Source organism: Neolamprologus brichardi, chromosome 6 (assembly GCF_056152115.1).
Source record: "Neolamprologus brichardi isolate AB-2024 chromosome 6, ASM5615211v1, whole genome shotgun sequence".
Classification (NCBI taxonomy): domain Eukaryota; kingdom Metazoa; phylum Chordata; class Actinopteri; order Cichliformes; family Cichlidae; genus Neolamprologus; species Neolamprologus brichardi.
Genome location: NC_142109.1, coordinates 25,853,693 through 25,925,781, shown reverse-complemented (window position 1 = coordinate 25,925,781; position 72,089 = coordinate 25,853,693). Strand labels below are relative to the sequence as shown.

Sequence of the window (72,089 nt, the reverse complement as noted above, 5' to 3'; positions counted from 1 at the left end):
AACAAAGCAGAGTACTTCATAATGCACTGTATATGAAAGATGGACTTAGCTACTGGCATGTCACTTGTAGGCTTGTGAACACCTTTAGCCTTATGGCCTTCACCATTTTTTTTACTGGAGCCTGATGTGGCCACATTTGAATGAGAGCCCAGGATGCTAAGTTATAAGTTAACACTAGCAAGCTTGGTTAGCAATGTGTATCAATAGATGGTGGTATCACACACACATACACACACATACTATGTTCATATGTTAATTGGCGTCAGCAAATAAGTGTGGAATTAATTCATTAATTAAAAACCTGGAGCACAGTTATGGTTTTATTTGCTTTGGAAAGCCTCGATATCACAAACATGGTCAAGAGATCCAGGTAAGCAGTCATCACTCACCTGTAAATAAAAGCAGGCAAACCCTTAGTAATGACTTATTTATACGCTACTACATTTTTAAACAAGGAAATTTTTATATTGATGGTATTGTTTTATTTTGTATTATTTTATTTGATCAGTTTTCTGCTGTTTGTCTGCGTCTGGAGCCCAGACTTCCCTCTCCCCAGCCACCTCCTCCACCTCCATGGGGACACCATGGTGTTGCCAAACAAGAGATATCATCACCGGGGATCCTTCCCAGTAGGACATCCCTAGAACACATCATCTCTGAGTATATGTATTTATATATTTATTGTTTTATTTTATTTTATTTTGTTGCTACTGGGATGTAAATGTGTTTTTTTTTTCCGCTATGGAATTGGGGATGTTTACATGAGCAACCTTGAGTGGACATTCGAAGATCTGCAGTTTCTGGCACTTTCAAACTGACTGTTTTTCAGCCCCTTGAGATTTCTGCTTAATGAAGACTAAAAACAGAAGTGAAAGAAAAGTGCATAAAAATAAATTCATGTGAATGCTAAAGTCACTCCCTGTTTCGGTGTAAATGCACAGTATGGACAAAAGTACTGGGACACCTACCTACCTGCTCGGCACTTGCCATGAAGCTTCCAATGCACAGTTTTTGTGCTGATCTTAATGCCAGAAGAGGTTTATAGCTCTGCAGTTACTCAGTCAGCAGAGCATTGGTGACTTTTATGGACTCAGCACTCGGCTAACCAGCTCTGTAACTTCATATGGTCTGCCACTTCCTGGCTAAACACTTCCACTTTGCAAAACTGTGACAGCTGATCGCTGAGAATCTAGGAGGGATAACATTTCACGAACTTGACGTGTGAATTGAATCCATTCTTTCACAAATATTTGCAACTTTTTTTTTTAATTTAACACGAGAAACAAAATATAAAAAGGTACAGCCAGTCTCCTGGTCTGTGTGCTTTCATCTTCTTTTTGTGCGACTGATGACGAACGGATTAAAACAATCAGTGTGTGTGTGGTGTGTCTGAGTGTGTGGTGGTTTCACTGTGTAGGAGTGGGATAGCTCAAATGGACAAAAGTCTTATAGTCTTAAAGGGCAAGGCAGGCAGAGAGGACCGAGCCAGTTGGAGCAGCTGCCCTGGAGATGTCTCAGATGATAATCATCCACTCTAGTGTTGTTGACTCAGACTTTTAGGGCTTGGCAGGGAAATTGTGCAACCACAAGCCAGTTTGGAGAACTAACAGTGCATCATATCACTCAATTTCTACTTTCTGCTGAAAGAGCTGAGATTATACACATGCTATGTGTTTTGTTTCATTTTGCTAAAGTCGCATTTGTAAAATTGCAAGCGAACAACCTCACAAAAATTTTCTGTTAATAACAATATAACAAACTTCAGATTATGCATGGGATTGAAATCCCTGAAATCCCCCACAGAAGTTGATTTCTACTAAAACCATAAAAAAGCTTAAACTTACTTAAAAATACAAAAAAAACGTCCACAGCGGTGATCACTCTGCTGCTGCCTCACACCTGGTTCTGCTGAGGTTGATTCACTGGTAGTGCACCTGGTTTGATTTTAATGAAATCATTTCTATGAATGCAGCTCTGTTTGCGGTGCAGTGAGTGAGTGCGGGGAGGTCTGATTACACCAGCAAATATGTCAGCACTGAGACAGGAACACATCATGGAAAGCGTCAGAAACACATCATCCGAAGGCTTCTGGATTTGTGTGTGTGTGTGTGTGTGTGTGTGTGTGTGTGTGTGTGTGTGTGTGTGTGTGTGTGTGTGTGTGTGTGTGTGTGATTACTCATAGGATGCGGACATGAATCTGTAGACACAGTCACAATGTGGGAACTCTTTTCACAATAGAAAATAAATAAATAAGTGATGACATTTCAACATAAAGACTCTGGTTTAAGGTCTGGACAATGTTAGGTTTAGGTTAAGGTGAAGGTAAAGGTTAAGTAAGTATTGTAAATGTTTCTGTTTGTGTATCTGAAAGATATCCAGGGGCAACAAAACGCATGTGACAATGTCTGACGACAGGACGTGGAGCGAGGATGCTGATGAGTCACCAATATTGTTGGTATGTATGACAAAACACACCAGGCACCCAGTCATGTCTCCATCTGCCTATCTCCCTTTCTCTTTGTATATCTCTAGCTCTCTTGCAGCTGGCTCCCAGAACCACTACACTCCAGGCTGATTCAATGCAAGAGTAGTGCTATACAAGTATAAAACAGGCATTTTCAGAGTGGTGAGCTGTTGTCACCAAAGTACTGATGTGGCTTGCTATCAAATATAACCTCTGAGATTTTTATTATAAGTCTGTAAGTATTGTGGCAAAATCTATGATGGCTACAAAGCATGTTTTGGTGGGACTAAATAATTTCACACTATTAAGCATTAATAAGGTATTAGTAAGTAGTTAATTCATCATTTATATAGCACTATTCCTCCTTAGTATGCCATTTATAAATGTAGATATGTTTATCCATCTGTTACTGTTACACTATGTATCTATCACTACATCACTGTAATAATTATAATCATAATATAATCATAGTCATAATAATATATCTCTTGTTATACTAAGGAGGTATATTGTTGTATAAGTGATAAATTAAGCACTTGCTGATACCTTACTAATAATGCTTAATAGTGTGACATTATTATGCGGCCCATGTTTCTACTATCAAATGCAGCCCAAACTAGATTTGGTAGCGCTAATGATCTGGTTGTATTTCAGTGTGGTCCAACTTTACTTTAATATTGCGTAATGATAAAAAGTTGAATTCAGCTGACTAACTGGCCCTTACCAAACTAATTTACCACATAGGACATCACAAAAAGGCAGCATGAGTGACTGATAACCTTAAAAAATGTCACAAAAAATAAAACAACAGCCTGATGCTACTGTAACTTTAAGAGTGCAATGTTCAAGGCACTTATACAGTCGCTTAATGTTAACAGCACAAGTATACTGGTAGAAATGAAAAGCTGCATAAATGGGTAATGATCTCAATGCAATGAATGAATGCAGTGAGGGTACAAACAAAGCAGAAGTGGATTCAGAGTATTGTTCAGTTCAGCGACATATTAAAAAGGTCATGTAACATGAGAGCGCGATTTTCCCCGAATAACAAGTCTGGGTAAAATAAAGTGCACTGTGTTTTACATCAGCTTTTCTGTATTAAGTATCCTTTGAATATTCATTTAATTTGGATTAATTGTTTGCGAGTTACAAAACTTCTGGTGATGTAGTCCAAGAAGGTGAAAAATTCTAGTGAGCAGGTTTTTATGATGGAAGATTCATGAGCAGTGTTTGTTTTCATCATGTTGTGCATTAGGTCCTTACATACACTCACTGGACACTACACTAGATACGCCTGTTCAGCTGCTCATTAATTCAAATATCTAACTGGTCAGTCACATGCCAGCAGCTCAGTGGCATGCAGGCCTGGACAGGAGGGCCTGCTGAAGTTAAAATCAAGTGTCAGAATAGGAGGAAAGGTGATTTAAATCAGCGATAAATTAGATTAAAATGAGTCGTTTGGTACCGGGCTGTGAGAGTTGAGGCTCGGGTGTGAAATTCATGGTTTTCAGGGTTTTTAGCATTTTTTAGCATTTTTTTTAATCGTTTTTATCATTAACTTGGTTTCCCTGGGTTTTTTCCCGTGTGTTATGAATAAATCTTCTTTTTTCTTGGTACTGGTACTGGTTTTATTTTGTTGTATTTATCCGCAACACCTTAAAGGCCGGTCCGTGAAAATATTGACGGACATAAACCAGTCCACTGATTTAAATGACTTTGAAAGTGGTGCGGTTGTTGGTGCTGGACCGGCTAGCCTGCGTATGTAGAAACAAAATTGTCTGTAGGGTTTACAGCTCTCTAAGTGAAATGCCTTGTTGATGCCAGGGGTCGGGGCAAAATGGACAGTCTGCTTTGAGCTGAAGCTGTTCGTAGCGGTCAACCAAAAACTACAAGCTGAGACTACGATTTGTATGGGCTTCCCAAAATTCTGTTACCTGTCTAATGGATATCTGAGATATCTTGCCCTGTGACAGATTTTTGTCCAAGGAGTTTGGAAAGAAAAGCATGTGGACTTCACTAAGTTTCTTGAAGACGTCTTACCTCTCTAATCCAAGAAGCTTCTTCAGTTCTAAGAGCAACTGGTGTGCAGAGTCCCAGATCCCAGGGTTTAAAATCTGGGACTCCACCAATTGCTCTTAGAACTGAAGAAGCTTCTCGGATTAGAGGTGTAACGTCTTCAAGAAACTTCCAGATGCTTTTCTTTCCGAGCTCCTTAGATTACAATGACCTGTATGACTGAAAACCTTCGCAGACAGAATGGAGCCTTGAAGCCATTCTCCCTTATATGAGAGGCTCAGGTTCCTGATGGTGGTGTATTGGTGTGGGGGTCATTTTCTTGACACACTTTGAGCTTCTTAGTACCAACTGAGCATCATTTAAACACCATAGTCACCATAGACAGTATTAATGTTGATCATGTCAATCCTTTCACGGCCACTGCCTACCCCATGTTACCACAGTTTACCCTTTCAGCAGCATAAGGTGCCATATCACAAAGTTAAAATCATCTCAAACATGGCAGCAAGTTCAGTGTACTAAAATGTTCTCAATAGCCACCAGCTGTCAGTTCAACAGAGCACCTTTGAGATTTAGTACAACAGCAGATTTTTTTTTTATTCATGGGTGTGGAGCTGACAAATTATAAACTGCCAGTGTCAACATGTTAATAGTGACCAAACACTCTGAGGAATGTTTCCAGCAACTTGTTCAATTTATGGCAAGAATTGGGAAATAAAGGTGTCCAAAACAAGATCAGGGATAAATAAATGATTGGAAAATAAAGAGAAAGTTGTAAGTTTTAAATGTTAATTTATGGCTGTGCTTCCATTAACTTCCATTAACTTAACAAAGAGACAACCTATTTATTTCTTACTCTTCTTATATTTATTGTTGTTTTTTGCACTGAATGGAACTGGAGCCTTGTCGTCTCGTCTCTCTATATACTGTACTGTATATACCAGAGATGACAATAAAGTTTACTTTGACTTGAATTCCAAAAGATAGGCCTAACTCTTAATTGTTGTAAATGTAAATTTTTGTCCATGACAATTACCCAAGAACAGCTCAAAAACAAAAAGTAAAAAGAAACAGAAAATACCCCCAAAATATATAAAAAATATTTAAAGAAAAACTAAATCAAAATGAGCAAAACAAGAACTGGAAACTAAAAAACACAACAAAACATAACAAAAAAATATGAAAACTGTATTTGGCATCACTACAAAACACTGAAGGTAACTTAATGAGACTAAAAAAGAACAATTATAAAATAATAATAATAATAATAATAATAATAATAATAATAAAAACACCATAGTGCTAAAACATGTACTGGAATAATCTTTAATTTTTTCCCAGTGGATTTCTTAAGTGAGCTGATGCTGGCAGTGTTTTGCTTCACACAGAGGAAGGAGGAAACTGCAGGAATTCACCTGCTGTGGAGCCACTTTCAAATGTTTCATCTTTTGTCATCTCCCACAGTCCCTGTAAGTGAAGGTGTCTGCCTTTATCGGCTGTATCGCAGCTCGAACCCCTCTATTAACATATCTTCACAGCAGATGACTGCTATGATGATAGAGATGACGCTCATGTGAGGATAATGACTAACTCTTCCTCTTCTGTGCACTTAATCCTCGTGGATTGGCTGTAATTCTGGAGCACGAGAACGATAATTGCTACGTCAACGCCACTAGCAGCAGCACCCCCGCGCCACCACCGCTTACTGTAGAGGAGGGAAACTGTGAGCGCAATACAAATTCAGTGAGGCGTCTCTATTCACTACAGAGCTGCGAGTTTGTGGGTGTGTGTTGTGTTTGCACTTTGTACTGTATCTGTGTGTGAGTGTAGATACTGTACAACAGCTACTGTGTAGGTGTTTTACAAAGCGTGTGTGCATTACAGAACAATTGCATACAAACGATCCTTTGTTTGTCTGCGTTTGTGCGAAAGAGCATCACAGACATCCCTTTGTTGTTTCGTCTTTCTTCATCTCCAGGCTTCTCGGAGTGACCGTGGTTCCCTCAACAACAACATAAACAAAAACAACAACAACATCCTGTCGCTAGTCCAATTAGATGTGAGACTGTGACAGTGTAAGATTTGGCATGCATGGCACTTGGCATCATTCACACTTTATTATATCACACACTGCAACTAATGAGAGCACCTCGAGGGATGGGGGGCTGCATTCGTAACTGTGAAGGAGTCACGTTTTCATTTCCTTCGTCTGCCTCTGATCTGCAGCGGTCTGCTCTCTCTCTGCCTCGATGCATGTGGCGCTCTGTGCCTCCCTGACTCTGGTCAACAGGAAATGAGGAGGGGTGAATCACACTGGGTGTACTGCAGTCTCATCACCACACGTCTTACTGAAGGCTTTGTGACAAGACTTGATCTGGTTTCTAAGAAGTCGCCACCGCTTCATATTGGATAAACAAGAGGAGGAGTGACTTCTAATCGCTTCTCTTTTTCTTAGGTCTTTTTACATTACTTTGCCAGCTAACTGCTGCACTAAGTAAGATCTGAATAAGAGTAAATTGACGTATATTGTGTCCAACAGAGCACCTGTTATCACAGTTATTACAGTAATGCTTTCCATATTCTTGTAATAGTTACTGGTCAAAGTACATTCAAACCCTCATATTTGGTCCTGAGTTGTGGTTGGTGATATATATTACTCCCCAACACTGCCCATTAGTGATGAAATTTAATGGAAAACACAGCACATCACCTAAGCTAATAATGAACAGATGTTTCCTCCATGCCTCTCCTTTTTTTTTTCCAATTGCGGTGTGAATGTAAAGCAGGCCCATAAAGCTGCACATGCACGAATGTTTCACACTGCTCTCACACTTTCAACTTATGCAGATGCCTTCCTGCGTCATCGCTGTGCTTCTACTCCCATTTGTTTTCTGTGTCTGTATGCAAATGTGCAGCATTAAAAATGTTTCTGACTCTATACACATAAGTACGCAGGTCTTAAGTAGCGAATACATACTGTGTGCACAAAATGTTGTATAGTCTCCAAGTGCAACAAAGCAAACAAGTAAGCTCACACTGCACTGCACAGTTTTTTGCATGGAAACAATTTTTTAACAGAAATGAAAACAATTCTGTATTTGCATTTAAATCTTTCAATATTTCAGTGATAACCTTTCCTGTGAATATCTGAAGAGTTGAACTGTTCACGTGCATTCTTCCTGTTGTGTCTGATTACACAAACCAATATTATATCATTGATGATGTCACTGACATGATGATATTAGCAACACGAGGCAAGCACGCTCAGTATATTAACATGTTTAACATTTGTGCAATGAACTGTTTCTAAATGAGTTTTTGTTCAATTCACGATGGATCTTGAATAAAACCTGAACTCTACATCACTCCTGTCAGATATTTTGATGGTCAATAGATGCTTTTCACTTTGTTAACAAGAAAAATGGCTACACTGACACTGAGATGACCCTGATATCCAACTGAGCGCAAAAAGTAGGATCAAAGCTGTTTTTAGGGGAACATTTTTGTAAACAGGAAAGGGGGAAGATGAAACAAGATGGTATGCTGAGAGAGGTAGAAGTACAAAGCTGAAGTAGGGCTTTTAGTCCAGTGGGTGCACGCTCAGAGCCAGGTAGTGATTTTGGATGATCAGCTGAGTGGGTCACATCCTGTTGCATCAAGTCAATATGGGGTTGGTCGGCCAATCTGCCATCTCAGTCCCCAACAGCCTGCCTCCTTCATCTGGTGTGACATCTGGAAGTGGAGTGACATACAAATGTAGCCTGTGTGTGAGTGCGTGGACATGCATGTGAGTGTTTTGACAAAAGAGTATGAGTCATAGCTTAATTATATACTAAAGCTTCTTCTTTGTGTATGCTGCGTCTCCCCTTTATTCTATTTCTTTCACTGTTTCTCTCTGTCTCTCATTCTGCTTTTTATCTATCTAATTGGCTTAGTGTCTTTTTGTCTGTCTGAATGTGTGTCAGTGCCTACAGGCTTGTCACATTCACCGCTTTTCTTTTTTCTTCCTCCATCTGTCTCTCGCTCTTCCCTTTTCCGTTGTATTTGTGTGTGTGTTTATGCCTGCAGGCTTCTGTCTCTTCCTCAGTGTGTGTGTGTGTGTGTGTGTGTGCCCCTGCAGGACCAAATATGTTTCAGTGTGTCATGATGTGTGAATTAAATACAAGATGGGGCAATAAGTATATTCCATGGAAATGGCTGTCTGTTTTGATATATTTGGAAAAGTAAACAGTCTTGTTTGGAGCAGTAGCCAAAGATAAAAGTGGTATTGAGAAGCCAGCGTGGGCTCTTTCTTCTTTAGGCATAATTGTCCACCATTGTCAATTTTTAGCTTTGATTCTATTCAGAAACAGAAACAGTTTTGAAATATAAGCTGTTTAGTGTGTGTGTGTGTGTGCTGTGTGTGATGGAAAGTCAATATCTCATTAAAATTGATTTCTCAAATGACGTCACGATTCAGCTGTGACTTGATTTGAGGCGATCAGTCGCAAACAAAAGGCCTCTAGAATTAAAATAAGAGGCCGGGCTTTGATGCCTTCCTGGACTTGTCATTATACTTGCTAGTATACACTAAACGCCTGTGGGCAGGTGCACTACAATGCTGTCATTGATGACTTTGCATCAGGCAAAGTAAAGCAGACAAAGGCAGCGGTGCGGCTGTCTGACGCTGGCTGGTGTTGAACGGCTGCAGGGATGCAGCTGCTGGTGGTTTTGAATATTCCTCATGTGGCAGTCTCCAAAGAAAATGTATTCTTACTGTCGAGAAAATATGTATTTGCATTACCAATAAAATATGAGAATAAATGACACATTCATAGTATTTTCAAATTGATTTGGTGGTTGTAAATCTTTGAAATACTTCTGATTTACGCTGTTTCCAGATCCCTACATTGTCATGTAACTGTTGTTTCTGATGATTATTCATCAGGAGGAAAAAACAACCAATCAGGTCTTTTTAGGAGCAAAAATGGGGATTCTGTATGCTGGATGGAGCATGAGAGACAATAAAGGGCCCAATTTTGTACCAGACCCTTTTATGCATTTTATACCCCTTCTCTATCTCCACACCTTAGCTATCAAGCAGCTGGGGTGACGAAATCGTAGATATATGTGGGGTAAAGAGTATGTCTGTGTGGGGTATGCTATTAACAAACCCAGTATCACGGCAAAGTGTGTAATAGACACGCTGGTCCGCTGCGTCAAAGTCACGCTTTTCCTCTCCTAAGTGTGAAATGGACACACATGCAGAAGTTGCAGCACCAGCGGGGAGAGATAACTTATTTAAAGCCACCAAGTCACAAGTGACCAAAGAAGGTACGAAGTACATTTCAGGCTCCTTCTACGTCAGGTAAAATTAAGCTAGGTGGCTGAGATGTATTTACAGGTAAATGTGTTAGTAACGTCTCTTTAAACGTTTGTTTCCTTGTTGGTTTGGAATAAAATATTGCCCGCTGGTGGTATTAAAACTCACTGCAACTTACCGCAACCTACTACAGCTTCTCCATTTCACGCTAAACAGATATAAACAGTTTATAAATAAACCAGCGTGTTTATTACACACTTTGCCATGACATCAAGTTGTATTAACACAAAGAAACAAAGAATAAATCCAATCTAAGTAGAAAACATGAAAAACTATGTAGTTTTTCATAAACACTGTTCTTACGTTGAATTCAGTTTTCAGTTCAGTTCTATAAGCGTAACAGCTGTGGTCTGCTCAATATTGGCTGTGGTTCTGTGTAATAATTAATTTCTGTGTTTCAGTTTAGTTCAGTTCAATTCAATTTAATTTCAGCTATGTCACTTTTTGAGGTGTATTTTATGGGACATGTTTCCTTTTAAAACACAGAGCCAATCAAAATGTGGCACAATAGAGGAAAGGTGAATGGGGGTTCCGAATGCTGCGCAGTCCCAAGTAAAGTAGAATACCAGGTCACCCTGCAAGTCGTGGGCACAAAAAAAGCTATACAATGCTATCTATAAGCCGCCTTACACAAAACCTATATGCATCAAGTAATCTTGTATTCACATCCTGGTGTGGTCCCATTTCCTGATTTTGTCGAGAGTTTAAGTCATAATATGGAGAAAATGTGGAAGTTACACATATATTGCTGCTTTGTATAAAAATGACATGTAAAGAAGAATTTTCTAACTAATGTCAGTCAGTCGTGATATGCAGCATGTTTAACTGGCTCCAGTAATCAAAAGTTTTTGGAAATCAGCCAGAGTTTCACTTTCATCCATCATGTTGTTGTTCTGACTCGAGGGGGCGTTCGTATAAATTTTCCCAGTGGGGAACTAATTATTTTGAATTAATCAGACACCACATTGTTGCACTATTATTTTTTAATCAAAAAGAGGTGAAGTGCAAATGCTTGAGCTGACTGACAATAACAAAAGTGGGTCTGTCACTCAATCGCTTTTTAGAAGAAAAAAAAGAAAGAACTAATGTTACAAACTGCATTTGTACTCCTCTTATGACCTTAAACATATCGCTAGCTCAGAGGTATCTGAGGTATGTTTTCAACCTTCCACGTCTTTGTTTACAACAAATTCTGGTGACGTTACTATGAGCTATTTACTGTGGTATGTAGTCAAGCAGCCATTATGTCATTGTTATTGTTTGTGTTTTGAAAGAAACATTTATCATGCAACTTACGTAATGAGCCACACAAGGCATCTACTTAACTGGTTCTTTCCAATGCCGAGGCGTACTGGCTCCACCCTGAGCCTCTTCTGAACCTCAAAGCTTCTCACTCTTGATTATTCTTTCCACCTGTGCAAGTCTGCAAGGGTTTACTTAGGTCTGAGGCAGCATGAGGGTGCTTGTCACTTTTTGTTTAACCATGCAGACTCATCCAGTGAGAATATAGATTACCAACTACGCATTTGGTTTCCTGGTATCACCAGCTGTCTGTGTTTGTGTCCTCAACAGATTATTACCGAGGCTTAAGAGCGAGCCTATACTCTTTTCAGGAAGCTCATTTCCGCCACATATATGTTATCTAATCTTATTTTTGTAGCTACCCATAGCTCTTGGCCACAGGTGAAGTAAAGAACAAAGTTGGAGCAGTGCTCAGCTAGCTCTTCTCCACTACAGACCAGACTCAGATATGTCTGCAGATGCTATACCACTCTCTGTCTTTCAGTGTCCCACTCCATGCTCCCCTAATCATGAACAAAATCTCGAGATGCTCTAAGTCCCCCACTCAAAGAAGCAACTTATCCCCAAACTGGAGTAGGCTCTTCCCTTTTCAGGCTGGCAAACGTGGCTAATTCACATTCCAGCCACTTCGCATTCTGCTGCAAAAAAAACCCCGGTGCACGCTGGCAGTCATGACTCAATGAAACAAACAGAACCAAATCATCAAAAGCAAAGACAACATCCAAAGACCACAAACCCAGAAACCATATGATAATATAACACTAATAATATAATTAAGATGATAATATGTGAATATATTCCAGTGCTAACTGTGCTAACTAGCTTTCTGATCACAGCAAAGTATGTTTTGAAACTTTTGTGCTCGTGTATTTTCAAACAGGGCTTTCCCTTTTCATCACTAAAAGTATATTTAAGTATATTTTAAATGATCATACTTTTAAAAGGCACAGAGGATCCTTTTAAACCCAGCAGCGCCTGTGTCTGATGTGTGTCGCTCACTTCATATACCAGCAGCGAGGCAGGGATCACACCCACGTGTTTGAACGCACAGTTTCTCCCCTTTGCCACTCTCGCGCTCTATATTACACATACAGTGGGGCAAAAAAGTATTTAGTCAGCCACCGATTGTGCAAGTTCCCCCACTTAAAATGATGACAGAGGTCAGTAATTTGCACCAGAGGTACACTTCAACTGTGAGAGACAGAATGTGAAAAAAAAATCCATGAATTCACATGGTAGGATTTGTAAAGAATTTATTCGTAAATCAGGGTGGAAAATAAGTATTTGGTCACCTCAAACAAGGAAAATCCCTGGCTCTCACAGACCTGTAACGTCTTCTGTAAGAAGCTTTTCTGTCCCCCACTCGTTACCTGTATGAATGGCACCTGTTTGACCTCATCATCTGTATAAAAGACACCTGTCCACAGCCTCAACCAGTCAGACTCCAAACTCCGCCATGGCCAAGACCAAAGAGCTTTCGAAGGACACCAGGAAAAGAATTGTAGACCTGCACCAGACTGGGAAGAGTGAATCTACAATAGGCAAGCAGCTTGGTGTGAAAAAATCAACTGTGGGAGCAATCATCAGAAAATGGAAGACATACAAGACCACTGATAATCTCCCTCGATCTGGGGCTCCACGCAAGATCTCATCCCGTGGGGTCAAAATGATCATGAGAACGGTGAGCAAAGATCCCAGAACCACACGGGGGGACCTGGTGAATGACCTGCAGAGAGCTGGGACCAAAGTAACAAAGGTCACCATCAGTAACACACTACAACGGCAGGGAATCAAATCCCGCAGTGCCAGACGTGTTCCGCTGCTGAAGCCAGTGCATGTCCAGGCTCGTCTGAAGTTTGCCAGAGAGCACATGGATGATACAGCAGAGGATTGGGAGAATGTCATGTGGTCAGATGAAACCAAAGTAGAACTTTTTGGTATAAACTCAACTCGTCGTGTTTGGAGGAAGAAGAATACTGAGTTGCATCCCAAGAACACCATACCTACTGTGAAGCATGGGGGTGGAAACATCATGCTATGGGGCTGTTTTTCTGCCAAGGGGACAGGACGACTGATCCGTGTTAAGGACAGAATGAATGGGGCCAAGTATCGTGAGATTTTGAGCCAAAACCTCCTTCCATCAGTGAGAACTTTGAAGATGAAACGAGGCTGGGTCTTCCAACATGACAATGATCCAAAACACACCGCCCGGGCAACAAAGGAGTGGCTACGTAAGAAGCATTTGAAAGTCCTGGAGTGGCCTAGCCAGTCTCCAGACCTCAACCCCATAGAAAATCTGTGGCGGGAGTTGAAAGTCCGTGTTGCTCGGCGACAGCCCCAAAACATCACTGCTCTTGAGAAGATCTGCATGGAGGAATGGGCCAAAATACCAGCTACTGTGTGTGCAAACCTGGTAAAGACCTATAGTAAACGTTTGACCTCTGTTATTGCCAACAAAGGTTATGTTACAAAGTATTGAGTTGTATTTTTGTTATTGACCAAATACTTATTTTCCACCCTGATTTACGAATAAATTCTTTACAAATCCTACCATGTGAATTCATGGATTTTTTTTTTCACATTCTGTCTCTCACAGTTGAAGTGTACCTCTGGTGCAAATTACTGACCTCTGTCATCATTTTAAGTGGGGGAACTTGCACAATCGGTGGCTGACTAAATACTTTTTTGCCCCACTGTACTCATATACGTGACTGCAGAGTGGTTTGAACCACAGGTAAAGCAGAGAATATGTTTAGTGGTATGTGATTCACCCTTCAATGAAAAGGAGAATGCGTATGTGTCTCTGATTAAAGCCTCTCCTCCTTCTCTTTGTCCAACTCAACTTAACGCTGCTTTTACACCTCTATACGCAAGAAGGAGCTCAAAATAACACCCCACCCTTTAACTTCCACTCCTTAAAGGCCGCCCAACGCCTCGTGGGAGGTTGCAAAGCAGTGGTGGTGACGACTGTGACCTTAAGTGAGCTTCTCCAAGGAGAGGCTGAGATAACAAAATCATCTACCCAGCTGGAGGCAACTACATCTAGGTTTGAGTCATCAAAAGTTGCCGAGGGAGCGGGCTGGTCCCTTGGGGTGGCAGGCCAGATAGTCAGTGTTGCCAAAGACAGCACTGAATAGCAATGGCATCAGAATCTGAGGGCGTGCGATATACACACAGTGACTATACATACAGTCATGGTTATGATGTTCATAGATCTCACAACATCTGTGGTGTTGTTTTGAATCTCACCCAGCTTTGGTCATCCAGAACTGGAAACACAAAGCGGTTTCTCTGAAACGTTTATCTGCCATCCTACGTCCCTTCATTCAAGTTTGTCCCTGTATGCTTCTCCCAGACACATTAAATCTCTATGAATGTATGATGAAAATGAAATCGGTAGCCACTCACCGAGGAAGTAAGAAGATCTAATAAATAAAGATCTAAATTCAATTTAAACTCTGTGGTATAATGTAAAAGTTTTGACACATACGAAAAAAGCCTTCACACTTTTTTAAAGAATGTTTTCCATCTATACAAAAGCAAAAGAACACAAAAACATACAAAACATGGCGCACAAAGTATTTAAAAGGGTCTCGGAATCTTAATGTGACACAAATCAAGGTTAGCAAAAAAACGCAAACACAGGTGACTCACAGAGAAGCCATGTGTATACACAACCAACATGAACAGGTATTTGATGGACACTCCTCTATCTTTGCTTCCGAATGCTGACAAACTGGATTCAGTACAAGTGGCACGCCATTCCTGTCTTTTCCACTCTACTTGTATTAATGGTGTTTACTCACACCAGTCTGGAAAACAACATCATGACATCAGAGACAAAATATTCAGGTGTGAATATTTTCTATTAATCTACACCTGACATTACATAAAAAAAAAATAACAGTCTTTGGAATGTTTTTATTGCATTAGAGTGTATAATGTAACAAACTTAAACGTAAATTGATGACCTACTCATTCTAGTAGGTCATTGGTGGACTCAGGGGAAAGTAAGGTATTTTCTAGAATCACTGTTAATGGCACAAGGCTGTCACGTTGAGTCATGGATCTCAGCCTCGCCTCTACGCAGCACTCCCATAGCTTGTTATTGAAAGTGTCATCGTTTCTGCCTGCTGGGCATGAAAATAAATACCTCGTGTGAAACTGAATTACTTCAGTGTTTATTTAACAGGAGATGTTGGCAGAGTATCTGTCCTCTTTCCAGATAACGGTCTCACGAAGTTTGGAGAGATGAAAAATATGGAATTAAATTTGGGGAAATGCATATTTGCTTTTGTGCCAGCTGAATGATGATATTTTTTACCTTGTGGACCTTTGCATGCTAAATGTAAAGCTGGAGCCCAGTGTCATTTAGAGTAGCACAAAGATTTTGTGTAAAAAGGTCGCTTTAATCTTTGTAAAGGTATCAAAAGCTCACCTAACAACAAAGAAAAATTTACCTGTGATAAAAGAGGCCACTGTTGAAGTGCCTTAAACATGAATTGTTTCTAACGCTCTGCAGGGGATATACCATTAGAAGGAAAGAGAGGTCAGATTGTATTGAAATCTGTGAGAAAACAACCCTTGGCTCCCTTAATCTATGACCTCTGTAAACACCTTCCTGCCCTTTACTGCTCTTTATCTCCAGTTTCAAATATTACTGGACATAATATAATGTTATTTTTTTTTAAATACTGCTAATAAAATAAAAAATAAAACTATTTAGTTCTGGGTGTCTTTTGTTACATTATCTGTCAAGATAATCCCATACTGCTTCAATAACGTTAATTTCCAGGCTCTGAGGAGGCCAATCCATGACTGATAGTTTTCCATTGTGTGTTTTTCTGTCCAGGTATGGTATCTGCAATCATTGTCATACTGAATGCGAAGCCTCTGTCAATCAGTGATATTGCATCAAAATCTGTCTGTGCTTTTCTGTATTCATAATTAGCCCCAGAGTCTAAATGAACTACTTCTAGTCCAGGAAGAAGTGAGAGCAACACTAAACAAAACAAGAACAAGCAGGATGTCATGCATGAAGGAGCAGGGGGGCTTGGCTGAGGTGAGGAGGTTTGAATGAATGCAGGCTCACCTGTACTGACATTTGGTGAGTAAAGCCTCAAAGAATTACATTCCTCATCCAGCCTGTGCATGACATGTTACCTAGCCCATCACCAACACCTTCCTGCCCTCTTTGCTCTTGGAAGGGCATGCTCAAGCACATCTCAAGCAGGTGCCTGAAGGCCTTAGGGGATGGTCACTACTGGGTGGTGTCATGACTAGGTCCTGAAGGCATTGGCTGGGATCACTGGCTATTTAATAACAGCAGACGGGTGTCATTGCACTCCCAGGAAGCATTTTTATTAATACAGGAGAGTTGGCAAAAACCACAAAATAGAGCACATGCAGGCCTAATCTATACATCATAGACTGGCAGCTAATGGTCGATCTGGGATCACTGGAAACAGACTTGGAGAGTACAATAATATTCGGTTGAGGTAGGCATCAGAGGTTATACTGTTGGCTCAACAGAGTCCTCACCTATAAAACCTGCTGCCACTGATTTCCAGTCATATTCTTGTGTAATTTGGCATATCTCAGCCAAATTTATGCTGAAATAATAGTAGGTCTGTTTTAAGTGGCATAAAAAACAAAAAAAACTTTGTCTGAAAATGGTTAGGTATAAGAATTTGAGTGAAAATGAGTGAAAAGCCAAATTTTGTGAAAAGTCTGGCTCTCAAGTAAAATATAAGGAAATGAGGGATTGCTTAAGACTTTTGCACAGTAGTACTATTACCTACGCTAAGCTAACTGAACTGTTAAATGTTGACAAATTAAGATGCTACCATTTTCAGGCGTTTGGCTGAGTTGTATCAGAAGTGGTTTTCCTTGCTTTCTGTTGCCACTGACGAGCTCCCCAAAGAGAATTTCCCTTGGCAGGCAGGATGTCGAGAGACGTGACCTAACCAGCACAATCTGCTCTTCCATCAATCTCTTGGCATGAAGGTAACAAAGCTATTTCCCAAAAAGCAGAACCATTGTTTTAAGGCCATGGTTATGGCAAAGTAAGAAAAATAGAGCTCACAGAAACCTCAATGACAAATGTTCATTTCATGATTTCAACCTGCCAGACTTGAAACTGGAAACTTGCTACATCACACCAAACCCAGAGCACTGTGATTATAATTGGAAGGATGACATTTTCCAGGTGCTTTCCAGTGACTCCTTCACTTTCATGCTGCTATTTCCTTTAGCTTAACCTCTGTATATAGTTCTCCCACTTCCCAGAGAGAGCACGTTTTATATTTTAAGATATCAGACTTGAAAGAAAATTACTTTCTTAATCGCACCTGTTAGCTGCTGCAGCATAACCACATCCTGTGTTATTCTCGGCCAGTATTGTTGTTGGGTACATATTCATTATCCCACTGCAATCACAAACCCAGCATAAACAGTTCAATTGTCAGGATAAATTACATAAAAAGCTTTTTCCTGTAAAGCTAAAGCCTCACTGGAACACCAGCCAGCACTTCTCCACAGAAGGTAATACATTTGCTGCTGTATACCAGCTTTGTCACCATCATCCTCACTGACACTAGTCCCTGTTAACATCATCCTCGCAGATCGCACTTAGTTAAACAGCCAGGTGGGCTGCATGCGCACACGCCACACCACCCTCCCGCCCGGCAGCTCTGCATGACGCGAGTTGAGCTCTTGGCGCTGGGTTGCGGCCTGTTGGGAGGAAGCAAAAGCCAGAGGAATGGAGGAACAGATTGGGCCAGATTACTCACTGTTGTCTGACTCTGAGGCAGGCCTGTTTGCGCAGGATGTTGGTGGGTAAACAGGGAGATTCAAGGGCTGCGAGTGTTAGGGCAAGATACCCCACACCATGTCTGCTTCCTTCCCACCAGGATCCAGACAATACGACAGGGAGCGTTCACTATGCGATATGTGAATCGAGTCAGCTGCAGAAAGAAATACACAGGAGCAAGGCTAACACCAAAAAACAGTAATACATTTTATGTCACGTCTAAAGAAGCTCCCCTCCAAATGGTAATCGTATTCGTGGCATATCAGGTCAACATTAATTCCCTCACATCCATTTAGGATAACAAACTAAAAACATAATATTTCATACCATAAGCCGCATAGGTCAAAATTAAAAATGTAAAGAATATTTTCATGCATCAGAAATGTTTTTTACACTATGAAAAGTCAAAAACCTGTGAATTTTCACACTATGTAACTTTCCATAATGTGTTGAACCTGTTAGCAAAATGTTCACAGACTTCTTACCCAACATTCCTATGAAAGGTTTGGCTCTTGATCTTCCTGCTAATTGCAGTGACTCGGTTCAATCCACGCTTCCAATGAAACAGCTGCTTCAAATATAATTGTGCAATTAAGCAGTGGCATTATGGCAAATAAATAAATAAATAAATAATGATGATAAAGTAAGTTTCCCTAAAAGTCTAGTTTGACTGACAGAGTTTGACTGTTTTCAGTGAAACAGTCTGTTTGTTTTACAGATGGAAAACTATCCTGACTGATCCTTACACAAACAAAGACGTGTTTGTCTGTCACTATTTAATACCTACTAATTCTAAAGAAACTCAACGACACAAACATTAGGAGCATAAGGCTACAAGCCGACATACTTCTGACTAGTTTACTAATCACCCTGGTTTTTTCTACACCCACGGAAACCTCATGCACACTCGTGTGAGCTCTAATAGACGTTTTGTTGTAACAGTCACCACAGCTTTAGTCACGTTATAAATGGGGCATTCCTATTTAACAACACCTTTTTATGCTGGGAGGCCTTGAGCTTTACATGATTACATAAATATACCCAGCAACCTCCAACAACCTCGTGAAAAAGAGTTTGGTGCTAGATTAGCCAGATTGTGACTCTTATGACTGATATTTAGATTTGTTTCTGTATCTTGTCAACTGTGTGGCATTGGAGGTGGGATGCGAAGGACCAGGAGCAAAATAGAAGCGTATAAATGGCCTACAAACAGACTTGCTTTTATTTAACTAAAACTCTTATTTATTTTTATTGCATTTTTATGCATTTTTTCAGCTTATGAAACTCTGCATTCACCCAACTATCACATGAAGATCTCAAAAACAAAAGAAAAATCATTAAGTGCTTAGTGTGTCTCTCAGTTTTTAATAACACAATGATTGATAACATTGTATTAATAAGTCTCTTCAATGTGCATGTTGAAATTCATTGTTTATGTGTATGAATGTGTAACTTTTTAATATCAAATGTAACAAATTATTGCATCTCAGAATATAAATTCATATACATTTAAATAAACTTAGATGGAAACAGACTGGGGATCAATTAAATTAAAATACTTTTTAAATGTGGTGATATTATTCATCTAATGTATTTATACTGCTTTTAATTTGGATCAAAGTGAGTCATATCCTGCTACAAACTGCAGTCATTTAGAGTCAGTAGTTTCTCTTTTCTTTCTCCCCACACACAGGTGCGCAGCTGACAGGAGACAGCTGAAGTGAACATAACAGGTAATCCTGTTGACAACGAAACCTCTTATTACCACAGAACAATAAAAGAGTTTACTAAGTAAAGTAACCAAGTATTACATGGTTTTTCTAGCTTCTCAGATAAGATCTCAGACCAAACACAATTAGAGCTGAAGTAAGCTAGCAAGAAAGAGAGACAAAGCAATGTCCTCAGATCCTTTCAGTACTGTCAGCTCAATTTGAGACACAGTTTGTAATTAAGTTGGGTTTTTTTAATGGAAACATAAGCTATTGGTGTAGTGTCATAAAACATGCTGACATTTTGCTCTTAGCTTCCTCCGTGTTATGCTAGCTCTGCAGCAATTGCTGCAGTTCTCCTCTCTTCCAAATAATGGATCAGTGCATTCTCAATGCTTTACTACACTTCTTTTACATTTTGGAGGTAAAAATAATGCTTTTTAATTTACTACATTTACGTGAGCGCTTCAAATACTGATTACTTTCAACAGGGTGACCAGATACCAACAAACTAGCTGTGGGTAAACTGTGTTTGTGGGACACATCCATAGTGATGAAAGGTAATCTAAATGGTTTTTCTTTCACTATTTTACTTGAAAATATAACAACCTTTGTATGTTACTGGTCATTTAGCATGCACGGCCTAAATATATTTCCAACTGGCATGCTACATAAAGACAATAAGCTTAATACTGTTCTTATGGTCTCATGGTGCAGTCATCTTCATATACTTCTACATTCTTTTTTATTTGACTGCTCAGAATATACTAGCACTTCATTTTGTTTAAGGTATTTTCCCTCAAGCAGATTCTGCAAAACCTTGGTGACTTATAAGTTTCCCTGATGAATAGACAGGCTAATCTCATACTGATGATAATAAAAATCTTTCCTTAAACCGTGCCACACAGAACCAGTCAAAATGTGTGGTATTGTCTTAAAATCTGGGACAGGGGGACAAGGAATAAAAAGGTTAAAAATGCTGTGCACTCCCACACAGCAGTGGTTAACATGTAAGCCTTACATATAAAAGATGCCTGGTTGATATCTGGCAGGAGACACAAACTCAGCCTTAGAAAGGGTATCTGGTGTTTGATTGTTGGTTGCCACTTGGACTGCATATGCACATATCACTTTCCACCTTCCTATCCACCACATCTTGGTAAATAAAGAGATCTGCACAAACCACTCGATATTTCAATCAGTGTAACTTACTTATACTAATCATCATCAAACAAGTTTAAATAAAAACACATTAAAAAACAAACTCCATTAAAGAAGTCCACACCTGACCCAGTTAACTGCCATGAGACCTTTTCCAAAGCCCAGAGCGTCAATATTAGCCTAACAGCAACATACCAGTCATAGCTGAAGAGCGCGTCCCTCCGGGCGATCTGCTCTACCACCTGCCCTGACAAAGTGGGCCCGGTTTCCTGCTGCAGAGGAAGTTCAGTGTCACTTGCAGTGAGGACAGGAAGAGTACACTGGCCGACAGGAAACAGTCCCTTCAACAGGCTAAACAGTGTCCAAAGCAATGTTTGGATGACCTTTCTAATCTGCTCTTTGTTTGTGCTGAGTCCACAGGTTTGTTTTACAGATGGAAAGTTCTGAACTTGTTAATCCTGTCAATCAATGTTAATGTATAAAAAGATTCACAGCTTTCCATCCTGCAATGTTTTTTTTCCAAACAGGAACATTGAGCTGTCTTGTTGCTTTAAAGTTCTAAGCTGTCTTTAAAGCTGTGTTCAAGCTATTTAACTGTATTTTAGTTAAATAGCTTGAAGTGAAGCATATTTTCTTGGAGGGGGCAAAAGCAAATAGGTCATTTACAAAAATTCACGACTTAAAAAATATGAAGATTCAGCTGTTTCATCATAATTTATAGAAGTGGTTTCTGTTACCTGATTTTTAGGACAAATTCAAATGAAATAAATAGCTGGTCTAATAATGGTTGACATACATGGCAGTACTCTATGACTATTAACATGTAATAAATGTGATTTGTTCACTTTGCTTCTTTAATGACGTTTACGATGTGCTGGTCCTGGTTTTGTTCTTTTTGAAAAACATTACATCAGTTTTCACTTTAGAGCAATTCACCATCAAAAACTGCCACTATTTTAGTACAGAAGAGATAACTATTAATTAAAACTGAACTGTAGATTGTCAGTTATTAGTTACAAATGCCTTATTGTTAATTTTTCAATTTATTTATTAACTTATCATTCTGAATACTTTGCAGCCGCGGCCTCTTGCATCTTTATTGCAACTCAGTTTCAGTAATGCCCTAAACATGCTATTTTTTCCTTTACTTAACAACTGTTTTGTTATTATTGGTAATAAAAATTAGTAAAAATTGCCAACTCTGTCCTAGGCCAGGGTGATAACCAAGGTTGAATTCGGATTGATTGGCGGGTTGGCTTCATGCACACAGAGCACAAAGAAAAAACAAAATCACAAAAATGAAACAACACAAATGCCTCAGATAATGGCCGCAGTGAAGACTTTTAAGTAGTTCTTTGTATACCTTGCATGGTTTTTTCTTGCATATCTATTTGTAGTTCACTTGTAGTCAGATTATTATTACATCACATGCTTTTAATTACATTTCTTTTAATTACTATTTCTCTCTTCAACAATGAATACACAAGCCTTGACCAATTAATCTTCTCATTTCTGCTAACAAATCCTCCAACGTTGTCTCAAAAGTTTTAAGTAGACTGTATCTAAAGGACATTGCATTAAAGACAAGGTACTTAATCTTCCCCATGTCATACATTTGGATGCTGTCACAGAGTCACTAAATTCTCCCACAAGCCCACCTCCTCAGCGGTGAAATCACAGTAAAAACACAGCAATCAGCTCACTGGAGTTTCTCCATGACCTCAATCATCACCACTGAGGTCAGCAGCATCATTACCCCTGCTGACAATGGCAGCTGCTAATAAGAGTGTGAAAGCAGGTGGGTGTCAGAGTGACTCATCCGGCAATGCCTTATCCCAACAGCCAGATGAAACGGACACCAGCTAAAAGAAAGCCTGGTGCGTGAGTGCCTCTGTATGTAGACATGAAGGTAGAAGGCTGCTTGCACGTGGGAGCAGTCACATCCGAAGAAGAGCAAGAAAGACAATTAACTTATGCACTGTGATGTCGGGTGGAACCGACAGGCTCAAAAGAGGTGGAGCACACAGCAGGTGAGGACGGAGTGAAACAGGAAAGGTCCCAGGTAATAAGGGAAGGCTATTTGAAATATGTGAAACAAAGTTCATTTTGGGAGGATGAAAGGTAATTGCCATAAATGGCATGGCATAAATGGCATAAATGGGATAAAGTAGGCTTTTAAAACCACAGCTGTCACCGAGCAAGTGTTTAGTTTGGGGGGAAGGATTCAGTCTTCTGACTCATTCACTTTGTTCATGTATAAGGTTTTCATCTGTGCCACTGTAGCACGCTGTAGTTTGGGTGTATGGAATTTATTTTGTCTTCTAATCCTCTCTTTCATATATTAGTCAACCTGAAAGTCACATTAGTGTCTTGAGGTGTGTGTGTGGGGGTATTTGTGAACGATATGACTATGCTTCAACGTCATCTCCTGCAGAATACATCCACATTAGCTACTTTATATTAGTGCTGTTATTCACTGGCAACATTTAGTACCAAAACAGGAAGCACTGTGATGTTTATATACAGTAATGGTGATGACTACTTTCCAACAAGTCCAAGCAAATGATTTGTCATTGCTTTTTAAATGGCCATGTTACCACAAAAAAACAATATGATTCATAGCAATCATAGGTTTAGACACAGAAGTACTTGGTTGGAGATCAGATGGCTGTTTCTAAACTGGTGGAAGGTTGAATAAAACCTGAGATGTTTGTGGACACCTCCAATAAAAAAAAATGTTTTGATTTTATTCTAAGGAGCTTGGAAAGAAAAGTGTCTGGACTTCTTTAAGTTGCTTAAAGACATTTCACCTCTCCAAGCTCCTTAGACTACAATGACCTGGATGACTGAGAACCTTCACAGATGTTTTGATTTTATAATGTACTGTATTCTCAATAATTTTAAAGTTTTTTTCTCGTTATTTATAAGGTAGAATTATTAACATTCTCAAGAAAAAACAAAATAAAAAAGGAAAACAAAGAAAATCAAAATAAAAAATGGCTTTTAAACATTATTATAAGCAAACGTACATTTTTACAAAGTCTTCCATAAACGTTTGTCAAATGGTTTTAGCTGCTGTATCAGCAGATCAGTTTTAATTCATCTTACTGTAAATCATAAAATAAAAACATTCCTTACTAATAGTTGTCAAACAGTTTCCTAGTTTATTGTAAAAAAAAAAAAAAAAAAAACCTCAAAGCACATGAACTAACCAGTGTATGCTTTGAGAGAACTTTGTTGTATTACTTTAGATGAGGGTTATGTTTTACTTGCATTTGTGTAAAGCATTTTTGAGTCTGATATGCTAAGGGAGACACAGACTAAAAGGGAGTTTTTCCCTCCCACTGTCCCCATAGTCTCATAGGAGGTCATATGATTGTTGGATTTTTCTCAGTGTGTATTATTGTAGGGTCTACCTTACAATATAAAGCACCTCGAAGTGGCTATTGTTGTGATTTGATGCTGCATAAATAAAATTGAATTTAATTGAATATCTATAAAAAATACCTGTATGTGGCAAACTGTGAAACTTGATGGCTGTTCGAATAGTGGCAGGTTGGTTGTGTTTGAATGCAAAGTTTCTATTTCTGCTCAAAGCTAAACTGTTGAAGAGCTGTCCTGTTTTTTGCTCAATATGATGAAATAGTAGGGCAGAAACTACAATAGCCTGCATTCAATAGGTATTCGTGCTGATTTTTGATCTATATATCACTTTACAGCTGATTCAGGATTTTACTTAGAGTCTGCTTCCGCTTTACTTACGTTAAAACTATAAACATAAATTGGGATACCACTGCCCAGCCCCTTGCTCAGATCTTCTCAGTGAATTCCAATCTCAGGGTAAATTACCTTGCTAGCATCTCACCCCACCCGTCTCCTCTCAGCTGGGAGACGTCTGCCTCCCTCGTCCCCTTTCATCAGTGCCAGAGGTCTTTGTGATAACAGGCTTTAGCTCCGTCGCTGATTAAATTCAGGTGCACTGGCTCATTTCCAGGGCATTGATCGCTTCCTTAATGAACAGACACCAAGGAGCCTTTTGTATAAAGACTCTGAGCTTTACATTTATAGTGATAAAACTCAGACAAACAAAGAATAACAATAACCTAGAGTAAATAGAGTAAATCTTCCTTAATTCACATTAAGAGTGGAAGAACAGCAAAATGCTCTGAAGCAAAGGTAGATTATATGCCCATTATTGGGCAACTGGGGCTTGACTTTCAGGGGAAAGAAAATGACTTTCTGATCTTTCTTTTTGATTTTGTTACTATTTCTATTGATCTTTACAGCAAGAAAATGAACAGCCGATCATTAGTTTGCTGTGGTTAAGGAAGCTACTCTGAAAAAAAGCTCAATTTTCTTTAGATTACAGTGCTTAACAAATTTATTAACATACCATCTAATAAGGTTTATGCTTCATTGTCCTAATTTAATTGTATTTGTAATTACCAAAATAATTTTTTATGTTTCTTTAATGGTTAATCCACCAGTATGTGCAAGCTCTTTATTCAAAGTTATTCAAAGTATTTTTATCCATTAATTTTAAAAATATACTGTTTTACAAAAGAAGAGAAAAAATAGTAAAGCAGATTACTATGTTTTGATTAAAGTGCCAAATTACAGTTATTTATGGTTTTAATAGTTAAATCCTATGCTTAATTAATTTCTAATGTCTCAGAGAAGTCCAGTGTGACAGCTCAAATTTGGGAACAAAACATGAATTCAGTTTATTATTTGCTTATTCAATAACAATATTTTTTAGTTTTAAACTAATTTTTGACAGACATAAGTTTTTTCTCAAAAATGTGTTTTCTTGTTTTTAGATCAGGTGATTTAATAAATTTGTTAAGTACTATAAACAAACAAATGAGAAAGTTCAAAAATGTCAGCTTTAAAGGTACAGCAAATAACTTCATGAGGTTATTTAATGGTTAATAATAAGATAGTGAGCCACTATCTTGAATACAGTGTGCGAGATGGACGTCCACCTAATCTTGTTTTATGCATGTGGGTTAAGACCAGCATGTTTATGTATCTCTGATATTATTGCAATTTCTTATTGCCAGCACATTAGCCATGCTAGCCTCCTGTCTCTGGACAGCAGACAAGGAGGTGGCTAAACAACAACATCAGCTGTTATAAGCTAACATTAGACAAGCTAATTTTATGTTTTTATGTATCCTAAAAATCATACTTTCCCTCTGATAAACAGTCTGATTACATTCACGCATCATATGAGATTTTATTTGTGTTTAGGTGTCCCAGTCCAACAATATTAGATCCACTTCAAGGAAAGTTCCATGCTATCACAAGCTAACAGCAGCTAACGCTGGCAAAAGGATTAGGACATCCTCAACAACTTACCTCAGCACTGCTGTCATTGGACAGAAATGAGGATCACTATCTCTGCAACTTGTACCAGACTCCTTACAACCAAGAGTATATATACATGGACATGAGGTAAACTGACTGATTGCATACACTCACAACAGATAGACAGATTGGACAAATCTACTGACGTCTAGCAGTGAGATTTTACAGACCTTACCTTTAATGTTGAACCTGAATTGTATAAATTTAGAAGGAAACACTAGAAACTAATGTCAGATATATTTTCTTCTTTTATGGCTCAAACTGCTTCAGTAGTGCTACATTAAAAAAAATGTAGCGTGAGGCTGAACTGCTAGCTTAATTTTACTTCACTTCATTCCATTAGTGCAGGTAAAGCGGAAATACAAAGTATCCCCAGAGACATGATCACACCTGACTAGTCACTACTGTGATGACACCAGAGCTGCATCTAGATGCTATTCTCTCATCCTGCTGCAAATAAATGACTCAGAATCATAATCATCACTGCATTTCTCATTTAAAACTTTATGTCATTATATGTCAGAGGAAATGGGATAAGGGAAGTAAAATACATGAATTTAAAGGAGGTGAACTAAGATTAGGGGATATTTCTTTGGTACAGGAAGCCATGCTCCCTGTAATAATCAAAGGATGCTCCCACACCATTAGTCACCATCATCCACGCTCTACAGCTTATTTTGTAAGAAAATGTTGTAAATTAGTTTTTTTATGAGTGTCTTCTTTGTGTAAACTTATCTCACTGTTTTCCTCTTCTGTCAGTGATTTTCAATCTTCTCCAGGAGGTGAATCAGGCTTCTTTAGGGAACACGCCCAAACAGTTCTTGGTAGAGAGGTGAGTAAGAGATCAAAATTTAAATTAAGTCTATGTTGCAACAGATACTCTGAGAGCAAAAGTTTCTGGTGTTACCACAAAAACCCATTAGAAAAAAACTTTTGATTTCTACTGGACTGACTCAAACCCTTTCTTCGTTAACCCCAAAGCTAGGTGAGCAAACCAGAGGGGCATTGCCCAGAGTTTTTATAATGCACTTTTGCTTCTGTTTCTGAAATCTTTTAGCTACTGGTCTCTTCTATCTTCTCTCATATTAGAGGGAGTCTGTCTTCTTTGCCACTGTAAAAAAGGAAATGACTGTGAGGGTATTCCCTAAAGACCATTCTGCCTCAGTCTCTACTGGTTTGTGGGGGTTGGTGAGCTTATTTTTCAACCAGCTGAGTCATCCATGCCATTTTGATCTCAGTTAACCTGTTATGAACCTGCTTAAAGAAAAGGCTGGCCTGTTTGTCACGGTCAAGGGTCATTTTAACAGCTTCCCATTAAAAGTATGTGTCTCACTTTGGAGAAAAAAAATTTAAAAACAATATGTCCTGACAGAGACTATCATGACTTTTTTTCTTTTATTATAAGTTTTCTGTTTTATCCCCAAACGATTAATTTGCAGCATAAAAGACACTTTATGTACAGAATATAGCAGCTTGCTTGAATTAATACAAGACAAGTCCTAATCTATTTGTTAGAGTTTGTTAGACCCAAAGAGCTAGCCTCACCATTTATGTAGAAGAAAAATGTCCTACTAATAGTTTGGAAAGAATTATAGTGGTGGTTACTAAAAAGGGGGACAAAACACCCTTGTTCTTCTAAAAATGGTTTTAAGGTTTAATAGAATCTTCCTGAAAATAAGACTACTAAAGAACAAATGGAAGCTTATACTCCTTGTTGTTTAATGTCCACTGGAACACACCTTGCTTAATTTTCTGTTGGAAAAACAGGGGTTCATTCAGATACTATAATTTATCAACAGTTAAGTGATTTGTGTAGATACACTTTTCATTAAGTTCGCCTTGCTAGTACTGGCTTAGTTTGACGTTTACCTTCAAAACAGCCTTAATCTTCAAGGCACAGAGTCTGGTCCATGTTGACATGATACGATCACACAACTGCAGATTTGTCGGCTGCACATCCGTAATACAAATCTCCTGTTCCACGGTATCCCAGAGGTTTTCTGCTGGATTGAGACTTTCTGTCTATGGAGGCTATTTGAGTACAGTGAACTCAAGAAACCACTTTGAGATGATCTGAGCTTTGTGAGCTTAGATTATCTCAAATCATTTGGTAAATTATACTGCTGGAAGCAGCAATCAGAAGATGGGCACGCTGAGGTCATAATGAGATGAACGAGGTCAGCAACAATATTCAGACAGGCTGGGGAGTTTAAACAATGCTATGCTGATATAGCTAATCCACTTTAATGTTTTGTATAAAGAAGAACATGTTTTATAGAAATGTTCTTCTGCATACCTTGGCTGTAACAAGTGTAACGACTAAGTTACTCTTGCCTTGGCAAGGAATCTTAACCCATCAAAAACCTACAGCAATTCTCTTAGAAACAAAACGTTAAATGGTGCATAGTAATGATGGGTGGGGCAATAAGGCCTGGGTGGGATAATAAAGGAAATGAGGGAACTACAGCAACACTGGCATGGATGTAGGGTAATAATGAGCAACATTTTCTCTTATCATGTTATAATGAGCTCACTCTCTGCCAGCAAGGATGTAACACGATGCTTCTAGTCAGCCGGTAGCTAAGCAGCTAATGAATGAGACAGTTATTGTGGAGCATGAATTTTTGGTGCTGTTTTGTTTTACTATTATGAGCACATGACCATGAATGGAATTTAATTCCCCTGCAGCATCCGTCTTACAACAATGGATCAATAAGGAGTAACCCTCACTGGACAGCATGAACAGATGATTTCTTTTATTATTTATTATCTTGGAGAACTTTTAGAGAAACATGTGCTGCCATAATGAATACACTAGCACAGATGTCAAGATGACCTCCATCTTTACAGTTTGTTTGTTAATAAAATCATGTGAAACCTTTTGTGTTTCAGCATAACTGAGAATCTTGATGTGGCCACTTGGCAGCTGTGATGCTTACGTTGTTTCTTCTTCTTCCTCTTGTAAATTACTACCGCTACCATTCCTGATACTTCTCTGACCCACTACCCCACCCACAGTGTTATCAAGAAGCAGCAGTTCCTCATAATCAAGGACACGAATTTACAAGCTAAAATTAGCCCCTCATTCTATCTGATGGCTCAGCGGGAATGATGGAGGCCATGGGTGGGGGAGAACCACAGTGATATAGGATGCTATAACTTTCATCTCGTCTCCAAAAAAAATTAAAATTAAAAATTAAAAAAGAGGTTTTCCTTGAGTAATTTGGTCGAGGTGGCTCCCTTGGGTGTTCCAGCCAATATGAAAAGTGGAAAAAAAAGAAAAATTGAGAGTCAAACATCCCACATTGCTTCCTCCCGCCGTCCTGATTGGGGGTAGTTAGATGGAGACAGACAACGTATGAGTCACCAGCCCAGCCCCCACCTCATCTCCTCTGTGAGACTGTAAAAGAATGATATAGAAAGAGGAAATATCACAACCCAGCTGCCTGTCAGCAACCCTGATAATTCCACCAACTTCAGTGTAATGCATCGCGTCAGCTTAACCACAAATGTCACACTTCTATAAAAATGAAGCAGAATGGCCACATAAAAAGCATACATTATATTTTTGTGTATGCGTTTGCGTGAAGAGGCATGGTCCACCTTAAGAGATTACATTGTACAGTTCTTACCCACGCACTGATAATCTGTCACTGCACATTGTACAAGATGAAATATGAACCTGGACGGTGTTTTAGGCAGTAAGTTGCTGATATTTTGGGTCAGCTTCTTGTCACACACGTAGTGATCTTTGCACCTCTGAAAATACTAAATAGCTATGGCAACCTTAATCTTCTTAAAACATCTACCTTTAAGGAAAACAAATATTTTGGTAATAAACATATATGCATTCTTTACAGTTTTACTTTTCTTTACTGGAAAGAAGCTAACAACCAGTCAGCAATGAGAAATCTAAATCAAATTTTTTTTTTTTTTTTTTTGCATTAATGTATCAACAGCTATGTAAGCAGCCCTTTTTCTTAGAAATGCTTAATGAAGTTTGTTGTTATGCCACCATGATTAGTCCTTTTCCTCTGCCATTATCAAACTTATAATGCGCAGTTCTTTTGTTATGTAGAAAGTGATGCAGCAGAAATAGTGATACTGGCTTCATATTTTTTTTATTTTACTTCTCCTTTCTTATCAAAAACTGGCTTACATTTTACCCAAAATGCAACAGTATTGTGCTAGTAGTGACTCATATACCCTAGAGCCACTACAGCCTCAAGCAGAGCGTAGGAATCCGTCTAGAAAACAGACTGTAATTTGAGGCACAGTCTAGGTGTAATAGTGTAATTTTCCTTTAAACACTGGAGGTGCAGAGCCACAGCTGTAACCAACTGGGCGCCGGTGATGTGGATGTTACCGAGCTATCATCTCACCGTATTCAGAATAAAGACAACCCTCCCTGCAAATTTTATTTTATGTTATCTTTTTTTTTGTATTTCTGCGATGCATTGACAGCTGCACCCAGTGATAACAGCCTGTGTTTGTACTGATGCTTTATATACTGCACTATGTGTGTGTGCGTGCATGCATGGGAGTGTGTGTGTGTGTGCGTGTGTCTGTGACGATAATGTCCATACCTACTTCCTGTGACGTGGGCGCTCCCCAGCCATCACCCACTCCCAGCGCTCCTATCTACATCTTTCCATCCCTGCCTAGGTTTTTCCATCCGCTGAGCATGCAGGTGCGTGTATATGAGTCCATGTGTGTATTTAAAGTGCAGAAGTGCTATGTGTAAGGTCCCAGTGAGTTTAATTCCAGCTGAGTGGATTTGGCTTTGTGCCTCCCACACAGGTGATGAGAGAATAGGATGGGGAGGCAGAGCAGAGTGAGGAAGCAGGCTGGACAACAGGGGATGAGGAAAGATATTGGAAGTAAAAGACAAAAGGGGGGAGACAGATGGAGGGGAGAGTTTGGGAATGACTCCTAAGTAAATGAGAAAAAAAAAACCCGTATCTCTGCACCTGTGGATGGGAAGACTTCAGATATCGTTTCCTATGAAGGTCAGGTCCTGTTTGCTTCGATGATGAGCCACAGTTCTTATGCTAACACTATTGAAAAGTAAAAAACAACATTGCAAGGTTAAAAGGTTGCTTTGTGTTCGCTAACTTGTATTTTTCCAGTGGAAAAACATTTGTATGTCTGAATACTTTCTATTTATGGTCATTGTGTGTTTATCAGTGTTGTGATTCCATTCAAAATTAACCAAAATATTGTATTAGATGTATTATTGTTACTTTTGGTGAAGCTGACAATTTACTGTTCAGTCTACATTCCTGCCTTTACCTATGGCCACTGGCAGTGACCAAAAATATATGACTACAGACAAACGAGTATTCTCTAAAGGGTGTCTGGGCTCACCCTGCAGAGTCAGGGCATCGGTCCAGTGACTTGACTTCTACCGGTGTGGTGCTTGTGCAGAACTAGTTTTGTCTTGGTGCTTTTTTGTTTGTTTGTTTTTTAGCTCAGCCTACATTTCAAGAGAACTGAACATTGTGTCGTTCTATATGACATGTTGGAAAAGGTGAACTGTAGCAATCCTCATGGACATCTCTTTATTAAGGCTTTTCAAACCTGTCCAATACAAGAAGACCCAGGGCCAGATCCAAGCCTTATTGGATAAATTGTCTCTGAGCTGCTTGGGAATCCAGCGTGTGGTGATGTACTGCTACTGAGATTCATCTAATTGTGGTCAAAACTTAATTTCTGTGCATGACTACTCAGATGCTGACCTGAGTTAATGTCTGAAATATAGACAAATATTGTTATACTGTAAACGGAGTCTGTTTCATGCAAAGAGAATGCCACAACATTACTAGTAATTTCATTTATCCACTTTCCGCTCTTTCGTAATTACTGAAGTTTTACACCAATTCTACAGCTCAGTAAAAAATATTTCTTCATCTTTGGTTGTCAGTGACCCGAGGCCTCACTGCTTGCACATCTACAACTACGTATGAAACACACAATGAGCTGCAGGTGCAGACATTTGATTTTTGGCAGGAATATGCTTACACTTGCAGGAAAACACATTTCCTAGATTAACAAAGTTTGTTGTCTGCTTGATAAGTATCCAGCAGCAGAAGGCTGTTTTGCCAACAAATCTGCTTAATTTACAGGCAAAACAGCCTTTGTTAGCTGTAACTGTACAGAAGACATGGAAGAAGGCACTGGCATGCCTAATCAACAACTTTCACTTCCTCTCCACTTCAAAGCTTCTTGAAATGAGTAAATTTAAATGAAACTTCAATAGAAAACTTTATTATCTGAAAGTGTTTGTAGCAATTATTTGTCTTCCATGTATTATATCTCCTATCAGAGTGCGAGTGAAGGGGAACTCTGACAAAAGCACAGCCTCCTGGGAAACACTCTTAAAAAAAAAACCTATGATATTAAAAGCTTTCTTCTGCTTTTCACACAACACAGGTTCTTTTTCTGTATTCGCCCATTGATCCAGCTGGCTGACATAGTGCCACAGGCTTACAGTGATATTTACTGCCTCCACAAAATAACATTAATACCGTCAGGCTAACCAGCTACTTCTCAGTACTCTGTGTGTTTATTTTTCTTCTGGCTTCCTTCCTCTTTCTCTTCTGTGACCCACTATACTGACGGGAAGGGAAGACAGATAACAATATAGTGAAATATACAGTTATTTATAGATGCTCAAATGAACTTGAACACAAAGCTGAAGAGGAAGGCTTTGCAGAGGTATTGTTTTATATACAAGGAGGATGTGTTCAAATGATGGTGAACAGCCAAGGAGATAGCTGCAGTGTACTTTGTACTATTTTCACTGATTACAGGCAGTGAGGCTGGGTTACTGTCTTATTTCTGCCCAAATGCTCTACAGCACATTCACAGAAAGAGGGCATAATAACAAATTTAGAAAGAAATACATGTTTCTGGCACAACAACAGAGATCAGTTTTCTTTTGCTCTGAGAAAAGAAAGAGCTGATACGAACATAGTCCAAGATTATTTACTATTTCTGTTTAATGTGAACTGTAACCAATAATACACCGTGCAGCTCTGACTTCATTAACTTTTAACTTTTTCTATCTAAAGAAGTAATAACACTCACATTCAAACTTTTGACATTATACATTGATAATGAAACTGCAGAGCAGCTACACCTCCACTTGCAAAAGCAAAGAACAAGCAATGCAGTGATTTACACAGTAGCTAAAAACAGAATGTGCTAGATATGAAAGGTGCTAAATATAAAATGTGTATGCAAGGTATGGTAATAAGGTATTGAGGTAGCATACAGTAATTCTAGTCAGAGGAGTATTATTGAGGGTACAGATATTGTGGATATTAGTGCAAACTAAAAACAGGACCACCTTGCCTGGTGGAACAGTCTGGGAATTATTAATCTGAGAATTTTTGGTCAACAGTTACAGTTTAGGGTACTTAATACTTGACAAGCTTTGGCACAAACAACAACAGCCAACAAGAGTCCTACAACATGACAGGTTAGACTTTAGAAACGGCAGAGATCATGTTTATTTTGGCAACAATACCCAAAACCAAATTGACTTTCTATGGAGCAAAGGCAGGTCAAGTCTGGAGTCTGTTGACAGCCCCCTGAAAAAAGACTCTAGGATCATCACTGAATAAGATAGATTTACAATTGTCCTGTTTTTATTTGTTGACAAGAAAAACATAGAGAATAATAATCGCTTTGTGTTTTAACTCCTCTGGCTATTTACTTTAAACTTGCTGAAAGAGTTTAAAGTAATTTCAGAAGTGAAATAACCTGAACTTATTGAACTGACTTGGAAAAAAGGTCAAAGAAAGTCACCCCTGCACAAGAGAGCAATGCATTGATTCTGCAACCCATTTTAGGTACGAAAAGCTGGCTAGTTCACAAGCCAAAACAGGAAATGACTACACCTTTTTGTTTGGGGACATATTACTTTTTTATCACGTGTTCCTATTTCATCTTTGCTTTGAGTAACTTACTCATTTCAGTCTAGGAAGTGCAGATAAAGGTTATGGGTTTCAGCGCAGTAGTGTGCTGGGTTTCATGTGAGTCTGTGTAAGTGTGAATGTAAAGCAGGTGAAGAGCAGCTTTCTTTGATTACCATCTGTTGTGGTAGCTTTCACAGGTCTGCTGGTGGGTATTTTAAGAGATGCGAGAAGTGTGGGCTCTGCTGTAAACCTCCTCTTCAATAACCAGGTCATGCTGTGATTCACAGTACAGTACAGAATGTAATTCTGCTCTACTTGGACATCAAGTTACAGCATACTGGTAATTGGACGTTTTGTCTGGACACAATGAGTAAAAAAAAATAAAATTATCAGTTGGGTTTGTTTTTCTTTATATCTCCAGCGTCACAGAGTCGCACAAGAAAACCCCAGGCACCACAATAAATTCACTAAGTTCCCTTACCTCTGAAGTATAAAAAGGGCAAGCCAAATTAGTCACCGCATGAAGCGTCAATTCAGTGGAAATTTCACAGAAGATCAGAAGCGATTGTTTTTTTCTTTTGAACAATCGTAAAAGGTAAATTTGTTTCTGCTTATTATGCACAACAATCTGTCTCTCTCTCTCCTTCTTTTCCACTGTATCTCTCCCTCTCCTTCCATGTCTTGCCTAAGAGTTTGGCTTGCCTCAAAAAGTCACGGCATGACGATCGGTGGTGGGTGGAAACAGTGGGTGAGTCAAGACTTTGAAGTGTTTGTGTGTGTGTGTGTGTTCAGCATGTGTCATCTGGGCCATCATATCATGACTTGAACCCATGAATACCAAACATTCCTGTTTCATACTGAATTTGGCAGACGCTGCTTTACTGGAGAACTGGATGTGATGCGATTTGACTGCATAGTTACTCACAACACTGAAATGTGTTGTTGCTGCTGACTCTGAGTATTCTCTGCATTAACAAGAGCCAGCATGTAATAACATGTCATCAGCAACCCCAGAAATATTACCAGTACCACTATTGAGAAATCCTTCATTGTCAATGCTTCTTGTAAATAAGTTTCTTAACACTTTTGAAGATTCCACCCTAATATGGTCACACTTTGTCTGTCTTGGAAGAGGGACCCTCCTCTCGTAACTAAAATAAAGAATTTAATTGTAGAGATTGTGTAGCTTTCTGGAGCTAATATGCCACTTTGAGTAATAGAAATGGGTTATCAAACTATTATTTAATTCCCTGAACATTGGTATTCCAGTAAGAATAACACTACCAGTTTCCCAGTAAAAAGAAATACAAAAAGATAAAATATTATAAATCTAAAAGATTGAATAGGACATTAAACTGAAAGCGATTCAGGCAAATTATGAAGCCAAATAATCCATTTATAGCTAATTTATAAAGCCAAATGCTATAATCAGTTACCAAGAGAACCATAAAAGTTCAAGCAAGCATAAAGCATATCAAAACACAGTATAAAAGCTAATTCATTGTTTAAAGTTTACCCAAACCTATAGATCAACACATTTGTAAAATCAATTCAGAAGCCAAATAATCTTCTTTTTCTTTTTCTTCTTTGGAGGTCACCACAGGAGATCATCTGCCTCCTTCTCATCCTAGCCTCCTCTATCTCCTCTAGCCTCCTCTATCTCCTCTATCCTCCACTATCTCCTCTAGCCTCCTCTATCTCCTCTATCCTCCACTATCTCCTCTAGCCTCCTCTATCTCCTCTATCCTTCTCTATCTCCTCTATCCTCCTCTATCTCTCCCACCCTCTTCATTTCCTCCTTCACTACATCCATTAACCTCCTCTGAGGTCTTCCTTTTTTCCTCCTCCCTGGCAGCTCCATCATCAATTAAAAAAAAAAACAAATAACCTAAACTTTGAATTCAAAAAGAAAACCATAATATCAAAGCAAAAAAATGTATCATTCAGCAGTCAGAAATCCTCAGCAAGAAGTTCCCACATTTTGCACCACGTTTACATTCATGGGAGACCAAGGTGAAAAATATGAAGTTAACTTAAGATGAGTAAATGTGATTTTTGGGGGGGTACAAGAAAAAAAAGAGTTTGCTGATGCTAATGATGATAAACCTTTAAACTCTGTACTTTTTAATGTTAATGATTAAATGCAACAGGAGGGTTTCTGAATTGGAGCATACCAGAAGTCTGAGAAACACTAGTTGATTAGTTCATTGTGAAGGCATTTTTTAAGTATAATTCTGTGGGTGGCATTACCAGAAGTTACTCTATTAAATTTCTGATTTTAGAATTAGACAAAAGGCCAATCTTTTAGTCATTTTGCTAGAAGAGTGGAATTCCAACCTGCTTCACTCCATGGTCAGCTGAGTGGTAGGTGAGTAATGTGGGACTTATTGGGAAACGGCATCACAATCTGGAGCCTCTGTCAGCAAACCAGGAAGCACCTGTGGAGCCGAGAAAGGAGGAAGGGTGAGTGGGGGTGAGAGGGGTACACGTTCCTGCGAAGGCAACCTATTGTGTAGGAGTTCTTTTTAGAAGTCACGTGTAAAAAGGGACATTCTGAACAGGAAGTGGCTTACCATACATATGCTGTGTGGCCAACACTTATTGTCCAGGGTATATATAAAAAAAATAAATTCTTGTTCAAGCACAAAAACACACACGGTGCAGTTCTGTCAACAAATGATGTAAAGAAGCATTTCTAGATCCCCAATTTTGGATTAGGCCTCACCAATAAAACAGTAAGAAATCATACTCAGTCACTCTTAAGGTAGAACAACTACCAGAGTCAGTAAATCACAAAACAGTGCGGTCAGGTTACTGTAAACACATAAGGAAGTGGACAAACCTCAAACCTTAAGTTCAAAGTTGAGAAAAGCACTAAACACCATAGATTGCTGACATTTTAAAATGGTGGACAGAAAAGACTATCACTGTGAAGATAGACACAAAGCCTTATGCCTCAAATGTTTCAAACTTGTGTCTTTTTAAAGTTATAGTACTTCATCCAGACGGTGAGTTAGATGAAATAATAAGTAATTTGTGAGGAGGAGATGTTCTTTCTCTTTCTGTTCCCACAGTTCTTCTTAACTTTATTTCTGTATTTATATTAATTAGTTTGTGTGTGTAATCTATTTTGAATCCGATTTTGTTGACTGTAACAGAAGCACAGTAGTTGTGCATGCTTTAACAATTCAATTAAATCTTGAGCATCAAAATTAATTCCGGTTATAGGTCGCTGTGCAAGCAACACTGTGGTTTAAAAGCTGCCTGCCTGCTTCCTTAATGTATTATCTATAACACATAGCCAATTATATACTGAAGCAATCCTATTAGAGTGATATGTATGGACATAGACCATCCATGTGAGAGAGCAAGAGCAGAGAGATGGAAGGAAAGAGATGAGGAGAAAGGCCTGAAAACATACTTCTTGTTTACCTGGCTCGCAAACAAGGTCCACTGTTGTTATTTACAGCTACTCTAACAAACCCCATAATAAAATGAGGGCTCGGAAACGGATGGCGGGCCTCCCCACTCATCAGCAGTGATGTCACAAGCCAAGATTAGACCAGACCATATGGCACGCTGCCTGCTGTCACCTCTAATCCTCTGCTGCAGCATCTATCTATCTATCTATCTATCTATCTATCTATCTATCTATCTATCTATATATCTATCTATCTATCTATCTATCTATCTATCTATCTATCTATCTATCTATCTATTTATCTATCTATCTATCTATTTATCTATCTATCTATCTATGCTAGGTCCTTTTCTCTCTGTCATGGGGCACATAGAGATAGTTTTGTTTTTGTTCTTTCAGTGTCAGTCCATCTGTGTCTGCCACTGCGTCTGTTTCACTGTCTGCGCCTTTGTCATATTTCTGTTGTTGACTGCTGCTCTGTTTTGCTCTGTTTGTTCCCACTCATTCATGCAGCAGACACAACATGATGTAACACCTATTTGTTAGGTTCATTTACCCAAAGAGGCTGTCCGTGTCCCATCTTTACATTATGTACGGCTGGTTTGTTTCTGGATTTAAAAAGTGTTATACATAGATTCAGAAAAACAACAAAGTCACCAATGAACGTGTTCTACTTCAGGGTGTTGGTTCTTCTTTTGCATGTACTCATACACCAGGTATGACATACATTCAATCCAAAAAGGTTTCGGTTGGATTAAGGGCTGCAGACAGTCACAGCTACATATTGAAATCCAAATGTGCAAACGTAAACAAAACTCATACAGAATCCTGAGCAGTGTGTCAGGATCGTTTGCATGTCATGTGAGGGAGGGCAGTGTGACGTTTAAACTTGTTAATTCATTTGTGGGATTAGGATTTTAAGACCAGGGATGTTGGGAGGATATAACGCTGGTTCACTGGGTTTTACATGGTAAGCGGAAGTTAGAGGTTGCGTTTGTCAGCTACTTTGTCTGAGCTCTCTATGACATTCCCTACATTGCTGAATACTACATGGAAGATTATTCTCACGTAGCCTTTAGAAAAAAAAAAGAAAACAAAACTCTTCTTTAGGTATTTACAGTAGAGTAGGTGTGGTACTCACAAACATGCACCGTATGAATCGTTTTCTTTTGCTCATGGTGTAAATGTTATTACTTGTAAGCCTTGTGATGAGTTATGTGAATTTGTTTTGCATTTAATTCTTAATTGTTTGGCATATTTTTAAAACTGCATTTGAAGCTCTCAGCTCTAAAGATGTAGTTTAGAGCTGAAGTTTACTACAGTATGACATTATTGGGATGTCTTTAGTACGTCCACAGATCTGCAAAGACTCCTGCATAATGTCGAAAGTAATCAATACTTAAAAAATTACTTTGGGTACAATCAGTGTATCATTTGATTTTAAATACCTTAAAGGTACTTGTTTCTTAGAAATAGTAAATAGCAGGATAATTTTTAAATAATTTTCTTTACAACTTGTGAAAATGAAGAAATCATGCAGGTATAGCGTTGTAAATAAACATAAAGTAGTAGTGTAAAAAAAACATAGAGTAATATAACTTAAAGATTTTATAGTAACTTGCTGTTATCTATCTGCCTGTAAGTTACTGAGAAATTTACTGCAGTTTTACTGAATGTTGCTTCCCCATTGAACTTTACTTACTAATTATGTTAGGTAAAAACTACCCTCAGAATTGAGAACAATAACATGGGAAATTTTGCCACATTACGCAAAAACTCGTGGGCAGTGTTATGAAGTGCTACCTCTGTGTGATAACATTTTGCTTTGACAACATTTGAGATATCAGTTAAAGCAACTGAGAAGAATTCTTTCTGGATATTTGATGTGATGGGTTTGGTGCGGACTTTTGTCATTCTGCCTCCACTTAATTGATACCAACATTCATTGAAATCATTTCATATTCATATAGCACTTTTGTAGTCTTACTGACCGCTCAAAGTACTTCAGACTACATGTCACATTTAACCATGCATTCATAGAGTGGGCTACTTTGTTCACTCTGGTGAAAACGTTCAAACTCCTCACAGAAAGGCCCCAGCAAGGGTATGAACCAGGAACCTTCTAATCCAGAGCAGCAGATATAATCAGATATCACAGCTGACTCACAATTGCGTCTCTTGTTTTTCTCGGTTTAAGGTCGCTTGATTGTGTCCTGTACAGGAAAATCATGTTGGATAAACTGCTGCATGAAAATCAGACAATAAAAAAAAAAAACATTAAAAACACATGAAAAGGGCATACTTTTACTAACGCACAGCTCTAAATTGCAAAAACAACTACATGATGTTTTTGTTAACAAGTTTAGCTGAAAAAGAGGAAAAAGAATACTTATAATGCTCATACTTAACTAAGCTTCAGTTAGTCAGACAAAAGAAAGCAGTAAAAGGTTAATGAAATGATAGTTGCACCTCTATTTCAGACATTTTGGATGGTTGTCGTTTAATAGGCTGGATTTAGTAAGGTGCACATCTGTGTTGCACTCGTATTTCTGGATGTTATGGTTGATACCCTTCCTCCAAAACACTTCATCTTTTTTTGGCCGTGTGGGACCCTTTCGTTTTATTTTTTGCAGTGAGCTGTAGGGTCATCCCTTTAAAGCGTCTGCCTCTGTGTCCTTTCAATGGTCACTGAACACGAAGTGGAACCTGAAAATAATGAAAGAACAGGTGTAGGTGCAGGCAGAGGACACTGAGTAATGGCTGAATCAAACTCACCGCAGTTGTAATCGGGGTGTCGTGTTTACAAGGGCCGCGGGAGGAGTCACACAGTCGAGTCAGAGCTGTGGGCGTGTTTTCTTGCCATCGCGCCGCGCCGGTGTCCATATATGGTTCGTGACGTCTTGCTCCGGAGGTTCCATTCACATAAAACTGATCGGCAGGAATCCCCTTGGAGGAAATGTAGGCACGGGCGCGTGCACTTCTCTCGCCCGTATTCAGGAGTAATCAGTTGAATTTTTTAGGCAATAAAAACAAGTCCAACAAATCAAAATGAAGGTCACTAGCATAGACTGCCGGCGTCTGAGGAAAATCATCAGGAAGGAGTATGGAAGCTGCCTTATTGTGGACTGTCGACCTTATTTTTCATTCACGAACTCTAATATCAAAGGCTCAGTCAATGTTAATCTTAACTCAGTGGTAGTCCGGAGATCCCGAGGAGGACCGGTGCCCCTGCAGTTTGTCATCCCGGATGAGAGAGCTCTGTTTAGGCTTCGGGAAGGGAGCATTTCGGCTATAGTAGCGCTGGATGACCGGACGTCCCACTGGCAAAAACTGAAAAAGGACAGCGTAGCTCAAATAGTAATAAACACCCTGTCACATCTTGCGAGCGGGGCCAACATCTGTTTCTTGAAAGGTGAGAGATTTGGCGAGATGAATTGTTTTAATATAGACAAAAAGAAAAGTCGGAAAGTCGTTTTTTTTTTTTTTTTTTTTAACTAAGTAGACCTTTTTAAAAAAGCCATTAAGGCAACTCAGTTTTATATTTGTTTGTTTTCATCATTTAATCTATTTTACTTTATTTCATAAGAGTTTTGAATTCGTCCATATTTTTATTTGTGGAGATATAAATTCAGAGTCAGGGTTTTTTATATATATATATATATATATTTTATGGCTTTGTATGTTGTTGTGGCACAGACTTAAAGATGAAATCTTTTTTATTATTATGACAAATTGTAAATATTGTTTGTTATAATCTAAAATGTATCCTTATAATTGACTAAATGAAATATCAAGAGGTTCTTGTGATTTTATTTCAAAAGGAGACGAAAGGGCAGAAAGAAACCTTTAATATTTAATCGTAGTCTATTTTTTCCCTGATAACACTGGTACTGTTCGGGGCAGTTCTTCGCCTCTTTTGCCTGTGTTAAGAGTAGCCGACATTTTCTTTTACTTCTTGGACATACTGTAGATGTCCTGCGTGCGTCAGTGGAGCGGATGAGTCAGTGCGAGAGAAACGCCAGCAAATTGGTGGTGCAATTGCTTTCGTTGATAAAACGAAGAATTTCACCCCTCCCTATCCGCACTACCTCTTTGGGCTAAACAAATCCCCCGGGGTTTGTGTTTAAACACATCCATCTCCGTCTGTCACTTGTGTGTCCTCTGAATGTTGGCCTAAATCGATTACCGGTCCTTCGGTGCGGGCTCCTGTAATTAATTACGCGTCTGTAATCAGGTTATAGAGGTTATAATCCGGTGCTAAGTCTGTTTCATAAACGCTGCCATTTCACAAGATTTGTGGTGTTGGTCGGAGGAGGCAGAATTATTGTAAGCTCATTTATTAAAAGTGTGTTTGTTTTTTTGGGGTTTTTTTTGACTGCTTCTCTCAGGAGGATTCGAGAATTTCCACTCTCAATACCCTGAACTTTGCACTGAGGTGAAAACCATTGACCAGAGCGGAAGTGAAACCGAGAAAAGAGTCAGCAACCACAGCGAGAAGCTTTCACACCACAAACCAGATTATGATCAGGTATGGAAACACCCTTTAGCGTACAATGCAGTACTTCCCACCATCTCTCCTACACGACCACAGGGCACAAAGCCACTGCCAGTTTTTTTAAAAACTTAATCTAAAAAGATACATACACACAGGCACGCTCAAGCATGCTGACATCAGAGAATTTTATTTCTGGCACATCAAAACATTTTCTCAACTTACATATGATATTATATGACCTTCGCTGCTCCCCGGTCTTTTTATAAAGACAGCATGATGCCCAGCTGATATCAGGACACCCCATAGAAAAGACAGCCTTTCATCCCTGACCTTTCTGCTATTATTTCCACTGGCCAAATAGAAAACATGTGGCTAGTTTAGATTTCAAAGAACACTGTTGTGTCTGGTTGATGCATTATGGGCTCTTTCAATACCGGGGAATTCCTCTAGCATCCTGCGTCCATTTTGTCTGCAAGTGAATGTAATGATCGGCTGGCAGGTGTTTGGATGTTCCTGCTTGGACAATGGTTGAGTCATAGCAGATGGATAAATGCTGGCGATCGAAGCTGTGTGTCGTGAGCTTGACTCATGTCTCCGCTTTCTCCCTCTTTTCCTTCCTCAGGGTAAACCAGTAGAGATCCTGCCTTTCCTCTACCTCGGTAGTGCCTACCATGCCTCCAGACAGGATTATCTCAGCGACCTTCACATCACAGCCTTGCTCAACGTGTCACGCAGGGACCTGCAGCCGGCCAAGGGCCACTATGACTACAAGTGGATCCCTGTGGAGGACAGCCACATGGCCGACATCAGCTCCCACTTCCAGGAGGCAATAGAGTTTATAGGTGAGTTGAGGAGAGTAAATGCATTTAACTGTTGATTTCTGCTTCACAGGGTTTGCCTTGAGATGTTTTGCTATCTTAGAATACAGCTGACGCACTAATGCTCAAACCAGCTAGGAAAGGGAATAAATAGACCAACATTAGATGGATGCTTTTCCGGCCACAAGATCAGCGTCGGTCTATATGTATTTATAATCCAGCTTCACCCCAAGGAGTCTCAAAAATACCCATGCTGAGTGAGCGAGATATCTATACATGGATGCATTTATTTTTGAAATGCGTCTTTGTCTTCAAATAGCCTTCCTTTATCAGTGCCGCTCACCTGCTGCCATTCACAAATAGAGGGCTATAAGAAACCCGGCTGTAATCAGTTTAAGTTAATCGCCAGCCTTCAATCCCCCACCAACATATACTGCCTGTCTGCTTTCATTCAGGATTTGCTCACTTCCCCCGTTCCCTTCCGACCTCCCTCCCTTCTTTCCTTGAAAAAGACAATCCCATGCTGGCCAAATCACATGGTGCCGGGTGTGGCCAGTCAGTGTGACAACTGGGTGAGCTGTACGTGTTTAGTAATGACCGGGTGTAGGAGGCCGGGGGCTGGCTGGCACACACACATACGTGCATGCATGCACAACAGCATTGTTTATGATGGTTGGGTGGAGGATTAATGACAGCTACACAATGAGGGAGGACATCAGTTTTTTTATTAGCAAGAGGGACTCATTGGCGGACCTGTGGCCAGCAGGGCAGCAAATGTGTTACAGAGGAAAAGAGAGTGCGTGGGAGGGAGAGAGGTGTCGGATAATAGCAGCAACAGCAAAAGATGTACAAAATGTGCTGGCGGCTATTTATATCCAGGCATAACCAAGGACAAAGCTTACCCACAAGCAGCTTGGCTGACCTGTATTAGCTGGATAGTATTGTGCATTGTTTGGGGATGCAGCCTACATTTAGGGTGTGTTTGAATATCTTGTCCATTACATAAGGCAGTTTTAGCCTACATTCAAAGAGGGCCTCAACATTTCATCAGGCACGCCAACTGATTAGACACGGAGTACAAACAGATCCTCTGGGCTGCTGGTCTCATAAAATCAATCAATAAATTGGAAACCCTTCCGACCAAGCGGGTGATGTAAACCGGAGAGGAGAAAATAAATATTATTGACCTCGTGGATGAAAACAGCTGTTGAAGCATGCCATGACATCGCCAGCCAAAGGACAGTAATTAAAACACCCACTGCTGCTGCTGCCCCGCTCTCATAGCACCCTCCTCTCCAGATGAAGGTTCATTATTCATTCATGTGGTTTTATCGAGAATCAGAGCGGTCAGAAATCAGTCATTCTCCTTCATAAACGCACAGAAGTGGCCCTTAATGTTTCTGCTTAGTGGACGAGGTGATGTGTAGGTGTCGTTACCGGCTCGTGGAACTAAGTGTCAATATGACTTAGATGCGAGACAGAAAAGAAGACATGTGGGTGTTTGCTTCTAAGAATTCTTGAAACGTGTTGCGAAGGACATTTAGACAGATGTGTGAAAGTGAACTCGTGTGTAGGCCTTAAAACATACTGACGAGTGTGTAGGAGCGAGGCGGCTCCAAATTAGAATACACTTCTCTGTGCCACAGCGAACACCACAGCAGCACCCAGCACCCCCACAGTGGTGCAGCAGAAAACAAATCACATGTACAGCTGCACTCTGTGACTAAGTCAAGCCTCCCACGTGCCTCTGTGTGTGCCACTTACAGTAGCAAATGACGTGTGCTCATTTCTTTCTACAAAATAAATGTGGCAAACTAGATGTTCATGAGAAAGAAAGAGAGATACAATATTTGGGGGAAAGTGTTCCTATAATATAGTGAGAGCGATCGACTAGACAATAATAGCCCAGTTAAATTTATTTCCTGTTCCAAACTCCTGATTTGAAATCAGTTTGATGCGTGGTTTTCTTATGCTGTGACAATTTTGCTGATGATTAAAGAAAAAGAAATATGTTACCGTCTCACCAGATTCCTCCCTTTTTCTTCCAGATCATGTGAAGCAATCGGGGGGGAAGGTCCTGGTACACTGCGAAGCAGGCATCTCTCGCTCACCTACCATCTGCATGGCCTACATCATGAGGACCCAGCAGCTGCGGCTTGATGCAGCCTTCGACATCATCAAGCAGCGCCGGGCAGTCATCTCACCAAACTTCAGTTTCATGGGTCAGCTGCTTCAGTTTGAGTCCGAGGTGCTGTCCAATGCACCGGTTCATGCTGCCACACCTGAACCGGCCACGCCCTGTGTCTCGGAGTCCGCTTCCTTTTTTGCCAATGACTTTGCCACTACCTTCAACACCAAAAACTTTGAGCCGTCTGTGTTCACCCTCCCTACCTCTTGCCTGCAGTCCCCAGTCCACCACCAGTTCAAACTGAGCCCAATAACTGCACTGCCTTAAAATAAACTGTGACTGCTTGTAGTCTTACTTGAAAATATAAAAATCAACGCTCCCTCTGTGTGCCTCCGGCAGAGCAGATAGACTGGAGATCAGCCACAGACACAAAGAAGAGTCAAAGACAACTGTATTCATAATAGGACTTGAAGCCTATGAAATCCATGGGCTACAGACACTGATGCTTTTTTCCTGTCTTCTGAACTGCAGCGATGAAACAACACAGCACAGTGATAAACTGCAATATACATGCCTTAGGTTGATATTGTGATTCATTTGCCTACTCACAAACATGGTCAGGCATTTAAACCTAATTTATTTGAAAATGATGGTCCGTTTTTTCAATAATGTGGATACAAATATGTGTTTAATAAATGTTTTCACTGCAAAAAACATTGTTGCCGTGTAATATTTTATTGTGCATGTGGCAAATGCCCTTTTTCATTCAAGCCAACATAAACCTGTTCATAAAAACAAGACAAAGGAATGACCAATATTTATGGGTTTAGATAATAAATCCTGTCTAGACAGGCATAAATGCAGCAGTAGAGGCAATAGTGACACCTACAGTGGCTTAGAGCTGGCCCTTGTGACTAGAGGTATATTTAGATCAGAAGCCTTGCATGTATTTCTTACCTATAGTCGCCTTCCTCACAGCCGTATTTTTTATGCATAATCTATGAAAGCGATGAAACATGTCGCTTTCATAGAAAACTTAAACCAATTTTAATCAGAATTTTGAGACATCAACTACTAGAAAATAATTACAGTCAAAATTCCTGTTAGAAAACTGGCTGCACTGTGTTATTTAAAGACACTATAAATAATAATAATGATCATCATTAATACAATAATGTTGATCATTATTAGCACAGTCATTATGATTTTTATTTATTTATTTTTATCGCTTTTAGTCTATAGTCTATTTCCCACTGCTGCTCATCAAAACAATTTTGGCGCCCAGAGCGCAGACTGCTAGACTGTACCAACTAAACAAAAAGAGAGGCGAATAAACAGCAATAATAAAAGACCTAATGTTATGTCACAAACGTAACCTAACCGTAGATACACATTATATTATTGTTATATTTGAATTTTTACCTTTCATATGAACTATTTAGCTTCCCCTCATGTAGGAATATAGTGCAAGTATATCCCTACAACCCAGTTTCACAAAATGGTATCATCCATTCTATCCCGCCCCCGCCGCCATTTTCCATGTTATTCTTTCCTGCCTTACAGTATTTTATGATTTTTAATGCAACAGTTTGATTGTTAAGTTTGGATTATTATAGTTGTGGTTTCTCCAGCTTGGCGCAGGGAGTGTTTTATCTCCAAATTTGCAGAGGGGACGCCCTGGATAAGCAGCCATGTATATTAAACAGGTAAGCTAACGAGACCAGACTGATGCGTGTTGCCGACTGTTACTGGTCTAATAACAAGATTTAGGCCAGCTTAACGTTTTTCCACTGAATGATAAATGTATAGCTATCGAGGCTTCACTCAAAGTATAACGTTGATTGGATTGCAAAACTGTGCACAGGCACTCCATAAACGGCAAACGTTGTGTAGCTATCTAGCTAACGTTAGCTAGCGCTATTTGAATTAGTGTAGAAGTGAATTGCCTGTCCCCTCTCGAGATGCTAAGCTAACGCAACTAGGCCAGGCTTAGGTTTTCGGATTGATATGCTTCTTTTCATTGTTGTTATAACGTTTAATGTTGCATATGATGCAGAATACGAGAGTTTATTGTATAGTTGTCGGCTAACTCGGCATTGTTGATTTCAAACCTTCAAAAATGTCCTGAATGAAAGTAGCGGTAGACCATCTGAGTGCCCATCAGCCAAGGCCCTGTTGCCTCGTTTTACCTGTGATGGTGCTATTCAGCATAAACAGTTTACACACCTTATGTTTACAAATATTCATAGACCCAGGAGCTCTTTGACCATGTTTAACTGTAGCATGTGGTTAAAATATTGCACTGAAACAGCTGATGTTGTAGTCGGTGTGTTCACGGTGGTCTCTGGTTCCCTGTGCAGGTGATCATTCAGGGGTTCCGAAGTTACAGGGACCAAACTGTGGTAGACCCTTTTAGCCCGAAGCACAATGTCATCGGTATGTGTTCATCCACATCTTTCCATAATTATTTTGTATTGCACCTGAGTTGCTAATCAGGTTTTTCGGATACTTTATGTCCTGTCTGTCACCATATCCTCATTTTGTGTTTATTTTTCCCTTCGTCTTACAGTTGGGAGGAATGGATCAGGAAAAAGTAACTTTTTCTATGGTATGAAGCCTCAAAACTTGCTGCAATATAGAATTCAAACATTTAGACTTCTAAGACTTTAACTCCCGTTCTCTCTTTTTTTTTTTAGCCATCCAGTTTGTGCTCAGTGATGAATTCAGCCACCTGCGACCTGAACAACGCTTGGCCCTGCTCCATGTAAGTACAGGAAAATGTACTGGGAACATGAGCCTTTAGTGGGAAGCTATGAATACAAGTATGCTTGCTAAATAACAGATTACTCTCAGTCAAAATCTTTGCATTTTCCTACCTGTGCCAATTGGCAAAAAAAAATTTTTTTTGTGGGTTTGTTTTTTTAATTAACTTTTATCACAGTGTGAGTGATTTTGCTTTAGCTTTGACTAAAACCTCTTTGGTAGATGCCAAAACTTCGTTGTGTAAAAATCTCTCTCTCCCTGTCACTGTAGGAGGGAACTGGTCCACGTGTCATTTCGGCTTTTGTGGAGATTATATTTGACAACTCTGACAACCGACTGCCGGTAGGAATGGCAAACATTTCAAATTTATTCTATTACTGTATTTTCTGCTTGATTCCATTGTGATATTATTTAAAAATTTCCATAGGCCTCTCAAGGAATGTGTGTGTATGTGTTAAATAAATGGTCACTGAGCAGCTTGTGGCTAAACGTGTATGATCATATAGCCTCTTTTCAGTGCTGATATTTGTTTCACAGTTAAATTTGCATTATTGTTTACATTGGTTTGTATCAAAGTAAACCTCAAAATAAAAAAAGGAAAACACAATAAACTAAAATCCAAAAAACCAGCAACATCAACCCTTTTATGCTTTCTTTTGTAACAAGACTTAATCTTGGGTATTAAAATGGTGAACATGTTTAGTCCAATTTAAGTTGTTCATTTCATATTGAATATTGAAGTCTCTCCTGGTGATGACTGTTATGAAGACCACTGATTGCACTGTGTTGCCTTCAGTACACACAGTCCTTTTTATTCTGATGATGAAGGCCGGATGTCTGTGAAATGTTGCAGCCTGGTGATACTGTGGCATAAGCTGCCAATTATCGTCCCCTGTGTGACCCTCAGCTTGCCCAGTGATAAATGCATCTCTTTCTAGATTGACAAAGAGGAAGTCTCCCTTCGTCGTGTCATTGGAGCAAAGAAGGACCAGTACTTTTTAGACAAGAAGATGGTGACGTAAGTATTGCGAGGGATCAGCTGTCCATGTTAAATTTGCCAAAGGACATTACTACATGTGTGATTCCATCTATTCTATGCACTCTTCTTGTTGCAGTAAGAATGATGTCATGAACCTTTTGGAGAGTGCTGGCTTCTCTCGGAGTAACCCCTACTACATTGTCAAGCAGGGAAAGGTGAGAGACGAGTGCAGTGCCAAGCCATATTTAATGCGCAGTAGTTTTTGGTGATGTGAAATGAATTTCATTCTTCAAGCAGTGGTCATTGGGTGGGTGTTTCTAGTTGAACAGACAGTAAAACAGTGTTGTCCTCACTATTTATTTACCTTAGTCTGTTTTGCAGAAAACTAAGAGTATTAGTAGACTAAATAATTGATGTTAATTTAAAAAAAATTATAATCATTAATTAATTCTAATCATTATCATTTGTTTTCTGATAGGAATATCTCAGAGGTACACCAGATATTTGGAAAATTTACCTTATGTTACTGTTTTATGTAGATCAACCAAATGGCCACAGCACCTGACTCACAGCGTCTAAAGCTGCTGAGAGAGGTGGCAGGGACGCGAGTGTATGATGAACGCAAAGAGGAGAGCATTTCCCTAATGAAGGAGACAGGTAAACACTTTTGAATACCTTTCATTTTGTACAACTGTTGATTGGTAGATTTTAATTCATTAATGTTTTTAATTGTCTGTGAACAGTTTTGTTATTACATGACATCAGCTAGATTGTTTTGAAAAGGCTTTATAATGTATATCTATATGTACCATGTTTCATTAGCCTTAGGCAGGATTTGTAATTTGTGTCACATGTGCTGTCGCCTTACAGCAAGAATGTTCCTGGTTCAAATCCATTCCAGGGCTTTCCTTCCTGCAGCATTTTAGTTTCATTGTTTGTGTGGTCGTCAAAGAACTTAAATGTATAGAAAAACGTACTCCATTTCCACTGTCTTATAGCAGTACTGTCGGATTTCCATCACAGTCACAGTTGTGCATGACTATAACACGTGGCAATTAATTGTTTCTATAACAGAAGTACTGCTAAATTTTGTATACCTTTGGTGAAGGAGTTACAAAGAGAAAAACCTGAAAACAATCCACTGTGTGTTTTCCTCAGAGGGGAAGCGAGAGAAGATCAATGAACTGCTGAAATACATCGAGGAGCGTCTGCACACCTTGGAAGATGAAAAGGAAGAACTGGCTCAGTACCAGAAGTGGGACAAAATGAGAAGAGCTTTGGAATACACAATCTACAACCAGGAGCTGAATGAAACCCGTGCCAAGCTGGATGAGGTAATAAAGTTGTGAAAAACGTTGAAGTACACATGCAGAAAAAAACACAAAACATAGACTTCTCTGTATTTTGCTGCAGGCGTAAGAATGTAACGCAACCCATGTTGCAACACAGTTGCATTATTTATGCAGTATAACACGAATTCTATTGTCCTAGACATCATTATAAACTTAATTAAATTGTATTTATTAAATGTGAACAAATGCCAGTATCAAGTAGACTTTACTGCCTCATTAACAAGACTTTTGTACTTTGTTTGGCTCTTTTAATAGTTGTCCACCAAGAGAGAAACCTGTGGAGACAAGTCCAGACAACTGCGTGATGCTCAGCAAGATGCCAGAGACAAAGTGGAGGTAAAAAAAACAAACAAACAAAACAAACAACCATTGCTTGGCTTCAGTGAAATCTCATCACAGAATTATATTTAAGATGGTGTTACAGTACTTTGTAAATGACCTTGAATGATGTGTTTGTGCTCTGGTAATTGATCTACTTTGACATTTTTTTGTAAGATTGAAATAAACAACTACAGTTTTAGTAACAAAGTCATTTGTTAATATTGTCAGGGTTTGATTTTGTTCAGTGCAACATTTTTTTGTTCCTAAAGGTACCATAACCACAAAAAAAATGGAATTAAATTTTATTTTTGTGTGTTATCTTCACATCTAATGTTTGTTGACCTCTTTTTTTTTCTCTAATATATCATTGCTTATCTAAATATATCACACATTTCTAGATGGTTAATGTCATCGGCTCATCTTTGTGACCTTGTTAAATAAATGACGCATCATTTAGTCGCTGTAAAGGAAGTAGGTTGTTGTGGGGGTTTTTTTTGTTGTTGTTGTTACTTTGTTTTGTTTTCCCCTCATACAATGATTCTTTATTTTGGCTCTCTTTGTGTAGGAAACGGAGCGTGTTGTGCGAGAGCTGAAGTCTAAGATCTCTGCCATGAAGGAGGAGAGAGAGCAGCTGTCGGCAGAGCGCCAGGAGCAGATCAAGCAGAGGACCAAACTCGAGTTGAAGGCCAAGGACCTGCAGGACGAGCTGGCAGGCAACAGCGAACAGAGGGTACGGAAGCCTCCCATCTGCGTCACTCTAAACACGCGATGATGCACCAACCACACTCCCCCTGCCTCTTTCCCTTTACCATCTCTGTATAAAGAAAAGGCTGGCAGTTTTTTCTCTTTTAATCCACTCCACTCACCCCTGTTATAGCCGGAAATGTGGGTACTCTCCAGCCCCTCTGGTGTTGGCCAGAGGGGGCCAATGGTGCGATATGGCAGCCTCGCTTCTGTCAGTCTGCTCCAGGGCAGCTGTGGCTACAACTGTAGCTTGCCTCCACCAGTGTGTGAATGTGAGAGTGAATGAATAGTGGAATTGTAAAGCGCTTTGAGGGTCTCGAAAAGAATGCAATCCATTATTATTATTGTTATTATTACTTGTCCAACATTGCAAGAATTTTGGTAAGGGTGTCTGTCAATTTTTTAGTCTGTTTATAAAACCAGAAAACCCCAAATCATGACTTCCATTTTGACAAATGGAAAAAAAATAGCCTTATTTTATTTAGTATGGTGGGATATTACTCCGAGAATGTCCAAAAGAAAACAGCATAAAACTTAATCAGTAAACCAAGGGTACTGATCCAAATATTCAAGTGCTTCATTCTTACAAACTAATAATATGTGGTTTTGGTTAAGGTGTTTTAAAGGTGTTTATTTCATTTAATGGATGCAGCTGTTACTTGTCAGTTTAATATAACTATCTTTTAATGTATGTAATCATGCATCCAGTATCTGTATAATATCTAATATCATGAGTAATATTAAAACAGGTCAACCAGTGCAAAAAAATGTGCAGTTGGCTTGTGGGATGGGATGAGAAGCAAAACAGAGTAAGCACCAGGTTGCGTATCAGACTTTGCTTACAGCTCCACTATACATCATCCCTGGCATGAGGTTTCGTGTACAGAATTGGCATGCATCACTCTCCATATGGCCTAGTGTTTGTGTGCACATGTGAGTATGAAGACGATAATTATACATAACAGCTCTATTGGCTCAGTATTTATGGTTCATGGTGGGTCCCAGGCAGCATGCTGGCTAGTGGTTGGATTAAGCCCACCTGGCTGCGGCTGGCACAACACCAGCCAAAAGTTATTGGAGCAAAATGAAAAGCCTCTCTAGCTACAGGGGATCCTGGTTTGATCAGCTTTGAGGTGGCTGATCAAACCACGGGGGGAAAAAAGTGAGCACAGCCATCTCACAAAGGAATTTGTCCAAATCACTTGTCAGTTAGATTTTCTATTGATACTAGCACATTTTGGTTTACTGAATATTAATGCTCTTTTTATAGGATTCTCTTCCAGTAGATACCTTTTATATAAATCTGTTGTAAATGTGTTAGGGCTGTCGGTCTATTAAAATATTTAATTGCGATCAATAGCGTGATTGTCCATAGTTAACTCTCAGTTAATCGCAGATTTTTAAAAATGTAGATATATATTTTATTACATTATCAGTGGTGTTTTTGGCCAGGAAGCGGTATTTAAGACTTCACGTACTACGGTCTAAGGATTCACATCGATTGTAAATACAAATAACTTTGTTCTTCTCAAGGGAACCGTCTGGCAGAGCATTAAAGCTAAACTTGTTATTCAAACGACCCTTTTCTTCATCCATTTCTGCATATCATTCACAATGTTCTGATGCTTCACTTCCAGACACCCCAATCTAAGGATGGTGGGCCACAGGTCACAGCCCAAGCATGCATGTGTTAATCGCGCATCAAACGAAAATAGAGGTGTTAAAAGGAATAAGCATTAATGCGTTATTATCCTGTTAACTTTGACAGCCCTAAAAATATAAGTATACATTTTTCATAATTGTCATGAGGCTTATTTATTCTTCAACACTTTTCCTCACATGTAACTCTTAACCTTTCATTTGTCGGATTTGTTGGATTAATAGTCTGCTCTTGATCTTCCAGAAACGCTTGTTGAAGGAGCGTCAGAAGCTCCTGGAGAAAATTGAGGAGAAACAAAAAGAGCTGCAGGAGACTGAACCCAAGTTCAACATGGTCAAGGAAAAGGAGGAGCGGGGCATCTCCAGGTAGGGATGACTCATTCTCAGCTATCGTTCCCCGAGCAGGCAGTGACCGGGCGTGATTCAAGGAGTCAGTCAACCCGAGTTAAATATAATTTGATAGTGAGAGATTAAAGGTGTCTTCACATGAGATATTTGCGAATTCTGTTATAAAATTATTTTATTGCATGTGTTATACAAACATTTGAATACAGGAAGGAAGGAGAGCCAAAGAAAACTATTGGTTCAGTTTATAAATCTATGATCCCCCTTTGTTGTCTTGCAGATTAGCTCAAGCTACACAAGAGAGGACAGACTTGTATGCTAAGCAGGGTCGTGGCAGTCAGTTCACCTCTAAGGAAGAAAGGGACAAGTGGATCAAAAAGGAGTTGAAGTCTCTGGACCAGGCTATCAATGACAAAAAGAGGCAGATTGCTGCCATCCACAAAGACCTGGAGGACACAGAAGCAAACAAGGAGAAGAACCTCGAGCAGTACAACGTAAGATAATTCAAAATGTTTCAGACCTGCTTCTCCTGCTTTTCCATGAAAAAGAATTGCACACTGAGTTTTGCTTTCCTGTCTTTTGTTGCTCTAGTTGAAATAACTAGCTATTCTTTGTTTACTGACACTGTTTTTGCTGGAACATTTTAACCTATACTTCTTTGTCCCTTTTATTTTGGTATTTTGCAGTCTTGTGCATGTAGCTTGAAGAAAGGGTGAAAAAATTTTTTCCAAGGGATGCACTGGTGGGAAATTCTGAAAGGGAGAAACAAATCTTTATTATCAAGTTAACATTTTGAGACTAAGCTTTTCATTACATGACTTGTGAACATTTGGTGCAAAATCCACAACAACAAAAAAGTGAAAAAACAGTCAACAAGGCATAGACTTTCATTTGGCTCCTTAATTTTACACCGATTTAAAATAAATAATTTTGCATTTATTTATTTCAGATTAGTGGTGTGATATATGTGGTTTAGAAAAAGATTTCTGCTGTTTTGATCTGACATCCTGGCAGGTTAGTGTGTCTCACTTCAAACTTGTATCTTTAGAAACTCGATCAAGATCTGAATGAGGTCAAGACCCGTGTGGAGGAGCTGGACAAAAAGTATTATGAAGTGAAGAACAAGAAAGATGAACTGCAGAGCGAAAGAAAGTAAGGACCTCTTCTTTGTTTTTAATCTTCTCTTTGACCTCACATCTTTAAGATGTAAATGTATAAAATTCAGTCATATTTTAAACTTTTTTGTGTGCAGTTTTGATTAGTTTGACATCTCATGATAAAATGAAGCTTTACATAAGTCAGACCTGCATGTTGAATTGAGTTGAAAGGTTGTTGTTTAGCCTTTCTTTTAGCCAGTATGCTGTTTCCGCTTGGCAACCTTTAGATAGATGCCAGTGTATTGTCTCCTGTGAATGTCACCAGGCCTTCTCAGTCCACTTAAACAATGAGGTGTGTTTATGTAACACAGAGGATGATACCTCAGGCTTCTGCTGCCACAGTTTCCTTGCCTTTAAAAGGTCCTTCAGGGTGGTTGAATTGTGTCATCAGGCTTTTTAGGGAAAACGCGGAATATTGTTCCATGTTTCTTGAAGCACGACAAAGGAAGCATTCACATTCAGGCCTCTCCAGCTATTATTAGGAATGACACTCAAAACGCATAATTTGCCTTAAGCATAAAAAGAGGTTGGGATCTTTCTTTTTTTTAAACTGAATTCTATTAAATTCAGCGCGACCCTTATTACTGTCAGCATGTAAAACAGATTCCACGAATAGTTTGTGTATGTCAGATTTTTAATTATGCACCCATCACTGTGATCCACTGCGCAGTCTGTCGGGTGAGAAGGCAAAATGACAGCTGCAAGCTATTAGTAGCATATCTAAAAATGAGAACAAATGATGAATTTACTCTAACCGAAACAGTGAGATGGTTTGGCAGGGAATCGAGACGATATATTTTTACTTGAGGATGATAGTTACAGTTTGCAATTAAATTATGTGAAAGTGAATGAATATTTATGTTTAAATACATTCAAACTATGAATCAGCAGCTGTGTTGGTTTCATAATCTATTTCCAAGATGAATGAATACAGAGATAAAAGATTTAATCCTTTTATAAAAGAGAGTTTTAGTTTAAAGGTTTTTTGTTTTGTTTTTTTTTAGTGTCATGACTGCACTTGCCTTTTTGTGCTTCTGGTGACATAAGTGTAACAGTGTGTGACTCTCTGTATCTGCCCAGCTACCTGTGGCGTGAGGAGAACGCAGAGCAGCAGGCTCTGGCAGCCAAACGAGAGGACCTGGAGAAAAAACAGCAGCTCCTCAGAGCAGCCACCGGCAAGGTCCGTGTCACTGTACATGACTGCGTAATTATTGACGTGCATAATGCAACTATAGGATCCCCAATGCTTCCACCTGGATACAAGTGAAAGTGTGACTGTGCATGTATGGGCACAGAAGTGGATGTTTTTTTTTCAGAGGATTGAAAAGTAATCCTTTTACTTGAACACACACACAGTACATGGATTTATCTTGCTCTTTCCCAGGATGTCACTTGTAAGCCACAGGTAGACCTGCCATTATAGTTCACACACGCACTTACATACAGAAGAGCTGTTAGCGAAGAAATGGGCAAGTGAAGATAAATCAAATCCCAAGTTTAAAAAAAAAAAAAAAGCCTCACTCTCTAAACGAGCCCACCTTAATACTGCGACCGACTCACTTTGTGACTCAGCCGGTTGTCAGAATAGATATATCAAATGGAATCATTCATCTGCTTCGCTACTGGCACCTTATGATAGCTAGCTAAATTTACATATGACTCACTCCTTTCTGCCTCATCCAGTCATTTCTTCGGGGCATATACATCAATCAAATATCACTTCTGAATAATGTCTGCCCAGATGAAAGGAGGCTGTGTGTAGCTTCATGGACAAATGTCCTACATTTATTTTTCTTACATTAGTCCCAGCTGACTCATCCGTCTCCAGCCTTTGATGGGCTGTATCTATCCCACATTTTTATATTCGCAGTGTATATTTCAGTGTAGGATTGCGCAATGGAGTTAATACAGACCTTTTTTTTTCTCATGGCTCATACAATATGAGTTTATTTTTCTGTGCTTTTTTGTGTGTGTTATTTTGCATACTGAGAATCTTTGTCATAGTTAGAATTTGGTGCAGTTAGGATTCAGTGTGGGCGCTTTTCTGCAACTTTAATGCCCTTTGTCTAAGATTAATTTCATAACAGAATTTTTAGGAGTAACTGTGGGGCAGAGGGCCATTGTGTTGCTCCAGGATTTGATCTTTGCATTTTGTGGTTGATTGTATGAATGTGGATGTAAAGAGTGAGTTTACCACTCCAGATTAGGGAGGAGTTCAAGCATCTCATGATCTTGTTTAAAGGTGGAGGTAAAGTCAGAGATTGATGGATATGATGATCTGTCATGCTGAAGAAGGAGCTGACCAGTCAGTCCGACTTCACTTTAATCTGTTTTATATTACATTAATCATTATTCCTTTTGTGTCACTTATGTTCCTCTAGGCCATCTTGAACGGTATTGACAGCATCAACAAAGTCCTTGAGCATTTCCGTCGGAAGGGCATCAACCAGCATGTCATCAATGGTTATCATGGCATTGTCATGAATAACTTTGAATGTGAGCCTGCTTTTTACACCTGCGTGGAGGTTACAGCTGGGACCAGGTGTGGTTTGCTTTTGTATTTTCATTCAAATGTCTGTGTAGGCTGAAATGAAAACAACACTTTCCGGCTCCAAGTCCTTTTATTATGCAAGATTATACAAATGTGCCCGGTGGGTAAAAGGAGCAGGTTGCTGCGTGGGAAGCCAGCAGCCCAGTCAGTTTAAAACATTTAGTCTGAAGTTACTCCCCCGTTTGTAGTATCAGTATACCATCTGCCTTGGGCTTTTTTATTATTGCTTTATTCTTCCTCTTTAGAACCTGTTAAAAATTTTAAATATCAAATGGGAGTTTTCATGTTTACTCACAGAGCAGGTGTTGTAGATTTTACAAACAATTTATGATTTATAGTAAAAAATGACTTTTGGTGGTTTTTTTTGTCTTTGTTTGTTTCTTTGTTTTTTTAAGGCTGTTTTACCACATTGTGGAGACTGATGAAGTGAGCACTAAAATACTCATGGAGTTCAACAAAATGAACTTGCCTGGAGAAGTCACATTCCTACCTCTGAGCAAGCTGGACGTCAGAGACACCGCCTACCCAGAAACCAACGTAAGTACCTGACATGAATGGGCTCTTTGCATGTATTAAATTTTGAATGTACTAGCAAATAGTGGTATACAGTAATTGACAGTGGCAGTTAACATAAAAACTGCATTCAGCTATATTTTTATTTATTTATTTTTTTCATTTCCCTTTGTTCAGTCCTCTTCATTCCATTTTTCTCATCAAGATTTCTCCTGACAAATTAGTTTCATTAATACCAATGATTTTTTGTTTGTTTGTTTCATTTTTCTCCATCAGGATGCCATCCCGATGATCAGCAAGCTCCGCTACAGTTCCAACTTTGACAAAGCCTTCAAGCACGTGTTTGGGAAGACCCTCATTTGTCGTAGCATGGAGGTTTCCACCCAGTTGGCAAGAGCTTTCACCATGGACTGTATTACTCTGGAGGGTAAGCTTTGCTGTGAAATGCAGTACAGCTTCAACAATTCTCAGTGCAAAATACTCCAATTGAGAACATTCATATCATTGTTTTGTTACTTCCTAGGTGACCAAGTCAGCCACCGTGGAGCTCTGACAGGAGGATACTATGATACCAGAAAGTCTCGCCTGGAGCTTCAGAAAGACATGAGGAAGGCTGAGGAGGAGCTGGGTGAGCTGGAGGCCAAACTCAATGAAAACCTGCGCAGGAACATTGAACATATCCTTTCTATTAAAACGTGTGGCGAGTTTGTTTATCATGTTGATGTTAGAGCGCTGTCCGTTCAGAGTATGAGCAAACTTGAAAGCTTCACTGAAGAATCGCGTCATTAGTGAGGCAGAGTTTTGGCCCCCTGCTTAGACTTACTGACAATAGAAAAATGGCCTGAGTTTGACTGGAATACCGAGGAAAAGGGGAGTATGTGATTCAAGACTGAATTTGAAAATGACTAAACAGACATCTCCCACTTTGAAATGTTATGAAATTCATAAACACTGGAGACAGACAGTTAATAATCGGTATCTGTTAGATCCAAGTAGATATTCTTTCCTTTTCAGGATAGAGATTGTGTTTGCCTGAAAGGTTTAAATCATGATGTACAGTTAAAACTAGCCTTTCTAAAATTGTTTTCATATTGACTTTTAAAGTAAACATTGCTTTGTGTTGACAACAGAAAACCTTGCACCCTCTTAGGACTGAAATTTTAATTTAAATTCGTTGCCACGTTCTGCTGTGTGCTTGGAGCTGTTTTCTGTATAAAAACTATGTTATAGAAGGTTACACCACCCTCATTCAATTATGCAGTGATGTCACATGGCTGAACCTTTGTTTTAATTGTGTATTAAATCAGTCTGGGTTGTGTAGCTACCTTAAGGCCAGTTGGAGCTTGGCTGGGACGCAGTGGCAGGGTTTAATCGGGTCAAGAAGGATTAGTGTGTGTTGGGTCATGTCGGCCAGAGCCATGACTCACTGCTGGACAGCTCATGAAGGCCAAACAAGTAGATCACAGAGGATTTGTGTTTGCATGTGCGATGTATTTATGAATATGGTCACTTCCGGCCCAGTATGATTAAATGTCTGTTTGCACACCTGTGTGATGGTGTGTAGCTTCTCACTCACTCACAGCTAGTAAAGCTTATGCTGCTTGGTGTGTGCGCACCTGGTGATTACGTATATGTGCGAGTCAGTAGGCGAAATGGGCATCTGTGCCGATGACATGGTGCTTCACTTCACTCCCCAGAGGAGTGAGTCAGAGAATGAATTAATTATTTAAGACACCTTGTTTTTCACTCTCCAACTCTGCCCTGTCAATAAGCATGAGCTCCCAGCCATTCCTTCCTTCCTTCCTTCTTTTAGTTGCCGTCTTCACTGTTCCATTACATTGCAGTGAAACTTCATACAGTTTTTATGTGAAACAGAAATTTTAAATGTACCTGATTTTATGTGGTTGTGCTAATTTATCGTGTTTTTCTATGGAAAAAAAACTGTTTGCAGCCTGATATTATCTGTTCACATTTGTCAGATTATCTTTGAACATCTGTTTTCTCAGTCTTCTCTGGTCATCAGGCAGGAAAATCCACTTTCCTTCAGTCCTTTTTATATCACTACATTGATTGGTCTTGGTGTTCATTGAGTCCTGGTAAACCTCAGAGGCCCACAGGAGTTTTGCAGTCCTTTGAAGATCAATAAGCCTGTCTGTTAAATTAACTTAATGATGAGCATGTGCAGCCCTTCTTAATCCTCTACTTTGATTTTAGAGACACCTCCTTCCCTAAAAGCCCAATCACATTATTGGAGCACTAAATAGCCTACAGCATGCCCCATGACTTGACTCATTATCTGATCAGTGTCTTTTGTGTGTCTGTCAGTACGATTACAGAAAATTTAACCAGGCTGAATTTCTTGAAACTTTGGGAAGAGGTGGTGTATGTGCAAAAGAAGAACCCTTTACATGCTTTAATTTTAGATCCAAGTCACTTAAAATAGCTGAATGTGACTTTGGCCTTGGCAGAAGATCAACTCTCTGAGTGCCCTTCCAGTTTGCTGCTTCAACAAAACTGTCTCTGTTGTTTAGGGATTCTGTGCCAAAGTGCTTAATTGAAGCTGAATCATTTCTTATCCTTTTTATTTAACCGTCTCAAGTTTGGTTGACTAACAAAAATATCCAGGCTGCATATCCAGGTTTCTTGCAGTCCCAGCACTTAACTTGCTTGGTGAAACGGTAGTAACGATTTAACAATGCATCGCATCAGGGACCTTATAATAGGCACTGCAATATTACGTAACTGTGATTAGCTCGAGAGTGGCTATTAAGAAAAACTGAAAATGCTCGTCTGTAGTAAAAATTGGCATATACTTCCTTAACTGCCACCTCCACGTATCAACAATGAGATTGACCAACTGATGAATCAGATGCAGCAGATCGAGACACAGCAGAGGAAGTTTAAGGCATCCAGAGACAGTATTCTGTCAGAAATGAAGATGCTGAAGGAGAAGAGGCAGCAGTCAGAGAAGACTTTCATGCCCAAGGTAATATTACCTCATTGTTGCAGTGTATTGTAACCTGTATAAAAACCCTGTGTTCAAGATCACTATGACCAGATTTTGTTATTGATGTTTGACTTGGTCTGTGCCTCAGGTTCAGCCTGTCCCCATTATTGTGTCTTAATGTTGCCCACTGCTGTCTAACGTTCCTTCGTTCTTTCTCTCTCTCTGTCCAGCAACGCAGCCTTCAGAGTTTGGAGGCCAGCCTCCATGCCATGGAGTCCACCAGAGAGTCGCTGAAGGCGGAGCTCGGTACAGATTTGCTGTCTCAGCTCAGCCTGGAAGATCAGAGGCGTGTCGACGACCTCAACGATGAGATTCGTCAGTTGCAGCAGGTCAGTGGACACAGACTGTGTCTGTTGCAGCATTTGTGACAGTGTTTCTGCACTGTAAAATAACTGACACGCACACATGAATTTTCATTTGTGTAATTGTGCTACATCTATTTACAGCAGTTGATTGCTCAAAACTTTATTGTGCAATTTATTCAGGTTTTTCAGGGGTTTTTCAAAAAAACTTATGTATCAATTATGAGACATTTAAGAAAAATGTTCCAGTGAAATAATAACTGTCTTTTAGAAATGTGTTGAATCTGAAATTGTGGCAGTATCTGTGCGTGCTTACATGGAGTTCAGAGAACATGCCGGTTACCTACATTTGTTTCTCAGTGTCCTTTCGCTTTCTGCCTCCTCCTGGTGTATTCAAATGCTCTGACTGAGGTGAGAGAAGCAGGCAGCAGCTGTGTGTGGGATGTTCCTGTGATACAGCATTGCCCTGTCTTTCTCTTTCACGGCCAGCTACTCTCGGCTTTTCCCTCATTGAACTTTCAGCCATTCCTGTCATCGTTGTGCAACAACTCCGCCCCCACAACATGAAGCCTTTCATATATGGTTCTGTTATGTTTGCTGTTGTCAGATTATATTACCTGCAACAGAACTCCTGGTTTAGTTTTCATGGGTTTTGGTTAATATGATATTTGCTTCGACATAAGTGGGCAAAGACTTGTTCCTTTACATAACATTCACTGATAACTGTCGCTGAGGCAGATAAGTGTATACACAATTTTTATTTATTTATTTTTAGCAGATTTTATTCTGTGTAGACTGAACAGTTAAAGTTGCTCTCATCTTAGGATTGTCAGGATGTTTATAAAGGCAGAAACGGCAACATTGGCTTTTAGATAAATGACTATCACTCCTCACACATCCGTCACTCTTGACAGCACCATTTCATGCAAGAGATTTCTTTTATGTGATAAACAAAGCAAGAAAAACCCATTCAAATATCAAATCACTGGTATTTCAACACATAGTGAAAATATCACATAAGTAACTTTTGTGCTTTTGTGATGTCTTTATTCACTTGCAGGATAACAGACAGTTGCTGAATGAGAGAATCAAGCTTGAGGGCATCATGACCAGAGTGGAAACATATCTCAATGAGAACTTGAGGAAACGTCTTGACCAAGTGGAGCAGGTACATCATCCCTTTAAGCACTTTGCTTGTAGAATATGTTTGTCACATGATCTATATGTGTATGTTTGTTGAATTATTTCCCTTTTCATATTAACAAAGTCATATTATTTTAAGTTCTGATTCTTTGTTTTCTGCTGTTAAATTGTGGTATGTTACAAATTAATTCTTGGATATAGCTGATTTAATTATAAATAATGTTTTCATTTTCTAGGTAGAGGGGTGTTTGAATGACCCTCCCTTTTTATTTATTCTACTATTTTGATGTTCCCTCACTTTGTATTTCACAGGAGCTAAACGAGCTGCGTGAGACGGAGGGAGGCACGGTGCTCACGGCCACAACCTCTGAGCTGGACGGCATCAACAAACGTGTTAAAGAGACTTTAGCTCGATCAGAAGGTATGTGGTTTTTAATTTATTGATATGTTTGTCAGTACTACTGTTCATATGTTGGGGTAAACTAGTCACTGCTGTGGTTGTGGCTACATTTGACACATATATAGAAGCTCTCGTATTATTTTACTAACAGGACAGTTTATACCTACTTAAAAGTGGTTTAAGTTAGATTAGGTTTCACTTTAGACATAATCACTTACAGGGGATCCTGTTGATGTATTTTTAATGGTTGCTCCTCTATTGTAATTGTTTGCTTTCATTAAATGTAAGTCTGTCTTACAGTTGTCCAGAAGTTAAAGTTGAATTTATGAAGAAAATGCCTGAAAGCAAGTGTTTTGGAGCCAGTATTTACAGTGTTTAAATTCACTGTACTCTGGACTGCAGCATAAGTTTTGATTTTATTATGATCACAAAGAAAATTATTTTTAAAGAGTTTTTAGTATTTAAAGTAAATTACTGATTTTTGTCATTAAAGACTAGGAAAAAATAATGAAAATGTTATTTTTCAGGGCAGGAAGGGTTTTTGAAAATGAAATAAACCCAAAAAGCATGGACACTTGCTTCAAAAATACACATGAAATAATGTGACTCAGTTCAAACCTTTTTTACAGTAATTATGTAGGACACAATATTCAGTTCTTTTTTTCTTAAACATCATTGAGCTAATAGAAAGGGTGGATCAAGTATCTGGATCTTCTGCTGTCACAAAGGCTTTGCCCTTAAAGCATAGCTGACAGCTGTAAATAATACTTTAACAACTAGGTTCACTGTCTGCAGGCTGCAGCTGGACTTTAAATTATACCTTAACTTTTGACGTTGACTTTTAAGTCTTATTTTTTCATCTATAGATGGGCTATAGGTAAATATCTGTATCTCTGTGTAATCTGTATCTATGTAGTGCTCATTACTGCACATTTCTGGGTAAAAAGAAAGCAAAAAAAAATCAAATCGTTCCAGTCTTCTATTTCTTATGCTTAGTTAATTTATTACCTGTCTGGCTCAATTTATTGTTGTCATTTGAGTGTAAACTGAGAAACTGTAGGATACCTTCATTGAGTTGGTACTGCCAGCAGATGGTGAGAATGGCTGTGATGCCTTCGAATCACAATTTGGATAATATGTTCTTGCACAGACTGCCTGGTCGCACATTTGTATAAATGTTCTATAAATGTGGTGCAGTGACTCAGAGGTGATAAAATGCAGTTGTCAAAAAGCACTTGTTTCTGAATACCCTTAATTTGCATGGATTCATATTTCATCATTGGCACTAACTAATTAAAGGCATTCACAGCATCATCCTTTTCTTATGTAGGCGCTATATTCAGTCATCCACTCTTGACTATTGTCAGTTTTACCTTTGTTCCAAAAAAGAAAGAAGAAAAATCTTAATTTCTTCTTTCTTTAAATGAAAGAAAGAGACATTGTCTCCCTTTTTGTAGGTTGTTGAGAAAAGGCTCTAAAGACAAATGATGTAATAGCTTCTGCTGAACAAAGATGACACAAAGTCTTACGAGCCATCTTGAAACTAAGGATATACGAGAGTGGTCGACAAAATAATTAAAAGTTGCAGGCCTTCACTAGATGGCACTTAAAATAGTCAGTTTAAGTAATTATTCGTATTTTAGTGAGTTACAACATCTCAAAGATCTTTCCAGCCGTGATCTTTGCAGCACCTTTCTCTCTCTGGTCTGTGACAAGTTTTAAATAAGTTGGAAATCAAAGGAGGTGGCAGTGCTACAAACTTGGTGCGTTCTCCTTTGATCAAGGAAAGAAAAGTCTAGGCTTTCAGTGTGTAACCACATTCAGCAAAGGTGTGTGGATGTGGATGGGTTTTACACTGCCAGTACACTGGCTAGCATTGGCTACTGTTGGCAAACTCATCTGAAAGTGCATGCATGTTGTGCCGCACATGTCAGCAGCATTTAGAATATGTTACATCATCAAAGAAAGTAACCACTCAAATCTTAATTCAATAAAAGGCTCAAACAGTCCACCCAAAATAAGTTGGTAAAAAACTTCCCCTTACCATCTTTGTTTTTTTGTTTGTTTGTTTGTTTGTTTTTCCGGACGAAGCAAATTGCAGTAACTATTAAAGAAAGTCATTATTTTTTTAAGTCAGGAATTCGGCAGTATACTATGTATAGATAAAAATCGAACCCATATCACCTCCTCAAATGTCTTTCCCAGATCTGGATTCTCTGATTGACAAGACTGAGGCAGAGATCAAGGAGCACATAAAGAGCATGGAGCGATGGAAGAACATAGAGAAGGAGCAGAATGACGCCATCAACCATGACACAAAGGAGCTGGAGAAAATGACCAACAGACAGGGCATGCTGCTCAAGAAGAAAGAGGAGTGCATGAAGAAAATCAGAGAGCTCGGCTCGCTGCCTCAGGAGGCGTTTGAGAAATACCAGACCCTCACACTCAAACAGGTACACCTTGCCACCCACACACACACACACGCTCACACACAGTGCCTAATGATGTTATATGCTCGCCGCTGGCTTTAAAATTTCTTTTCTTTTCTTTTTTTATCAGCCAGCCCTAGCACTTTTCAGACATGTAGTGTACAGTGTTATTTTTCAGTGGGAGTTTATTAAAATATGACATTATTAAATTAAATTAAATATTTATTAAAATATGACATTTATTATTTTCAGAGGGGAAATTGTTCTGCCTTCAATGGAAACAAAAATGAAAACAAAAGCACTGGGGGCTTTTGTTTTCACTGGGAGCTGGGAGTCATGCTCAGTCACTTTAAACTAACAAGTTTCAGTTGGAAAGTGTCAAAAACAGAATAAAATGCATTTTAAACATAGAATAAGGCACAGTTTATTGAAAAACAAGATACACAAAAAGAAAAGCAGTTTTAGTATGAATAGAAATACACATATGTACAACATCCCGCATGTGAGTTGAAGTGCAAATAGGCAGAAACTGACACAGTGATAATGATGTCTATGCTATGAGCAGATGAGGTAAGTGATAATAGAGAGAGAAAAATCAGAGTTTATAATAATCCATCTATCCTGGAAAGAACAGATGGAGTGATGTAAAAGAGCACTGTTGTGCGTGTGTTAAAGTGTTTGTAAGAGTCCCACCTCCCATACACAATGGAGAGGAGTTATAGAGTCACAGTGAGACAAATATCTTCTGTAGCACTCAGACCTGCACCTCAGGGCAATGAGGCTTTTACTGTATTTGCTGTGGTGACCAGTCAGGGAAGCATGCACAGGGTAGAATGGATTTTCCATGATGCTGAAGACTTTCTTCAGCATCCTGCTCTCAGACACATACAGAGTATTAAGTTCTACTCCTAGAACTGGCCCAGCTTTCCTGATCAGCTTGTTGGACCTTCTTAAAGACAACTTCAGCGTTCCTGGACCAGTCACAATTCACTGTCTATGTGTATGTGTTGCCCTCAGCCACCTCATAATCTAACTCCTTGGTGCTGCCAGGAGAAAAGGAGGAACCTGTTTCCTAAAGGCTAAAATCAATGGCTTAGTATTAGTGATGGCAAGCTGTAGATTAGCTCACACCATCTATAAAACTGTCCACCACTCTGCTGTACTTCTGTACATCAGTGATGCAGTGATCTGTACCCGAGGTCTGAATATTACATAAGGTGAAGAAAAGGGGCGATAAAATAATCCCCTGTGGTGTTACTGTGCTGCTCAGTCTGTTCATTCAGCAGCTTTTCTGTTGGACATACTGTGGTTAATCCTGGAGGAAGTTGCTAATCCAAGTTATGAGGGGAGCATGTGCCTGTTGTATTTTATTTTTTTTAAATACTTTTTCCAAATTTATAGTACATACAAACAAAAATAAGAGAAAAGAACGCAAAAGAAACAAACTAAACAGAATGAAACGCACATAATCTGTGGGGTAAAGAAAGAACAAATTATACACATATGTAAACATATCTGTCGCGACCCGAACTGGGACGACCCAAAATCCAGATACTCCTCCGATAAACTAAATTACGCCACCACAAAATCCAGAGAGTCAGTAGGACACCCCCAAACTCCCATGCCCATTACAAAACCCTATAACCAATTCCAGTCGAAACCCTGTCAATCCTCGGAGAGGGGCTCCTACCAGCCGGGGTATACCCAAAGTAACGTCCTATTGATCCCGTCCCAAAACACCATCCACCCCGCCCCTTACACCCACACAAAGACAGCAAAGAGCATAATTCTCACAGTGTTTGCAGTTATTTCAAAGAGGGAGTGTGCTGGATGCAGGAGGCAGTTGATGGCATCTTCCACGTGTTGTTTACAGTGACTATATATGAATAGATAAGACTGGTAAAGATATCTGAAAATGAAAGCAAAATCCAATAATTATTAATTTTAATTTAATTGGTTTCACTTAAGAAGGAAATATGTACAATATTAACTGTTAGCTTAGTTAGCTTTAGTTAGCTTAAAGCTAATATGAATCGGCAGTCTCTTGGCAAATTACATGCATAGGATCAGAAAGAGTAAATCACAAAACATCCACACACCCACTGTGGATCACTCGAGTCATTGGACACACTGACATATTATTCATTACTTTATGAAGTTGAATTGGTGATTGTACAAAATACATTCAAATCATTACTTTAGCACACATTTAACAGACACAGAACAACGCTAGCTTGGAATCACATTACTGTCTGCCTGATTATTTTAGGTCCAAAATGTATTCCCACCAATGTTCATTAGCTTGTAACCTTTGTTCTGGGGTTCAGCTGAGTAGAGAGCCTTGCTCCTGAAAAGCCTCTGGCATCAGTGAGAGTAAACTGATGACCTGAAAGACAGTATCCTGCAAAGCAGCGCGATCTTACAGGAACAGTTTTATTTCACATGTTAGCCATTACAGCAGCAACATTAAAAATTATGAAATAGCTGTGTTGAGGTCAGTCTTTATGTGCATTTTGTCCCCCAAATCCATTTAGAAATATCTGCACATACACATGCAGCCAGAGCCAGGTCTCTTCAGGAATAAAGCCCAAGGCCATCACATCCCACCCACTCACTAGTGACTCACTAGACACTGGGGGTAAAGACTGTGTGTTGAGTGGACTTGGCTGCTTCTTTCATAAGTGTCTGAGTGCGCACACTATGTGTGTGTCTATGCGTGTGTGCTTGTGTAAGCCCCCCTCCTCAACAATGCCGAAAATAGGCTCGCTTGCTCATAAACACTCCATATAGTTAATCTTTCTCCACAGGACACTGCTTGGGGGCATGATGGTGCCATTGATTGCAGAAGTGGATGAGAGAGCCATGTAATAATGGCACTTGCTCATGCTTCCTTGGTCATTAGTGATTCAAAGGGATGAATTTAGAGTTTGAGAGTTTGGAGAGACAGTGAGACACTTTCAGGCTAGACTAAACTAGATCTTAATTGATCAGGCCGTGTCCTCTTTCAGATATGAATAAAAGGTGCAAAACATGTCCATGAAATGCATAATGAATGTATGTTTAGTTAAACATGTGATTCATTTTCTACTCATTTTCTAGCATTACAAAACCTGTCCTTGAGTGGAAAAATAATCTGAAAATATAAAAGTACTGAGCAACATTTCCTGAAAGTGTAGTTGTAACATCAAAGCAAAATTGTCAAATTAGTGAGTTCAGGTTTTAAAAACATAAAAATTAAAACAAGCAGGTACCGGTATGCATTTTTATTTTAATTTTTTATTTTACATTAGTGGCTTTCTGTGTGCATCACTTAATATACTGTTATTTCACAAAAAGTATTGTTTTCTGAAAGATGGATGGATGAATGCACAAGCAATCTAAATTATAACTTCGAAAGCGAGCATGTTTTGAGGAGTAATTTAAAATGATACTGATTTAAAGCAGATCTGATCTTGCCTGGAACTAATGATGTATTGTATTCCTCTCCTCCAACAGTTGTTCAGAAAACTGGAGCAGTGCAACACTGAGCTGAAGAAGTACAGCCATGTCAACAAAAAGGCTCTAGACCAGTTTGTCAACTTCTCCGAGCAGAAGGAAAAGCTAATCAAGCGTCAGGATGAGCTGGACCGTGGCTACAAATCCATCATGGAGCTCATGAATGTCTTGGAGCTGCGCAAGTACGAGGCTATCCAGCTCACCTTCAAACAGGTACATTGCAGCTCAGACTCTGATTAAAATCTTCAGTGATACAAGTCCATGGTTTTTTACCTTAGACCTGTATGTAAATCACCCACATTTTTGGGGGGAAGCAGAAGTGATCATATTTGGACAAGCAGTGCTAACTTACCAGCCAAAGCTAGCACACTTCATACGTAAATCGCAGGATTGTAAATTCCTGGTAAGACACTAATACCACACTATAATTTCACCCACCCAAAACTGGAGCAAATATTTCTTGGGTAGACTTTTAGTACACCCAGTTACACAAAAGCTACATTAAAAATGCTTCAGAAGCGACAAACATGGTTGAGTGGTCCAGTGTGGTGACCTCACTTCGACTGAGGTGAAACCTAGAAGATGGCAAGAGGTTTATTCCTGAAGAAGTTCAACACTAATTTAAAGCATTTTCTCAGAATGTGAAAAATTCATGAAAATGTGACTAAAATTCACTTTCTATCTCTTCTTACCTTCTGCTCCTCTCAGGTGTCGAAGAACTTCAGTGAGGTTTTCCAGAAACTGGTGCCGGGTGGCAAAGCTACGCTGGTGATGAAGAAAGGTGATGCTGAAGGAAGCCAGTCTCAGGATGAAGGAGAGGGCGGTGCTGACAGCGAGAGGGGCTCTGGTTCACAGAGTAGCGTTCCCTCCGTGGACCAGTTCACTGGAGTCGGCATCAGGGTAGGAGTCTTTTTCAGTTGTTGTATCTGCTGTTAGTTGATGGGCTTTACTGATTACCATTTATAAATCAGCTTTTTTTTTTTTTTTAAATGAATGGAAGATAATCAAAATAATAAGAAGATGCTATAAATGAGCAAAATGTTTCAGCTCTTTAATTTTTCTCATTATATAAAGTTTTATCATTTCTGAGGTAGAATTGTGCTTCTTGAATACCCTCAATGTAATAAGTTTCCTTGAGTCTTTGTTTGGAAACATGCGAATGTGTATTTCTGGACTGTTATGATTTCTGGTCCTCCCACACGGAGAAAGAACCAAGGTGAGATTGGTCATGCAATGAGTAATGCGCAGTCCTCTTAGGGCTAAATTTATCTTTATCATTATCAGAGCTGTTGTAACATTGCAGAGGATTTGTTTAACTTCATGAATCAGAGACTCTTATAATAAAGTTCTTACAGTAAAGAAATTGATTTCTCTGTTTTTGTTTCAAGTAAAGTTTGATGGTCTAATTTGATGCACATGTCCTGCGTAGGTGTCCTTCACCGGGAAGCAGGGCGAGATGAGAGAGATGCAGCAGCTGTCTGGAGGTCAGAAGTCTCTGGTGGCTTTGGCTCTGATATTTGCCATCCAGAAGTGTGACCCTGCTCCTTTCTACCTGTTTGATGAGATCGACCAGGCCCTGGACGCACAGCACAGAAAGGCTGTCTCAGGTAACAATGAGTTATGTGTCTACACAGATTAAATGAAATAAATCTATGGCTCAGTAGGGTTGATTAGTAAAAATACGTCTCATCATTGATCGCAGTCTCCTCTGTAGTAAGAGTAGGTAGAAGGTGGACGATAGCCTGGAGAGGTGGAGGTATGTCCTGGAGAGAAGACAAATGAAAGCTAGTAGAAGTAGGAGATGAGCATCAGGAGTGAAAGGGAAGGCTTATGAAACTGTAGTGAGACCTGGTGTGATGCATGGTTTGGAGAAAATATCACTGACCAAAAGAAAGTTAAAATGGCAGTTGCTGAAATATTGGAAACTTTATTCAAAGCAAACCTTCCTTCTTACTGCAGATATGATTGTTGAGCTGGCTGGCCACGCCCAGTTCATCACCACCACCTTCAGACCTGAGCTGCTCGAGTCTGCGGACAAGTTCTATGGGGTCAAATTCAGAAACAAGGTGAGGCCTCTTCCTTCGAGTCTCTGTATATCTACTGAGAGTCAGACTATGCTCCGGGATTAACAAGTTTTAAACGTACCTGAGCAAGTTTTCTCACAATCGTCGGTGATCGTTAACAGCGTGATGATGTTTCTGAGAATTCAAATGCATTTAGTAGGTGGTGATTTTATTTTATTTTTTTTATAACAATAGCAAGAAAAATAAGTCTTAAGAGAGGCTGCTCATTTGTTCTCACACAGCCCAGCCTACTAAAGGCAGTGGGGAAAAAAACTATTTTCTTCACTTTAGCTTTAGGATTCAAGGGAGAAAATGCAGTGGTGGTGACAGTGGTGTAAACATAATTTTGCATTCTGTTCAAACTCCATTTGTCTTAAATCAATAGCATTCAAAGTTCATTTGTGTCTTTGTTCTCCGTCAGAAAAGTGATAGTAGTTTCTTTTGTGTCTGTCTCTTAAGAAAAACGATTACTGCTCAATCGGTGCAGCATTGATTAGTCATTAACCATCTCTGTGTTTTTTAGGTGAGTCACATCGACGTGATCACAGCAGAGCAGGCCAAAGACTTTGTGGAGGATGACACCACCCATGGTTAAGAGTCTCCTGCTCTTTATCATCCTCTCGGCCCCCACCTCCAACCCCTCTTCCTCCATCTCTACAGCGCACTGCAAACCTCAAAGGCCTCCAAGACAGGGCCCAAATGCAGACATATCCCACTCAGTCCAAAAACCTTTTTATAGTCGTGTTAAACATAAACAACACAGGAAGTCTCAGCTTCTTGTGACGTCCTTGTGATTAAGATGTAATTTAATTCATGCCCAGAAACCCCAACTGACCATTACTCATATTTAGAGTTAAATCTTCAAAGGCTGATACGAAAAATCTGGAGGACAAAATGTTGATAATCTTTAAGCTGACGGACTTGATGTGAATCAGCCTCATTATAGATGACAGTGTAGTTATTTTACACTGGAAAAAAAAGGTTCTGAAGGGAGCACTTCATGTTTGTGTTACTGCGATGATTTATTTTAGCTGAATTTTGGTAATCTGTCATCCAATGATAAAAGCGCCAGAGATGCAACCTTTCAGGATCTTTCCTCTTGTGTACAGTTGAGTGTTTTGATATGACTTGGATGAATCTTTGGGGGCCTTAGGCTCATCTGGATGTGTTCATTCTTACTCTGGTTTCTGTAATGTATACTCTTTGTACTCATGAAATATTACTTCTGTCACAAAAGCCACTTGGCTTAAAATGTTCAAAGCTTGTGGTTCCCTTTTTATGCTTGTATTCTGTCAATTCTGTTCTTTGAGGTCATTTCAATATATGAAGTTTAATTCCAAAACAACAGATACCCATTTGGGAACCAACACATCCTCCTAACAAGAATGTTTGTGAAACCTGACCGTGTCCACTTGGGTTCAGTACTCGGTTAGTCGCTGTTTTCTAGAAAGCCAAGATGTTATTAATCTTAAATTTCCTTCATGGAGTCTTTGTTTGGGATTGAACTCCTCATATGTTGTACCTTGTTTCAAATCTTTCTTTTTTAATGTTTGTGTTCCTTTTTATGTAATAAGAAAACATAGAAAAATAATAAAAGGTGTAAAAAAAATAAAATAAAATAAACACGTCATCTCCGCTTCATGAGACTGCCACCACTAGGTGGTGCTCTTTAATTGACTTTTTTTTTTTTTTTTTTATAGCAAAGAAAGTCCATTGGTGGTAAAGTAACATATATTTATGATATATGTTACTTTTACATTTAATTTCTTCACATTTTCATCAGAACACAAGTGTGTGTACAGCCAAACTAATCAAATTATCTCAACAAAAATATTTTAGAGCAATTATGTTTGGTTTTACCGTGCTCAATATATTTATTAGTCCACC

At 39.2% G+C, this 72,089-nt stretch overlaps 2 protein-coding genes across 2 annotated transcripts; both read left to right on the top strand.

Moving 5' to 3' along the window:
- The first annotated feature begins 40,495 nt into the window (after positions 1 to 40,495).
- dusp5 (dual specificity phosphatase 5) lies at positions 40,496 to 45,693 on the top strand. Its single transcript, XM_006790798.2, has 4 exons — positions 40,496 to 40,950; positions 41,927 to 42,066; positions 42,656 to 42,875; positions 44,900 to 45,693. The coding sequence occupies exons 1-4, from the start codon at positions 40,587 to 40,589 to the stop codon at positions 45,304 to 45,306; spliced, it is 1,131 nt and encodes a 376-aa protein (XP_006790861.1). The 5' UTR covers positions 40,496 to 40,586; the 3' UTR covers positions 45,307 to 45,693.
- An 809-nt stretch (positions 45,694 to 46,502) lies between these two features.
- smc3 (structural maintenance of chromosomes 3) lies at positions 46,503 to 71,846 on the top strand. The gene is made up of 29 exons (XM_006790799.3): positions 46,503 to 46,685; positions 47,340 to 47,415; positions 47,549 to 47,587; positions 47,676 to 47,743; positions 48,013 to 48,084; positions 48,681 to 48,760; positions 48,858 to 48,936; positions 49,261 to 49,378; positions 49,880 to 50,055; positions 50,329 to 50,409; positions 50,960 to 51,124; positions 53,042 to 53,163; positions 53,423 to 53,636; positions 54,191 to 54,294; positions 55,380 to 55,479; positions 56,681 to 56,841; positions 57,246 to 57,387; positions 57,640 to 57,790; positions 57,887 to 58,039; positions 60,198 to 60,349; positions 60,541 to 60,699; positions 61,733 to 61,840; positions 62,128 to 62,236; positions 64,421 to 64,668; positions 68,140 to 68,352; positions 68,848 to 69,039; positions 69,569 to 69,746; positions 70,099 to 70,205; positions 70,726 to 71,846. Exons 1-29 carry the CDS (start codon positions 46,671 to 46,673, stop codon positions 70,795 to 70,797), a joined length of 3,654 nt encoding a protein of 1,217 aa, XP_006790862.1. The 5' UTR covers positions 46,503 to 46,670; the 3' UTR covers positions 70,798 to 71,846.
- The last annotated feature ends 243 nt before the right edge of the window (positions 71,847 to 72,089 follow it).

Coding starts and splice junctions, on each gene's coding strand:
- dusp5 (XM_006790798.2), top strand. CDS start 40,587: ATGAAGGTCACTAGCATAGACTGCCGGCGTCTGAGGAAAATCATCAGG. Junction 42,067..42,655: donor ACAAACCAGATTATGATCAG/GTATGGAAACAC, acceptor TTCCTTCCTCAG/GGTAAACCAGTAGAGATCCT. Junction 42,876..44,899: donor GGAGGCAATAGAGTTTATAG/GTGAGTTGAGGA, acceptor TTTTTCTTCCAG/ATCATGTGAAGCAATCGGGG.
- smc3 (XM_006790799.3), top strand. Junction 48,085..48,680: donor ACTCTGACAACCGACTGCCG/GTAGGAATGGCA, acceptor ATCTCTTTCTAG/ATTGACAAAGAGGAAGTCTC. Junction 55,480..56,680: donor TCAGAGCAGCCACCGGCAAG/GTCCGTGTCACT, acceptor ATGTTCCTCTAG/GCCATCTTGAACGGTATTGA.